The sequence below is a fragment of the Sciurus vulgaris genome, assembly GCF_902686455.1.
Source record: "Sciurus vulgaris genome assembly, chromosome: 8".
NCBI classification, from domain to species: Eukaryota; Metazoa; Chordata; class Mammalia; order Rodentia; family Sciuridae; genus Sciurus; species Sciurus vulgaris.
Genome location: NC_136468.1, coordinates 20,486,486 through 20,552,690, shown reverse-complemented (window position 1 = coordinate 20,552,690; position 66,205 = coordinate 20,486,486). Strand labels below are relative to the sequence as shown.

The 66,205-nt window shown below is 42.0% G+C and overlaps 1 protein-coding gene across 1 annotated transcript; it reads right to left on the bottom strand.

Annotated features, from left to right (window-relative positions):
- Positions 1-14,535: 14,535 nt before the first annotated feature.
- On the bottom strand, positions 14,536-35,367 carry SLC35B4 (solute carrier family 35 member B4). Its single transcript, XM_079150514.1, has 10 exons — positions 35,048-35,367; positions 28,929-29,042; positions 25,879-25,981; positions 24,259-24,308; positions 21,937-22,018; positions 21,642-21,711; positions 19,967-20,076; positions 18,624-18,699; positions 17,204-17,279; positions 14,536-16,367 (listed from the first exon to the last, which is right to left on the bottom strand). Exons 1-10 carry the CDS (start codon positions 35,122-35,124, stop codon positions 16,121-16,123), a joined length of 1,005 nt encoding a protein of 334 aa, XP_079006640.1. The 5' UTR covers positions 35,125-35,367; the 3' UTR covers positions 14,536-16,120.
- Positions 35,368-66,205: the final 30,838 nt, after the last annotated feature.

The window sequence follows — 66,205 nt, the reverse complement described above, 5'->3', positions numbered from 1 at the left end:
GCAATCTCTGAGGGCCATGGCTGTCCACTTAGGGTTCTGTTGGATAAGAAGGCATTCAGCAGAAGCATGGCTCTTCCATTTTAAAAAGAAGACTGACTACAACTAACTCTTGCATTAGCCACTTTCCCGTGTCGCCATATGATAAAAAGGAAACGGGAAACTGCACATACCAGGAAACCCCTATTGTCTAGGGAGAAGAGTCAAACCCCAAAATACACATGAAAGTGTCAGAATATGCATATTAGAAGGAAGAGGAAACCAGCCTGCTCAGGTCCCCTCAGTGCCATTTCCCTATGGATGTGTATTTTTTTCACCAAGTCATCCAGGATCACTGCGAGACCATTGCTAATAGTTCCTTTCTATGACCATTCCCTCCTGAGTAATGGCACCTTGTTGGCAGGGCTGGTCCTGTGGAAAAAAGCGGGGTTCTCCTGCCACATCCTGCGTGGATGAGGGAAAGAGTTTCTGTTGGAGGATGGTGCTAGCTATTGATGAATCACCAAGAACTTATCTAATCAAATAAACACAAGAGTCAATCATCTTTTCAAATGGGAAGTGGGTGTGAGGAATTGGGCCTCTAAAAGCATGGAGAAACCCACACGCCCTTTGTTTATAACCATACAGGTAAAGAGAGACTGGGAGGGAGGGGCTTCTTCTGTGAGGAACAAATGGGGTGGAGTTAGGGAAGCCATTTGCTTAGAGAATTAGCATTTCCTCAGGCAGTGAGCCACGTGCACAGGGTAACCTACCTCAGGCTGTCTGAAACAGCCTCTCATGACTGCCAGTTCCTGGGAGTCAGACCTGCATCCCATGGCTCAGCCAAGCCTGATTCCACTAAACAAGGATGGCTTCCCACATGGTCCCAAGTCCACTGGGAAGGCTATCAGAGACCACTGGGTTTTGAACACACAGAAAATCACAACAGCACGGGGGACCCACTGTGAAGAGCTACCCTATCCCACTTTGGGAAGAGGTTACAGCTATCTTCAGGGGAAGTTTATGCCCCATTTCTCCCAGAATTGTTCATGTAAAACTCCTGTGAAATGATAAATGGTCATTAACTATTTTTATAAGTGTGTCTGGCAAGACAGATTTAGAAAATGTGAAATTAGGGAAATGAGAAATGCTACTGTGTTTCATGGTGCCTGGAAATGCTGGGGCAGGAGAAGACCAAAACTCCCTTGGGAGTTGAATGGTGCTGCATCCTCGTGTGCCTGGGGCTGTCCCTGTTTATGCCTCCTGTCCCAGCAAAATTATTAACAAGGCTCCCTTTCACTCTTGGAAGCATTATAGCATACATAATAATTCATGCGACATTCCACATGTGGGTCATATGGAGTCAGTTTTTCCTTGTATATTCATGCATGTAAGAAAGCAAATGATTTATAGAGAAATAAAAGATTGAATTAGTAAGATACTCAAAAGCTTAAAAACAAGAAATCAAGAATAAAAATCCAACTTAAAAGAAAAAAAAGGAAATATATCAATGTAGAAAATTTCCATAGTAGACTTATTAAATAAAAACCTTAACTTCTCAAAGTTCAAAATTAGTATTTTAAAATAGTTAAATAAAGACATATAATAATAAACAAAGGACAAAAAAAAAGACCCCCCCCAAAGATTAAATAGTTAACTGTATAGATGAATAAAGGTAGAAAACAAAGGAATAAAAACAGTGAGAAAAACTTACTAAAATAATACATATATCTGTAGGTAATAATACATGAAGGTTTACATTTATCATGTATTTATATATACACAAAATTATCCCTTTAGTTAAAAAAGAAAAAAAGAAAGAAAGAAAAAAGAAAAAGAAAGAAAGGAAGAGAAACCAGAGCTTTGCTGCAAGTCGGTAAGTAACGACTCAGAATTCTGTGATGAGATGGTCTCACAATGCTCGGCCCAAGCACGGGCCCTGGGGTGAGAAAAGGGAGAGGGCACAGGGAGAATGACTTTGCCCTCTTCCCCTAAACCACATCCACCCCCTTGCAGACTTTTCAGCTGGGTGGTGGTGCAGGCCTGTAATTCCAGAGACTCAGAAGGCTGAGGCAGGAGGATTACAAGTTCAAGGCCAGTCTTAGCATTCTTAGTGAGAATAGCAAGATCTTCTCTCAAAACAAAGCAAAAATACACAAAACACAAAGACTCTTCATTAACTGTTGATGAGATACTGTGTGCATATTTGCTACTCAGATTTCTGAATGCATAAGCACTTTTGTGTTCGTGCTTTTTTGAACAGTGGTCATCTGTGAAAACTCTCCCCCAAAGTGTCTGATTAGTGCAAACAGCCCCATCCCAGAGTCTGCTGACAGCAGAGGGTGTTGTTTAAAAAGATGATGAAATCAACACATAAAGAACAGTTACTCAGTACGATAATCAGCCTAGCACCAGACAGACTCTACGGTGTCACTGTGTAAAAAAGCATATGCAGCACGTTTTGTTGAACGAGAACTATGAAAAATGAAAGCAATTTGATCCACTAATTAGAATGCCCCCATCAAATCCAAGTGGCACCACTGAGGTCACAGACAACTTGCTTGCATTTAAGGAGAAAGGTCTGCAGTTTTATATCTTTTATTTATTAACATACAAAAAACTTCAGGTTTTTTTTTATTAACCCAGGCAGTTGTTGGTATGAGAGATTAGTTTAGCAATTTGATGAGGTGAATTCCACAGCACGTTAAATTAGAATCCTAGCCACTAAAGCCCCAAATCTAATTTTCACCCTAGTTTATAAGATTCTTTTGAAAATTCTATTATCCTAATGCATGTCTCTCATGCTTTAACTCCTATAAGAAACAGTACTTTCTACCAATTGTAAAGTGAAAATATTCTCAAATGCCACTGTGGAATATTTAAATTTTATATTGACTCGATCATTGAGCTTAGGTCTAGTGATCTAATCTATTTTCCCTGAAATTGTAGCAAAATTCCTGATCTAATTGAATTCTGCCAAATAATGATTTTGCTTGGGCCACTAAGTTTACCTGAAGAATAACTACACATGCTTCTTCTTGGGGTGCAGGTCCTTAAAGACCCAATCAATACTGTATGTGATTCAGAAAGCCAGATGAAGGAGGGAAAAAGAAACAGGAATGCAAGTTAATGTAAGGTGAAGGACCTTGGCTGCTTCCGATGCCCCAGCGCTGACAGGCTGACCTTGGCGGAGGTAATTAAGCTTCGGATAAGAGCACACATGCTTCCTGTACCTCTCCCCAGCACACCTCGCCCACATAACCACAGGCTCGAGGCTTCTCCTTGTCAGATCTGTGCTCGCACATCATTGTCTCGGGTCTTTCCTAAGCATCCTATTTAAAATCTCTGTCTACAGATCCCACCCCCACCCACCTACACCCTTCCCCTGCCTTGTTTGCCTGCATAGCACTTGACCTGCTGCCTTTAATTATTTAGCATGTTTACTATGTTTCCTTCTCCTTAAAATGTAAGCCCAGGAAGGTAGAAATAACCACAATTCTGAGTTTCCAGATGGCTGTTACCTTGTGTTTTCTGAACAGGACATAGTGCTTGAAGTTGCTGATTTCTGAGCTTTATGAAAACACTCTCGCTCTGTCTGTTGTCTTCTGAGAATGCATTTTCACACTGGACTCTGGTTTTGAGAATCGTCTTTGCTGATGAGTGAAGCTGTAGTTCATTCCTTACTTTCCCATTTTTTTTTCATGTTCTTGTCAACGGCAATTTTGGTCTTTTCAGGTTTTCTTTTTGTAAAACAAGCAGTTCTGTTATGAATACTCTTGTATATGCCCAATGGGGTACGTGGGTAAGTTTCTTGAGAGAGCCAGGAGAGGAATTTTGTCCACACAATAGAGGCATCTTTGCCTCTAAAAATAGCGTCAAATTATTTTCCAAGTCAGGTTTACCAATTTGCCCTCCATACAGGTGTATAAAAAGCTCTTGTCAATACAGTCCTCAACACTGGACACTTTGTAACTCTTTGGTTTGGGCCATGATGTGATGTGCTCTATCACTGGATATAGGCTGCATTTGCTTATTTATCAGTGAGATTGAACATTCTCTCACGTTTAGTGGTCAATGAGTTTTTTTTTTTAATTCAATTGTGTAAAATACCTATTTTCATGAGACACTATCCTTGTCCTTTTTTTTTTTTTTTTTTTTTTTTTTTTTTTTTTTTTTTTTTTTTTTTTTTTTTTTTTTTTTTTTTTTTTGCCTGTTCTTTTCTTTGGTTGTCCTTTCCTTACTGGTTTTAAGAGTTTTTAAATAGAGGCTGGATATCAAGCTTTATCAGTCCTGTGGTTGATCTGCTCTCCTGACTTTGCCCCGTTTGCCTTCTTGGTCTTTCCTTCCTCCCTCCCTTCCTCCTTACTGATTTCTCCAGTCTATGGATTTGGAACAAAAGGGAAACCATCCATGTCAGCTCAACCCATCATATATGGAGAAATTTCTAATGGTCTCTTCCTTCCTCTTAAGTTTTCCCATTCCTAGAATTTTTTTGGCAGTTTTTCCTAGAAAACTGAAAAAATAAATCGACAGTCCTTTTGGCATGTGAATTATTCATTTTCATTTTTAAATTGGGAAATAAAATAATTATTTTTATTTCTCCCTTTGAGTACCATTTGTATTTAAACCAATTTCTAATATTCCTTCATAACTTTAACTAACTGAACACATTGCATAACTTATGGGTAATTTGACAGCTGCTATAGTGCTTAGCAAATTTTAATACCATTTATTTGTTGGAATTATTTGCATAAATGGTGTTCTGAGAGTCAAAGCTTTCTTTTCATTCTCTTTCCTTACCCGAAGTTCTTAATTTGGCATGAAATTTAACCTTAAATATACAAAGATTCTTGTTCTTCTATTGATGTTCTGAAAAGTTCTGTGAGAATAGAAACTCCAAGGACTTGACCTCCCTGTGCCTGCCTGGTACCTTATCTGGTTCATAGTAGCTTGCCCAATAAATATTTGACTAGTTAATTATGAAAGGAGAGCTGTACAAATTTTGACCATATATCTTTAAGAATCTTAAAATCTTCATCCTCTGTAGACCAACACATTTACTTCTAGGAATATATTCTAAGAGATTGGTCTGATCAATGCAGACAGATTTATATACAAAGATGTTCATGGGATCCTTATAAGGTCTGAACACATAAAATGCTCAATGTTCAACAATAATGAATCTGTTTAAGCAATCATAGAACATTCACATAATAAACTGTCATGAAGTCATTAAAACTTACATTTTCGAAGAATATTTAAAAAGTGCATATAAAGCAAACTTAAGAGAATAAAATAGTGTAGAAGTGTATATTTGGATCCTAGTTTGGGCTTATGGTATGTAAGCATAGCAAAATTTGGAAATAAATAAACCAATATTTCTCAGTAGCAGGAATCACTGATAAGTGTAATTACCACATTGACTGCAAGTGCCTTGAAATTAGCACCAAATTTTTCAGCTTGGTATTTCTATATCTTAGAAATGTTTGTGAATGGTGGTAAGCAGCAGTTAAGAATAGCACATTTAGAAACTAAGCAGAATCCTTAATTCTTCGTAGCCTATTATCAATACCCTGTCATTGTTCATGAATTCTAAATCACAGTTTATTATCATATTTCTTTTTTGCAAAACAGGAGGTTAGCCTCATCCTGAGGGCATTCTGGATACCGGAAATGGCAGAGGTACATAATGTATTTCCCCTGCACTCTGGACGCCTATCGGCTATTACAATGAGGGGTGCCCTGTATACCTTAGCTGTGTGATTTGGACTCAGCATGCAGGGTCCACATCAGAGCATGTGCGGTTTTGTTTTGTTTCATTCTTTCTTGGCAGGAGGTTGTCAAGCACACAGCAGGAAGCTTAATGAACTCGGTAACGTGGTCTCCCATAAATTACCTGCCATGAGTACATTTAGGCTACTTAAGGATGATTTGGGGATTTGGGGACACATTTTCATTCAGAAATATTCTGATTTTGCCACATTAGCTACTGTCTGCCAAGGTCTGTTCCTGAGTTGACCATGTGCGACTCCAGCTGAGGCTACTGTGGGCCCGGTGGTCAGGCCTTGCTGTGGTATTTATTCCCTTACAGGTCATGAGTCATCTTGCTGGGAGGACTTGTAGCAGTTTCCACTGATGACTTCCTTGAATGGTTTCCTAGAGAAGCCCTGGCAGAAATGATGAAGGGGACTGTGGGAAACTGGGGATGTGTTCCAGGTTCCTTGATCAAGGGTTGGGTTCTGAAAGGAGTGTGCTTGCTCTCCACAGATAAAAATTTCAAGACCGACTGAACGTCTGTGACCACCAGGGAGGAGAGATTCTCCTTCAGGGTCTTGAGTGAAGGAAAGGGTACCCCGGCAGTAGCAAAGGCAGGGGGAGCCCACAGGTCGTGTGGGGCACGAGCAGCACCATCTCCTCCACAGAGGAGGTGGTGGTGGTGGTAGCTCCTCTTGGAAACTGGGACAGTACTGCCAGGTAGACAGAAAGCTCTGAACCAGGCCCCTGCTCCTTCCCCCCAGGGCAGGAGAACGAGGTCTGCTTGTTTGAATCTGCCTCTGCCTTCCATCCTCTTTCTTCCCTCAAAGCTCTTTGCCTGGCTTTGACTGCCCCACACTGGTCAGTCTGGTGCTTCTCCTCTGTGGGGTTTGAACCCAGGTGGAAGCCAAGGCGGTGCTTCAGGGACAGGCACAGGAGCTGCAGGGCACCAGGCTTTGGGGCCCTAGAACTAAGAACAGGCTGAGATTCAGAACCCTCATTCATTTTCTAAAAATCACCCAAACCTCCTGGGTTTTTGTTCCAGCCTAGGGAGAAGAATGAGCTGTGCTAAGATGGAGCTTGGGAGCTCCATTAGCCTGGCATAAAAAGGGGCTCAGAAGCAGTTCTGTAAATCAATGTCTTTCAATATCAATCATATGTGTCATCTCTCACAATCCAGTTTGTGGTCCGAAATGCATACCCATACACTCACACCCTCTGGGGTAGTGGGGAGCGCGATTCTTGACTACTGATAGCAAAATTGGGCTTCCAGAAGGCTTTAGGGACAAATTCCAAGTGATGTCAACAAATATTTGACCCCCACAAGGCAAGAAGCTTTTTGTCTTGCAGCAGATGACAGCAAAGTGTTAATCTTCCTGCTGGCGAAATACCTTCTGTCACCATCAGCACCTCAGATTTCTGTTGCCCCTAAAAGTCAGTCACGGTTATGTATTCTCGAAGCACACTCGCTTTACATAATTAATAACCTTCTGCAGTGGGTAATGGAGGAGGAGAAAACTCTCTGAGGAGGTGATCTTAATTCATCCCGTGCCTCCCACAAGAAGACAAGCACTTCTGTGCCAAGCATAGCCACGACAGGATGGGGAATTTACACTCGGCCTTTCTAGAGTAATTTACTAGTGAACTTGGGCATGTGTTATTGTAAACTACTGCATGCCATGCGATTACAAGATTGAGAAAGGAGTGAATTGCTAATCTTGTCAGTCCAACTGTTTTCTTCCTTGAGAACATTTGCGTTATTACACTTTGGGTGATGAAAGATTGTAATTGGCTGTTGACACTGATTGAAGGAAGGAGATGTGGCTTTTTTAAAAAGAGAGAATTAATTAGCCTGGTGAGGGAGGTAACACAATTCAAACCCGCGGCTCTCAGCTGCAAAACAGGAGCGAACTGTCAAAGAGTGTTTGCATCTCTTTCTTCCCCCACCTGTTTTTCTCCTTTCGATAACATCTTTTTGTAGATTTCACACGTTTAAGATGGGCCCACCAAAGAAAGCAGGGAGGTGAAGAGCCTTCAGAAGGAAAAGAAGAAATATAGCTTTCAGGATTTGCAGCAGAAACCCTGAAAATGTATGTGTGTTCCATTTGCATGCATTACAGCAATGTTTAAGGAAGACATCAGAGATGGATTAAGCTAGGCTAGATCTCGTCATGCCATTCGGGTTGTATTAAACCATGACAAACACCTGAGACCTCGCTGTTTGTGTAGCAGTCGGAAAAAAAAATGATCCTGGTAAGTTGACCTATCCTGGTTTTCCAGGTTCTTTCTGAAGGTAGGTGGGTCGTAAGATGAATGAAAACTTGCTTCCTTACAAGATACGACTCCAACTGCAGCCAACAGTCGGGCCCTTTCACCCTAGGGCGAGAACAGGGGTTCAGGAATTGGGAGGTAGGAGTCAAGCGACTTCTGCTGCCCCTAATAACTCACATGAAAAGAATTTTTTTTCTTGTGTCCACAACTGGAATTGCTGTTTGTCTAGAAACTTCAGTTCCCAAGGGAGAAATAACATTCCCTCGCCCAGGAATGCAGGGAGGGTTCATTTGAGGAGGAAATTGAGACTGTCATCCGGTCTCATCTGCCATCTATGCCACCAAAGCAGCAGGAAAAGAGAAAGATTAGTGTCACTACTGGGGAATTGATCCTGGCTCTCAAGGGAAAGCAGGGTTCCTGCTGCCGTCTGGGGATAAGGACTGTTTGAAATGAGGCATCCCCAGGTACCCATCTCTGTACTTACATACCTAGAGGCAACGAAGACAAGGCCACCAGGAAAAAGGAGAGGATTAGCCTCTCTGGGAATGACGGTTTGGGTCATTCCACAAGGTCAAGACCCATGCCCACCTGGAGCTGGCAGGAGAGGGAACATAGAATGAGGAGTGGAGGAAGAACATCATATATATCTACAATGGCCTCAAGAACAGGTGCTAAAATGAGGACTATAATAACTCTGCATATTTATTCCTTGTCTTATGAATTTATTAGTACTTTAACATTAGCAAGTTGACTTTATTGTCTGTAACAAGTTCCCACTTTCTATTTCATATAAGAAGTGCGGGTGGGAGCGGGGCGAGAATGGAGGAAGGAGGGACTGTATAGGGGGAAAAGAGGGGTGGGGGGGAGGAAAAAAATAACAGAATGAGTCAAAAACTATTACCCTAGGTAAATGTATGATTACACAAATGGTGTGCCTCTACTTCATGTACAGAGAAACAAGATGTATCCCATTTGTTTACAATAAAATAAATAAATAAAAAAAGAAGTGTGCTTCACTTTTAACTTTTTTTTTGTTTTTTTTTTTTTTGTGGTGCTGGGGATCGAACCCAGGGTCTTGTGCTTGCAAGGCAAGCGCTCTACCGACTGACCTATCTCCCCAGCGCCTTAACTTTTAACTTTTGGCTTTAAATTTTAGGATATCAAAAGGGAGTTGCAACTGAATGAGAGATGGATATGGTGACCTAAGGGACATTGTTGGGTCTCTGGAGAAAGAACAATAGCATTTTCATTTGTCAAAGGAACAGTCAAATTATATGTATTAGTCTGTTTTCTGTTGCTACAACAAATACCTGAAACTTGGCACTTTAAAAGGGAAAGAGGTTTATGTGGCTCAGAGTTCTGGAGTTTCAAGAGTATGGTGCCAGTGTCCTGGCAAAGGGCCCTTTGTGTCATAAGGTGGAGGAGAAACATAAATGGCACTGGCCACATGCAGAAGGGATCATACGGTGAGGCAGGAAGCCAGAACCATTCAAAAGTCAGGCTTGCTCTTTTTCTAACACTTTTTGAGGTTAATAAGTGGGGTCCCATGAAAACTTCACTAATACTTTCTGAGGGTAGCACCCACAATGACTTAATTATTTCCCCCAAGGTCCCACATTTTAAAGGTTCCACCACCATTGCTACACCAGGGACCGATTAATCTTTGGGGGACACATTCAAACCATGGTATCATATTGGGTGGAATATGCTTACAACCCTAGCTTTTTCTTGGAAGTAACATATTATTGTCTGATAGCCCAGCCACAGGGGCAAGACTGTTGGTCCAGACCTCTTTCTCCGTCTAATCTCTTCCCTATACCAGAGGTTTGGCAATCTTGGAATCCACATTGCCCATAATCTTCACCAGCAGGGTTCTGGGATAGATTCCTCTAATGGCAGGTACTTGTGAGATTTGGAAGGCAGAAATGAAGCAGAAGCCATCTAATTGCTCGCCTGGCTCCAGCAGGCACATATGTGACCTTTTGTAATAGCTTCCACTGGTTTTCCTTGACAACTTCCTTGCGAGGCTGAACCAAACCCAATCTGCCCTTGTGTGAAAAATAAACTATTATGTTAAGTGACTAAGCTTGGGTTTCTATTACATGCAGTTCAACATAATCCCAATAAAATTTGTACAAAAAGGGGTTGACAGTTTTCATTTTTTGACAAGATTACATATGCAAACACATCTGCAGAGACAAATGTTTTCTAGAACTAAAATTTGAGTAATACTATAACATTGACTTTTGTTTGAATGGGGATATTAGGCAATCTAGTGAATAATGGATAATGCATTAAACCCCATTTGTGCCAAAGATAGTGAATCACTTCAAGGATGTATCCTTGCTTAACATTGAAGGTTTATTATCAAAGTATAATTCAGAGATGGCATTTATGCAAGTAGAGGAGATAACATAATTTAAATGATTTCGGGGACAGAACTTGGAGACACTGAAACAACAGTAAAGACATACATTAAACATGCTGTAAATTACAGCTACTTAAGCAAATCATTGATAAAGACTTTGGGATGTAATTACTTCTTTCCATACTGTACATTTGATATTGTTGATTAACCTGAAAGACATTTGCTCCAGTTGCCAGGATTAAGGACTACATTCTGATGTGAATCTCTAAGAGCTACAACTGGTTCTTAGTCTTTTTGCTACCAATTTTCTGGGTTTTATTTTCTTCATAAGCTCTTAGGAAACAATATGGTAAAAGAAGATACATCCAAGACTTCATGATGACATTCAGTATACAGAGACCTACATCACGCAGGGAGAAGGAAAGGAAGATGGCATAGCCCCATTATGGAGATTTTTGGGGTAGCATTCTGCGGTGATTAGAGTACAGATTCTGGAATCATCTTCAAGGGTTCAAATCCTGGCTCTACCACCTATGAGCCACTGAGGCAAGTTAGGTTGCTCCTTGGTATTCAGTCTCCTTATCTGTGAAACAAGGATAATTCCCTTACCTCAAGGATTTGTCATAAGGGTTAAATAAGTTAATATAAGTGAAATGCCTTGGACACAGTAAATGTATATTTACTATTATTACTGTGTCATTTCATTCAATTCTGGAATGAAACTGATTATTTTAACAATGTTAAAGATTCTGGGAAATGAATACAGATGTAAGGCCTTCATGAAAGGAGTGTGTTCATGCTGTAAGCTTCATTCAGAGCTATTACAGGAAATAATAAATTCCAGTAATTACAATCATAAGCTTCTTTAGCTTCAGAATGCATTTGTGCATCATGGAGTCATATGTAATAATGGAGCCATATGCTAGATCCTTGAAGTGCTGATTAAGAAACAACCAGACATTAAAATAACTTAATTTTAATGAGATGATTTTATTAATTTTAAGATAAAGAACATCACCAAAAAGCTTTGATCATTAACAAATACTTGCACAGCCAGATGTTTGTTTTTCCTTTTAAAGGAAAATTTTGACATGCACACATGTTCAATTCACTGATCTGTACTCATTTTTGATGGGTGCTTGAATGCTGAATACGAGATAGGGGACAAAGAAGTCAGATCTTTGCTGATATCTGCTTGCATTTGACAGCCTTTATTAAGGAGGGGTGTCTGGGGTGGAGATCCTGCTGCACTGTCTGCAACTGTGTTTTGTTGTAGGTGCCAGAATCACAGCGTACCATGTAAAAGGCTGCTCTGCTGGTGAGATTATAATATTTGCTGAAGAGTTGAACTCAGCCAGTCTCCCAAAGAGCTGTTTACCTTTCTTGCAATCCATGACATTTTAAAGTCCAACATGCACTGTGCCTGTATGACTCCAGAGTCAGAAGAGAGGCTTTTCCAGCTTGCAATTGCAGGCTCCGAGCTGCTCAGGAACATCCAGACCCATCCTTCCGCAATTCTTAGAGATGAATTTTAATTATGCTACATTTAGTGCAAAATCTTTCATTTTTCTCTCTTCCTGTTCTGCACATGGGGGCTAAAGTGAACCATAATTAAAAATAAACAGTGTGGTAAGCTGCTTTAAGAATGACTTTGTGTGCAACAGTGGCATATTAAAACAGAACTGGCTATTGCAGCACTGTAAAAGTCAACATAGAGGCCTATTAAGACAAAGCAGTTTGGAGAGACTGGCCGCAGAAATTTATTGCTGTGAATCTCTAGAACTTCCAAACACGCAGGCTGATCTACTTGAAATTTCTGAAGCAGAAACAGACCTGTAGCTGGAGAAGTGACCTCTTATCAATCCAGCTGCGAGGCCTTAGGAAGACAGGCTGTTGACAATGGCTCATAGTGAAAGTCCCGCCACACTGTACCAGGTAAAAGCTGTAGAGTGGTTGAAAGCATCTGTGGGCACTTGAAAAATAATGGTGACTGGAAACACCTGCAGGAAATGGGGCACTTTTATTAAGAAACAATGCTCGTACAAATCCAAGATAAAAACCAAATGTCTGATGAGTTGTTCCCAAAGGTTAAAAAAAAAAAAAAGGCCCTTTATAAGAAATGACGGTAAAAAGACTCATTCAGTTTGGCAAAACATTTTATTCACAAACTCTCCCTTTCGCCTTAGCGCTCTGTTCAAATAACTCGTGGGGCTGGGAGCCGACGTTTGATATTTACACAGCTCAAAGTCTGAATACTCACTGATGTCTTTTGGCTGCTGTACAATCGAGCTGCCACCCCCCACCCCCATCTTTGTTCTGAAAATGTAACACTGGATGAAGGGCTCAGAGGCCCAACACAGAACATCTTTGCTACCTCTCCCTACCCCACAGTTTATTAGGAAAAGTGTGCTTCTAGAATCATCCTCGTTGGAGGATGAGGCCATTCTCTGGAAGGAAAGCCAACAGCACAGCCGCGACATGACTTGTGAATGTGACATAAAGATTTTTTTAGGATGCTGGGGAATAACTGCTGCCTCTGGTTTACAGGATCTTCCCTACGTCTTAAAAGATATAAATAATTCAGTGTGCCAAAGGGATCCTTACGACTCTTTTCTTAACGCTGGGCCTCATTTCGTCTAAGGCAGGCCAACCTTTCCTTTTTCTCCTGTCTTTGGTTCCCTCGCAGTTTGCTTTTGGGTAGGATGGGTAGCGGTTTTAGTAGGAAAAACTCTGGAGGGTGGCTCAGTGTGACGCTGAGAATAGACAGGTTAAGATGCCCTCTGGCAGCAGCCAATACCCACTGCACCAGGGAAGCGATGTGCCGGCAGGGCTGCTTGCCCCGGGCAGCCATTCAAAACCTCAGCCACCTTTACTGCTCTGATAGGTGTCTCCACTTTCTTCCTGAGCTTCAGGTAGGTAGGTGCTAGATATATCATGTTCTCCCTCCTACCACCAGGCAATCCAGAGTGCAGAAGGCTGGGTAGCAGGCTGCTTGCTATCCAGTCTCCCAGTACCCTCCCTCCCTTCCTTCCCGTACTCTGGCCTCTGGAATGCTTTCCCTTGCTTACTTCCCAACCAACTGAGGAGTGGACACAGGTGTCAGGAACCATTAGAAGGTTTCTCAAGTCTTGAGGGAGGTAGAGATCTTGGCAAACCTTCCTTCATTCACATAACACAAGTCACACCTCACGCCAGGGGTTGGAGATACAGGAATGAACCAGACCCCAGGCTCCTCCCATCCCTGGAATGGCTAGTGAGGAAGCTGCTGGAAGAAAAGAACCCATTACAAGGCAGAGAGGGCTGGGCTGCCGCCCCAGCTCAGGACGTACCCAACATATTCTAAGGTTTATGACTGTTCCTGTGGTTACAAATACTGCTTAAACTTGTTTTCAAATATCACCCCAATCAAGGGTAACATTTGTACCAACAGTTTTCTCAATAAAGAGTGAAATGCCATCTGTAAGAGTCAGTCATACTTTTCAGGAGAAAGCCATTGAGACCAAAATGCTTTGGTTATCTAACAAAGTTCTCCTGATTCTATTTGCTCCAAGCCAAAGATGCACAAAATACAACAGATGCAGGATCTTGCTTTTGGAGCGCTTCCGTGCGGTTCCTCTCCATGGGCGTTTGTGTATCTGCTCAGGCCAATGTCAAATGGCCACTGGTGGACAGGCCCGCATCCAGAGCTAATTCACTGGTTTAGGGTTGTTCCTGTCAAATAGTTTTCACTTCTCTCCACAAGTCTCTGACACTGTTGAGTGAAGCCGGCCAAAGGTTAGGGTAAAAAGAGCCCAATAAAACTACTGTTTCCCAAATACAGAGGGAATGGTGGTCAAGATCTCAGCCCCCACTCTAAGCATGCAAACATTTCCACACTGACCTTCAAGTTCGTGCTTATCTATGTCGTACACTCTGTCAGCTTCTCACTGGTAGATGCCCTCCTTTAATAACAATTCTTATAAGAATGTACAACAAAACACACGCTACCCATATATAAATACCCTGTAAAAACCTACAAAAACATCCAGAGGCCCCAAAGAATAGGGGCATAAATAGACACTCAGTTAAATAGGTATTGCTCAGTAGAAAGCACAAGTGAAGGGGGTTGCCGTGAAGAAACTAGAAATTAGGAAGTGAGGAAAGAAAAAAAAAATGAGAAGAACATGTTCAGCAAACGACCACAAGACATTTATTAGAATCCTGTAAAAATACCACGTCGTCTTCCTATGAGAGGTGGGTTATGGATAGCATGGATTAAGTCGACTTTCCTGGCTTTCCTTGCTTTTAGCGCTGACCAAATTAAAGCACTGCAGCATTTCGTTTTGGTCAGCTGGGCAGGAAGAAGGGAAAAAGAAAACAAACCCAAAAAGCACTGATTGCTTGGATTGTATCTGAATACATCAGAACTTGACATAAACTCATCAAGTGTATTAATGGTTTAGCTGGATGAAAAAGAAAATAGAGTAAAAAATATGGACAAGGCCTGGGTTTGATCCAAGAATAAAAAAATAAATTACAAAAAAATGAAAAAAAGTATTTATAATGTAATAGAATCTCAGAAAAGGATATGCAGGTATCAATACAATTCCAAGACCCACCGTCTCTGCCCCCTCATCTGTTACGACAGCCAAGCTGCTACAGGAGCGTGCCTGCGCCACACCTGACTCCATTTGGTAGCGTCCTTTGCTGTCTGATTTGTGCTCTGCGGTAGAGTTGTGGGTATCTTAAACACTAAATTATATTTATGAATAAACTATGTTTCTCTGCAGCACGAATTATATAGTTCTGACAGGGAAAGGGGAAAGGCATTTAAGAGATGGCTCCTTCAGTTAAATATGAGTCTAATGTTCTATAAAATGGTTTATTTGCCCTTTTAATAAAGGTTGAAAAAATCTTTCAACCTAGATTGAAAAATCAGTTAACCAAGGGTAATAAATTATTTTTAAGGAGTGTGAACTGGTGGCTGTTGTATCTATTTCCTTCTATTCGACTACCAGAGAGAAAAACAGGCTCAGGCGGTGCGGGCCTTCGCTCTGAGCACTCGTTGAGCTGTGCTCTGATCTGGCATCTGTCCCTCAGTATCCCTCAATGACAAGACCAGCAGAGGTGTTCGCACTGCGAGAATCAGACATCGTGCTGCCAGGTGCCATAGGACTGCAACAGGCGTTTATGTGTGGGGGAAAAAAGGCAAAATGTAGGAAGGGGGTCCACCAGTCTGCTCCAGTGTCACCAGGGCTCAGCTCACAGGGACGACTGTTTCTTTCCCAACATGCTGAAGGAAGCCCAGCCCCAGTGCTCCTGGGGTCCGAGATTGCTTGGCCACTCAGTTGGTCAGTGCTGCTGAAGAATGGAGGTGGGGGCAGGAGAAAAAAGGAGGAAAATGACTGTTATGGCAGGGTCATCAGGACAGTAACAAGGCATGATCTTGTCTGAGACCACAGACATAAGACTCATAGCTCTAGGGACTTGGAATTTCACAGAGACAAGTATAGTTCTGAATATTCTGGTAAACAAAACAGAAATAACAAAGGATCTGTTTGATAACACTGAACTACTCTTTTTTCTATTTTAGGGCTGTCTTTTAAGAGTCTACAAACATTGTCTGGATGGCCATGAGAACTGGCGATGAGCCCTCCTTCTGAGGAATCCCTGGGGTACGTTTGGTTCCATACTGGGGGTGACTCAGCATTAACCAAAGCCAAAGGCCAGAGGCCTCCCGCACACGGCACGGGTCTGTCTTCCAGGCAGACCTCAGTCCTTCTTGTTGTCCTTCTGCAGCTGACTTTTTGTGGTCCCTAGGTTGTTCCACACTTCTGTGTACATCAAGGTCCCAATGAAGACAAACACGGTGCCCAGCCAGTGCCACAGAGTGAAAGGGTTCTGGAAGTACAGGATGGAAAAGATGAGGCTCACGAACTTGCGCAGAGTCACAACGAGCGTGACGGTGAGGGAGGCACACTCTGTCGTGAGGATGAACACACCCCGGATGCACACGTACCTGGAATGGAGTTAAGGCTTCTCTGTAAACTGCACTTGGGAGCCAGTTGGGGGAACTTCTGGCATGGCTCTTGGCTTAAATTTTCACCTTCTAAGAAAGTAAGAGGGTCTAGGACCCTACTTGGCAGAACATCCTGCAGAATTCCTGTTCTGTCATTCCATTTATAGATCTCAGCTGGCAACTACCTCAAGACCTCCCATTATTATTCTGGATGTTTCCTATGGTTTACAACGAAGGTTGCCTCTGAGATAACAAAAGGGTGACATTCTCAGTAAGGCTGGCCCCATCTCCCTTTATTTTGTCTTGTCCCCAGCTTCTGTCCACCCTCCTCCAAAAAGGAACTTTATGATTTCAGAGGATTGAGGTCAGTCTCAAATTGTTTCACTATTCTGAAGACTTAACAAATTTTACAATGAACTTAAGGTCAGTCATTAAAAATAACTACGTAAAAAAAAAACTGAATCTTGATTAATTTGAAATTTCTTTCAGAACTAGTAGTGGCTTGTGATAACTGGAAATATCCTGGAATACCAGAAATCCCCAGGCAAAAATCACAAATTGTTCACGCCCTATACTAGTGTTTAACCAGAGGGCTCCTCATGCCACCGAAGCAGTCCTCCCTGCTCCCTGTGACCCCCTGACCCACTGCACCACCGTCCCTTTGCCCATTACAGAGGAACCCCTGAATGTGTCTCTCTATCTCTCGCTCACTGGAGGAGAAATCAAGGAAAAAACCAAACTCGTGTCCCCAAACCTGTTAGAAGAGAAGACTAATCATTTCTATACCAACATAACAGGGAGAAATCACAAATAAATATGAGAAATCCAAAGGATACTGAGTGATAACATTCATGAGGAGGTAGAGCCACATGATGGGCACTGTCACGCCGATGACTGGAACTGGATAGAGCTCTGCAAAGACCAAGAGAGGACATAGTCACAGCGCTTCTTTTTTCCTCTTTCTTTTTTTCTCTTTTTGTGCTGCTGGCAGCTGAAGCCAGGGCTTTGGGCATGCTAGCTAGGCTCCACAATCAGCCCCAAGATCACTTTTTAAAAATATTTTTAGTTGACAATGGACTTTTATTTTATTTCTTTATATGCAGTGCTGAGAATTGAACCCAGTACCTCACACATGCTAGGAAAGTGCTCTACCCCTGAGCTACAGCCCCAGCCCTCAAGATCACTTTTTGACAGCCAAACTTTTCATTTTTTGAAAGGACAATATATAAATAAAAGATAACAGAAATAGCAGCATTATTTCACTTGCCAATAGGTTTGGACCTCCCATCACTTTGCCTGCCTTGATTCTAACTGTCAATAACAGCCACAAGAGTCACTGCTCTTGGTGACTCTCTGAGGTCTTCAAAACTAGGTTGTTAATATTGGAAGTGGTTCTCTTATTCAGAGCCTTCCGACTCTCACACACCACCACCTTTATCGCTTATCACACTTTTGGTTTGTGTGTGTGTTTGCCCTATGAGAAGGAACACAGTCACGACACTGACATGCAGACAGAAGACCTACCTTTAGAACTACTGCCAGGTTACAGAATGCACTTACCATTCGAGGTAGGCGCAACATAAAGCCTGATTCTTAAATGCCGTTTGTTCCCTGTGTGCTCGTTTGTCTGCATGATGATATCATTAGTAGATAATTTGAGCACACAGTGGTTTCCTTCAGGTTGGTTGACAATCTATGTCTAATTTATCCAATGGCCACTTTACATCTACACCATAGACACTGGAAATGAATTTGCTAATTCTTGTTGCCTATCTAACCTGTCACTAGGAAACAGGTCTTGTCACCACCCTACTCCCATTGTGCTCCGTGCCAAGGTAGCTAAGATCCACGAGTCGCTCTGCCATTCACAGAAAAGGATGAGCAGGGCAGAGAGCATTGGGCTGCTGCCCAGCTCTGCAGGGTGCGACCTCCGTTCTGCGTGACACTATTTGCTTGTATTCCCAAAGCATCTTGGTTCAAGGCAAACACGCACATTCCAAAGCAAAGTAGAAACGTGAAGATATTTTCTTTCTTAATTTGCAAATAATGGAAAACTGCCTTCAGAAAGCTTTTGCTGCTTGAACTACTGACTAATAGTACCATTTACATTCCTGAAAGGTTGGAGGAGGATGGTTTTCGGAGGGAGGGATGATTTAAATAAGAAAGTGAAAAAAAGTTACGTTGTGATCAAATCAAAAGCAAAACTGACTGCCTCAGAAACCGGTAGGTAATTCTATCCTATAACCCTAAACTCACCGGACTTATTGAAGAGAACTGCATGGTCATAAATATCAGAGGCCAAGAGGATGAAACCAGGAAGTGGAAGGGCATGCTGTGGGAGGAAATGGGTCACGTAAAGTTAAGTGCAAAAACATATAGGGCAGGACTTTTACAATGACTGAAAGTTGTACAAATTGTTTGATAAGTATCATAAAGAAAAGCAAGTTAGACTAAGGTAAATTTATTGGTGCCTCCGTTTGACATTATCTGGCACGATATCAACCCCAAAAGCATGGTTCCTGCCCTTGTGGAGTCTGACTGCCATCATGCACAGAGCAAAGCAAAGGAACCGCATCCTTTCCTCAACACAAGGGCATGGGGAAACGTAAGCACATGGTGATTCTGCCCACAAGGATTGGACACATTTCACTATTTTTGAGAAAGGCTAAGCAAACAATGGATTTTAAAATTATAAAGACTGCAGAGGTAGATTTCAGGGAATTTAGAAAGCTAGTGGGAAAGAGACCTGAGGACAATCCAAAGTCAGGGAAAAATAAATGAAGGCAAAAATAAGAAGAGGCCTAAGAGAAAAAGGACCTGATAGGTCAACCATGATGAAGGTGCTTGACAACATCCCCCGCCCTGCCCAGCAGTAATGACACATCACAATTAACACTTGCTGAGCAGTTACCATGTGCCTGGCATGGACGGTATGGACCAAATACAGTGTTTAACTTTTAAAAATTCCCTGCCACATACCCTAGCTCCAGTTAAACATCTCAAAATGTTTGGTTGCAACTTCAGTACAAGAAGTCAGCAGTGAAAGGAGCCCTGGCTAACTGCTGCAGGCAACTGCCTCACCCTGACCTTGAGGGGCTGGCTGTTCTGGGGGTGTTTCAATAGCCAAGAGGGAAGTTAGGGGAGGTGACAGTTCAAAACAAAGCACCTATGATAATTAAACTACCAAATGAATAAAACCTGTCTGGGGGACTTAGGCCTCTCTACCCCGTCCTCCCCCAACTACATCACAGATGCCTGCCCACACAAATTCCCTTGGACTGTCACTCTTGGAACTTGGTTTTCCTTTTCAAGATTTCCACATTGGTTTTAACCCAATTTCATCTACAAGAATGTTGCAGGTTTGGGCGCTTTGTCCCTGGAGGTTGCTCCTGCTTAACACATTTTATTCACCTTAGCTGATGAGGATCGTCTTGCGTAGACAACTGTGGCTCAGAATGTACACTAGCTCCCTAGCAGAAGTACTTCAGTCTATGGGTCTCAGGCTTTTTAATGACATCAGAAGGATGGCATACTTCACTTGAAATAACATACTATAACTCCAGCCTTTCCACCTCACCCACATGCACAAAGTTGCTTACGTTATAAAATAAGGCCTCCTTGGAGTGTTTCCCAAATCGTTTGTAGAGAGTTTCTTGGAATATACCCATCCTTGCTGACATCAAAAGAGCAAAAGTCAGTGCCCCGATACCTACAAAACAAACAAGGATTACAAGATGGCCTGCATTTGTTCATTTTCAGATGTTTCCTCAAGGAACACTTATGTTTACAGTTCTACAGATATTATAAACTAACTGTAGGACATGTACAAAATTTTTAAAAATAGGTAAAAATCAACCACAATACCACCATCTAAACTTTTATTTTCTACATCTCTCTCTATATTTAATGCATATATTTTCATACTAAGATGGGATCAGAATGCATGTACAATTTTATATCTTGCTTTTCTTGCAATGTTTTCTTGCCATTTTTTTCTTCAAGTCCTTCAATAAATTTTTTCAAAAGTGTGATTTAATAACTGTATATTATTCTATCACGTTTGGATATAATCTAACCATCTAATCTAATTGGAAATAATCTAGCCATTCTCCCTGAAATGTCTTAAATATATTTCAGGGAGAATGGTTAGTTTATTTCCAATTATTTCATTATTAAAATCAATATGTATTATTGTACACAAACCTTTAAACATTTTGATTTTCTTAGGATAAACTTACAAAAGAATGACTGAATCAAAGGTTGTGGACATTTTAGAAACTCAATATACAATATTTTTCCAGAAAGGCTGTGTCATTTTACACTAGTCATTTATATGAAAATGTTTTTGTCATTCTGCACCCTCAGCAGCAATGAAAATAATCATTTATCATTTTACCAATATGACAGGGCAAAATAAAAACGTACTGTATTTTAGTCTTAATTTTCATTTCTATGATGAACAGACTAGTGAGACTGAACATAAAATTATCATATGTTAATTTTTCCCCACGAACTGTATATTCAAATCCTTTGCAAACTTTTCTCCTCGGGTGAAGTATTTTTCTCATAGCTCATACAGATCTTTCTATATTAAGAATAGCAACCCAAAGGGATAAAATTAAAAGAAAGTAGAACCACAGTTCTTTAAAACTACTTCTCTTCCATGTTGTCAGTCTCAATCTGTTCTTGTTATTACTGAAAGTACCTGGAAAGAGTTTCCCTCCAAATCAGGCAGTGTGAGAACAAAGCTCTCTAGGAGTTCTCTAATTAATTCTACAAAGAGATACTTGTATTTAAAAAAAATCCCCAGGAGATTATGATGATCAGTTAGATTCGGGAACATTGCCATCTGGAACAGCTAACCTATGAAGAAAATAAATCTAAGATTTAGAAATGGGTCCCTTGGAAATTTGAAGAGTCAATTGGTTAATGTGCCCTTCTTTTGCAGAAGCTTCTACTCAGCAGATGGATCATGAAGAAACGGGTGACACTCCACAAGCTGCTCTCCAAGCATGCTGGGCAGGTAAGTAGACAAGCTTTTCTTTCTAGGCCAGTGGCAACCAAGAAATACATGGATCCATGTTGCCCAGCAACATGGACCACGAATGTGGATGTTTTCTTTTTTATTTCTTGAATGTTAAGGTTTGGAGATACATGATCCTCTCTCTTCCAGGGCATAATTTGTTTAGTTGAAGCTTCTTGCCAAGAAATATGTCCCTTAGGAGAAAACTAAGCAAACACGACTACAGAGGCAATTAGCTTTATTGTGATTACTGTACTTGCCTAGAAACCACCATGCAAAGGCCTGGAATCCATCGTTCTCACCCACACTGGACTGGGAAGTCTAGGAGATAAGAAAGCACAGTAACACAGAGACCAGACGCACACGCAACATGCTGAGAGAGGCGAGGGAAGTATCTATGCCATCCATGTCCCTTCACTCTTCTCTTGCAGAGACTCAGATCCTTACATTAGAAAAGTTTTAATTTGTTTTATTATTAATGAGTGTCTGGTAACCAGGCCCCAATGGCAAGTAGTGAATATAAATGATTTGTGAGCTGATTCTTACCACCTGCTTTGCTGACATGAAAGTGCAAATAAAAATCCCTGCAGACACCAGGGCAATGGAGGTATACTTGAATATACTGTATCTGCAAAATAAGAACAAAGCTCAGGAAAACACAGGTATATGTTTCTAAATGATATTTACAGTCAAATGGGGTATGTAAGTACAAACCACTAAAATGTGACCTTCTAGCCGAGTCCACAGAGGCAGGTACATGAAGGAGTGAGGGTACTGACTGGTTTCTAAACATCTTTCCTTGGGGTAGGTTAAAATAATTTGTTTCCAACAGTTTGTTGACAAACGATTGTTGTATCAGAAAAGAAAAATGGAAACACATGACATTGCATTCTGCTCTCAAGAGTCCAAATGTGAGTCTGACCAGTCTTAACTGGGCTCAGTGGCCTTTCCTGTCTTTACAGAACCCAAACCTGAATCATAGGACACACACCCAAAGAGGAAGAACAGACCATTAGGTACAAGTAGCAGCATTAACGTGCTCAAGAAAATAATTAAATTGTACATTCTCTGGGGAAGGTATTATTTTTTAAAAATTTCTGAATAACTTTAGTCTTACTTTTGAATGTTGGCATATTTGGACAAAGAGAATATTCAATTTATAGAACGATGAGCAATAATAAGAGCGATATTTCACATTAACTAAATAGCATCATTAGTATCCCTCTCAGAATTTTGGTGATCAAGCAAAAGGCCTCAGGGAAGGATTAAAAGAAATTAAACTTATAAAATGAACCATCATTTTCTTCTACTCAAACACATTGTATCACAGTACCTCATAAAAGGCAGAGAGAACTGGTTAAGAAGCAGAAAAAGGGAACTAAAAGGCCCAGAGGACCACATTAGTGAAGAGGGTGGGCATCACTGGAGTAGACATAAAAATAATGAAACTCTTCAGTTTGGAAAGATCAATATGAAGACATTACAACTCAGGCCAAAAAATAATGAAAGGCATGGTTAAGGAAAGTATAGATTTGGTCTTCAAAATCCTGGGGTAAGGAGCATACCCACAGGGCTGACACCCAAGATTAATAAAATGATATTTAACTTATTCCTATCAGTTAACTTACTGAAATTCTTGCTCAATGGATGATACATATAGAAAGTAGTCAAAAGCCTTAGATAGATTCAAACAAGACAGACTCAAAACAAGTTCTTAAAGGAAATGATATTTGAGAAAAGCTCCTGACATTTTGAGGCAATATCAGGAGAATACAATAGCCTTTATGATATATCCTTTCTTATCCCTGTTATGAACTAAAACCAAAGGAAGACGGGGAAGGTCCACGGGTCTATAAGGTGAATTCTACACTACCAAGAAACTCAATGGTCACCTCAAATGCAGTCACCTTGACCAATATGCATGTATATTTAATGCAAAGAACCTAGAGGAAAGAAATCAGCTGCCATGGTACTTATCTAGGGAAGACATAAGTCTCAGGAGATAAAGGGTCTGAGATAAGGAGTCCACGAGACAATTACCCTTTTAAAGACAAAGCCCTTACTACATAAAAACTCTAGGTTCCATACTCTGAATTGATAGTTACTTTCCAAGCTCTAACACTGAGGCTGGGCACTGAATACACTGAAAAAAAATTGCATCCAATTGTACAATTTTAGTCTTGTGATCCCAGGTACTTCTTATATTTCTTATCCCCACCCCAAAGAAAGTCATCAGTGACAGTCACAAAGAATTGTCCCAAATCATTCATTCCACCTTATTAGCTCTTTGGCCCTTTGTTAGGACTCTTCTTTTTAATAAGTGTGATTATTCCCCAGTTTATTATGTTGTACTCATGAGCGCCTTCTAGGGCAGCACTGGCCCTAAAACCATGCTGTTAGAAATGGCCCATATCTGGGCTTTTCAGTGTGGTCGCTACCAGCCACATGTGGCTAGTTAACGTGACTGGTAAGACTGAAAGAGAAAAGATTGTTTTATTTCATTTTAAATAATGTAAATGTAAATGTAAATGCAAATAGTCACATATGACTAGTGGCAACCGTACTGCACAGAGAAGCTCTATTGGATTCATAGTTAAGTATGGTACTATAGATTCAGTCATGACAAGAGCTAATCAACTCCACTCAGAGAAGATACTACTCCAAAATCACAGGTTAGCCCTCTCACCTGGCCAGCTGCCTCAGAAAATTATGTCATTGTGCATCATTTTTAGAAAAAGATCTAAGAAAAAAGGTAGATGGCCAAGCAAACTTATAACCACTAAGGGAAAAAGAATCCAGATGATAAGCCCAGGGGTGGTGGGTCAGAATATCACTTCTATACATAAATCAGAAAGGTATATTGTTTACCTTTTCTTTAAAATGATAATTCCTAGGATCATGTTGGCAATCAGAGAACCCTGTGAAAAGGAAACAAGAATAATGAAGAGTTTTAGTGCACCAGGGGAGGAAAATAATTCAAGATAAATATGATTGTGGACAATGGGGGAAATATGGAATGAAGGAGGATGGATGAATAATTAATAAGACCAGTTGTTCTTACGATGGCAAAAAGTATAGACCATAAAGATCTAGCATGTGAAATAACAAAACCTTTTAGAGCTAAAAATGATAACAAAAATGATCAATTCTTGGGGCTGGTGATATAGCCCAGTGCTTGCCTTGGAAGCTCAAGGCCCCGGGTTCAATTCCCAGCACCGTTAAAAAAAAAAAAAAAAAAAAAAACAACAACAACAACAACAACAAAACTAGTCACAGAAGTTAGGGCTAATAGGAATAAATGATATCATACACTTCTTCTTGTCATTTTTCCATCTAATTTCTAAGACTTTTATTAAGCTTCTCCTCACCTCCAGTTTTAATGAAAAAAGTCATGTAAGGCTCTCTCTTCTCTGGAAAGATGTCAATCAATCAGCAAGTGTTTATTAAAGTCAATTATGTGTTAAATTCTTTGAAGGTCATCTCAATAATATAATTAATAATTCCATTGAGGAATAACACATTTAATATCACAAAAATCTTGGGTCACCCACAAATGCTATCATCCTATTCTGCATTCTGATGCAATCCTACCTACGTGCCCTTAAAGTCCTCCCTGCTCTTCTGGGAATATTCTATCATTTATATACAAACTACACCTCCATCTTCCCACCATACATTAGAAAAAAAGAAAACTTGTACTGCTTTGGGAAAAATTTCCTTTGTCAAGAATTTTCCTTTATTAGCCTCAAGTTTCTGCTGAAAAAAAAAAAAAAATCAGAAAAGAGAAGTACAATTTGAGACCCTTGATCTGAAAATCTGAAATACTCTAAAATCCAAAACTTCTGGGGTGCTTACATGATGCCACAGTGAAAAATTCCATGCCATGAAACTTTGTTTCCTGCACAAAATTATTAAGTACATCATATGAAACTTCCTTTAGACTATGTGTGTAAGGTACACATGGAACATAAATAAATTCTGTGGTTAGACTTGGGTTCTACCACCCACAATATCTCATTAGGTATATGCAAATATTCCAAAACTGAAACACCTTGTGGTCACAGCATTTTGGGTAAAGGTACTCAATCTGTACCTGTTTCAAGTACCAGAAGTAAATGTAATTTTTTATGGAAAAAATAAACTAAGTGATAAAAAAAGAAATAAGTTAAATAACTTTAATAGTAAGTTTGAATATAAAAGCAACCGGATAAAGGAAACTGAAGGTAAAATCTGTTTTCCAGGGAAATTTTAATTTTCTTTTCAATAATCCCCCATTAGACTTTAGAAAAATAAAAGGTAACCACCCACTTTTACATTTCTTTCTTTATGCCTTCCTTCTCGGATAAAAGCCATCCTTGCTCACACATGCACAAGCCTACTCTCATACTCAAGAACAAAGACTTCTACAAGGCCTTTCTACTTCTGCTACATATTCGATCTACTACTTCATTATGCTTTTCAGAGGACCACGCACATGGCAGCACTTACAGATCTAAATATCATGTGCAAGGGCATGGCGATGTTGAGATTCAGAGCATAGTTGTTCACCACGCTGACAGTAAAGAACATGGTTACCATCACAGCATAGTACCTGAAATGCAGACAGAACAGCACGTCGCAGAATCTGTTATTTCCAGGAATCAAGTATAGAGGGAAGTTTATATTTTTAGTCTACAAAGCATTTTATTTATTTCCTCTGCATTAAAAGATTGCATCACAATTATCATGTGAAGTTAAATACTATGTATGTATAAAAATACAAAATCAGACTAACATGGGAAAGTATGAATCACTGAATGTTTTTTGTTTTTGTGTTTTGATACCGGGGATTGAACTCAGGTTCACTCAATCACTGAGCCGCATCCCCAGCCCTATTTTGTATTTTACTTAGAGACAAGGTCTCACTGAGTTGCTTGGTGCCTTGCTTTTGCTGAGGCTGGCTTTCAACTGGCGATTCTCCTGCCTCATCCTCCCAAGCCTCTGGGGTTATAGGTGTGTGCCACCATGCCTGACTCTGAACATTTAAAGAAATTATTTTCTCAAGTATACATGGCCACTTAATACTAAACTTTTAAAATGTTACTTAATAGATATCAGTAAGTTTTGAAGTGAATAGATAATTCTTACTGTATTGATTCATCGTACATAATTTTCATATATGTTAGGTTAAACCATATTAAATTGCCATGGTTTTTGTAATTCAAAAAGGGTTGTATGCCCAGCGTGGTTCAAAGTCAGCCTCAGCAAATTAATGAGGCCCTAACCAACTCAGTGAGACCCTGTCTCTAAATAAAATACAAAAATGGGCTAGGGATGTGGCTCAGTGGTTGAGTGCCCCTGAATTCAATCCCCAGAACTTAAAAAAAAAAAAAAAAAAAAAAGGGTTGTATATCATGATTCAACCTAACATATTCAAAAAGAGAAATATTTAAAATCAATGACTAAAGAATGCATGGCAAAGGTGAATAAGTGGTTCCATGTTCTTCATGAAATGTTGATCTTTGAGCACATATTTCCAACCATTTTCCACCTCTGCACACTTGAAGATATAACAAGAGTGAGTTGTTCCAAGTTATCTTCTCTGACAAGAACCTATTTTGTGTTGCTGGTTAGATATGGAGTTATTGCTATACATCACAATAGGTAGTAAAGCCCAAGGCTAAATTAACATCGCCTGTAAAGTTTGAGGAGCTTAACAATGATTGTAGAGCACAGTAATGCATACATGCAGAATCACTAGCCACTGCTTCTTCAGAACCTTTTAATAGTATCTATCAGTGACTCTGCTTCTTGTCCACTTTTCTCAGTTCCATCTTGAAGAGATGCCTCTGGGAGGCAAGGAGAGTTCATCGAGGTCTTTCAGGATAATTAACTCAACTATTTTACATGACTGCTGATCTAGCACAGCCTAGAAATCACTTATGAGGATGAATTACATGAGCAAATCTTTGCTTATGGCTTCATAGACAGAAATTAAAATAGTCAACACAAATAGGACACACATGGGAGTGTGGTTGTTAGGGCAAGATCACAGGAGTCTCAAGAGCAGGTTGGGAAGTTTGAACTTCATTCTGAACATCATGGCAACTGCTGAGTGGGAGGTGCCAGGATGAAATGGCAGAAGTGAAACAGGAATGAACAAATGGGAGGCAGGGAGATTGGCCAGCAAGGATGCTAAAAAGTCATGGTGACACTGAATACATTCCTGATCCATGCAAATGGCTGAAGTGGGAAGAGACAGGAAAAGTCAAAGAAGTAAAAAATTGCAAGGTAAATGCTGGTCTGCAGGAACAGAAGTTTTATGAAGATAGTAAAGCCAATGCAGAAAAAGTATTCAGAGTATTCAGCATTGTTATCATTTAGATGTGAGGTGTCCTCCAGAAGCTCGTGTGGAAGACAATGTGAGAAAGTTTAGAGGTGAGATGATTGGGTTCGAGAGCCCTAACCCAGTCAGTGAATTAATTCTTGGTGGGGATTAACTGGGTGCTAACAGTAGGCAGGGAGGGTGTGGCAGGAGGAGGTGGGTCACTGGGGATGTGCCTTTTGGGTACACTTTTTGCCCTGGCGAGGGGACTCCCTCTCTGCTCCCTGATAGTCACATCCTGAGCTGCTTTCCTCCACCACATTCTTTCACCATGATGTTCTGCTCCTCCTCACACCCCAAGGACTGGGGCCTGCTGTCTATGGACTGAGACCTCTGAAACCGCGAGCCCCCAAATAAACTTTTCCTCCTCTAAATTTGTTCTTGTCTGATCTTTAAGTCACAGCAGTGAAAAAGCTGACTAAAAAAGCATCCCATCAAGAAATTTACAAGTTCAATATTTAACGCAACACAATTTGGCCAGATTTTCCGTAGCGTGCTAGTCAGGAATGCTGCAAAACACCACCAACAAGGGTGATCCTTAATGTGACTACCTGGATACAGTCACATGGGAATGTTGCTCTCCACGGGATTAAGTGACACCACTCTCCTACCACTCACAACTGTATGGATAACACTCAAGTCTCTCACCGCAAGAAGGCTGAGTCTTCAACACACTGTTTACTGTCAAGAACTTCCCTGTGTTCTATTTGGCCCATGAGTACAGCTATGCAAGTGTGGACTAATGGACAGAGGTCCAGCATCAACATTTCTGACTTAGCTCGCCATTCATTTTCTTTTAACTGAGGTGAAATTCATGTAACATAAAATTGACCATTTTAAAGTGAACAATTCAGTGGCATTTAGTATGCTTCAAAATTGTATAACCACCACCTCTATATAGTCCTCAAAGTCAATCATTTTTAAAAAGCAATAGTCACACACAAACACAAATGCATACACTATTGTCTTCCTCAGAGTTATATAAAGTGTTGTGGTAGGAATTTTATCCTAAAAACAGACTCCCCAGAATTTCACAATGTGTTAAATTCATATAATGAATTATTCTACTGATATCTTTGATATATATCTCAGAAAAGAATGCCTCATCTATGGGTACCGCCTCTCTTTAACCTTTTAAAAAGACCAAAAACTAAGAGACTTTTATGTGCCATACCTTATTGGGATAGCTGGTGGCTTCCTTCCCAAGTCAGCTTCAAAGAGGAAGCCTTCCACAGCAATAAATAAGAACTGTGCAAATGTCACGATGTTGCCGCATCCTGGATGCTTCCTGTGTGGTGAGTAACAGAAAGGAAAAATAAGGCACAAGGACAGAGATAAAGGGCACTAGAGTCTTATATTTATAATTCTAAAATAGCAGGAAGGATAGATTCCTATTACCCACTCTCTTTCCTTATCTTGGCTCTCAGATGACATTGATCACACACATTTAGCATTATACCTCACAGAACATGTCAAACTTTCTTATTTTATTCCTCCCCAGGTGCAGCAGGCCATGAGTGAGAACTGTTCTGTCCTACTCATTGCCAGAACTGTGACACAGCTTTCCTGGTACTGGGTAGGAGGCTGGTTATATGCTCTTGGAGATCCTCACTTAATCAAAAGGCCTGAAGCCAGGAGGTTAGTCAGCACAGGTAAAAAAAGCCCAAGGACAGAAATTTTCTCCTGTAATGTTTATATATCCCTCCTGACCAGGAATCAATGGACATTATTTTAGACAGTGTCCCCAAGAGGGTAAAAATTGTTCTTGGGAAGGGGAAGAGATCTTGCCCCTTTTCAGTATAAGGCACAGTATAACACACCTGTGCCTAAACCAGAATATAGTATATCTGTGAAGGGGTGATTTAGAAAAAGAGTCTAAAAAGGGTTCTGGGGTCAGAGGCAATAAGACTGAGAAACACTACCATGGTTCCTTCCACTGCAACCCTTACCACACCATTTCAGATCGATTAGGCACTCAAGAAAATGTCTGTGGGATTCAACTGATCCTCTTCAGTGATCTATTTAAGAGTTGGGGAATCTTTCCCAGTGACCATTGGAAACAGATTTACAAAGTAGAAAAATTCCTTCTAACATCCAGCTGGAGACATTCTGAAAATTAGTCACATGATATGTTAATGGCTTTCTTGAGCTTGTCTATTCAGCGCTGCTCAATCACTGGAAAGAGTACAAGTGAGCAGCATCCAGATTTCCCTTACTACCAATAATCACCACTTCATATTCTTCTCTTCATCTTGACCAAAGACATTTACCTGAAGCCAGTGAATATAGGCTTTAACTGTATTATTACACATTTATGCAGCACTATTTATCAGAACTCCGTTCTCTTTTGGTAGCATAATATTACACAAGATATACAAATTCTTAAAGATATCCATCAGGTATAAAAACAGACAAGCCAAGGCATAAGCCATTCTTGTAGCAAGTAAGGCTTACCACCTGAAGCAGACATCACTACTCCTAAGCTCTGCTGCCTGTGAAGGTTTCCTTGAAAACTATTTCAATTTTTTTTTTCAACAATGTCTCTTTCAGCATTTTAAATACTCAAGGGACAAGGCCAAACATTGCGTTGCCAGAATCCATAAATGAGCATGTAAGATCGTTATCTCATTCAAGAAACTAATTAAAATCATTATCTTATCTATGAGGGCCACAAGAAGGAACTTTAACCTGATGGTCCCTGGCACAGTGCTTCTGAACTCCCTCCAGCCCACTGTGGTTTATGAACCCATGTGCCTGAAGAGGCGCACTCTCCTACTTCTGATTTCATTGTTCTGGGACAGGATCCTAGGAATCTACTTTCAAAAGTTTTCATTGGCCAGGCACAGTGGTGCATGCCTATAATCCCAGTGGTTTGGGAGGGTCCAGCCTCACCAAAGCAGCCAGAAGTTCAAAGTCAGCCTCAGCAACACAGCCAGGGCCTAAGCAACTTTGTGAGACCCTGTCTCAAAATAAAGAATAAAAAGGGCTGAGGATGTGGCTCAGTGGTTAAGAGCCCCCGCGTTAAATCCCCAGTACCAAAAAAAAGTTTCTCTTGATCCTAATGTACAGCCAGAGTTGAAGTGTGCATGAATGTGCATATGTGCGTGCATGTGTAAGAGGTGCAGAAACTTCCACGCTTGCATGGGATTGAGAACTACTGTGCTCCATAGTGGTTAAAGTATAGACTGACATGCAAGATCCATGCTCATCACATACCATGGAGTCGGTTTTCTCATCTCTAAAATGGAAACCATATTAGTTGCTCATCTCAGGAGTAAATGAGTCACTCCCTGAAAAGTACTTAATACAGTGCCTGCCAAGCGTGACAAAGGCAAACAGAACCACGACTGATGAACAGTTTGGGATCTTGCATATTGAAAGGTTTTCAATGAAAATTATCTATTATTATTGTAGTGAGAATTTAAGGAGAAAACACACATGAAGTGCCAAGCACAAGACTGAGCCCCAAAGCTCAAAACTTGCCTTGCTTTCCGTCCACCTTCTCTCTACCAAAAGCTTAGGCCAATTCAATTGATGAACAATTATCAAGAACCTATACACACAGTCAGGTGCTAGCTTAGGGGGAGCTCGCAACGTGAATACACCTGATCCCTGCCCTCGCAAAGACAACAGCAGCATGAAGAAGCCAAACGGGAAGTATGGCACAGTGAGAACCCAGTGCCACAGTAGAGCTGTTGGAGGACAGACCACATCCCATCCATCTTTGAGCCCCAAATCACAGCCTTCACTCAAGTTAGCCAACGTATGTAGGAATGCCTCACTTTAGTAAGTGTGATCTAGAATAGTCATGCAACCACTGCCACTAGCTGATTTTAGGACATCCCCCAAAGGAAATCCCATGTGCACACGAGTTACTCCCTCCCTCCCTTCTTTAATCCAGGTCTTTTGATAACTCATAATCTACTTTTTTTGGTCTCTATTTCCATATAATTTTGACATTTCCCTAATATATTCATATAACTCAAGTTTCTTTTTAAAATCAACTTGGCCTTTTAAGAACACATACTACTTTATATCTCTCGGTGGAATTATTTTTTAAACTTGAGTAATTCACTTTGAAACTTCAGAGTAAAGCTTAATTTTTTCCCCTAAATCTTTTGTTCTTTTGAACTTTATTCCTCAAGAACTATAATTATTAACTGCCAACAACTGCTCTTACTTTGAATTTTCTTTGGCACGAATCCAAATTTTATTTCAGAAAAAAAGCAACTTTGAAGAGAAGGAACTGGGCAGATAGTTCATACATTTTCTTTTTCTAAATACAGGAAACTTCTTTATTTAATTCAACATCAGACCTTTGGTTGAAAAATTAAATGGGAAAAATAAAATTTCAGATTGTTTTCCTAATGTCAGACATACAATACCTTGCTTACTTAGTTAGCTGATCCATGAATATCTTGTTTCCAAGGTAGGAAGGAGCTTCTTAAAGGAGAAGGGAGCAGGCACTCACTCATTACTAAGTATCCGCTCCATGCAATACATGTGTTTATATTTTACTATTGATCCCAATTATAGGTATAGAAATCAGAAAGAAAAAAAATAACAAATTTATTTCCCAATTTGGGGAAACCAGTTAAAAATATTCTTTTTCCAACAAGTCAACTTTATCATTTACATTTAAGAGTAAATTTTACCATTTACTATGGTGCCTAAGTGTTCTTAGGAAGTCATGTTAAAAAGTACGGCTCCTGCACTAAAAAATTCATGGGCTTTATACTGTGATGTTCCCCAAAAAGTCGTGAATTCTAAGACCATGTCTAGAAAGAACCTTAAAGACTGTGTGTAGCCTAAGTAGGTCTTATTTTACTGATATGTCACAGAAGTTGTGACTTACCCAAGCAAGTTAGGAAAAGGCAGCTATTCAGTTCAGCATATCATGTATCACTGATTATGTTAATAAATGTACTTCTCCACTTAATGAAAACTCACTGTCATGTGCAAAAATGCAGAACTAGGAAAAAAGATAAATAGGGAGGAATGATTTGTTTACAAATTAGTCCAAGTATTCTAAATAGAAGCTCCTATGGAAACATTTTATAAAGTTAGATTTGTCCACAACAAACTCATAAAACAAGGTATACCTGTATTGATACAAAATTGTAAGAGTAAGGGAAGTCAACCACCAGCAAGTTTCATGTTTTCCACATGCATCTCATTTAATCCTCAAACCTTGTGAGGCTGATGGAACCATCACCCGCTTTGGCAGCTGAGACCAGGTAATTTAGCCAAGGACTCACAAACTAGTAAAAAGAGGCTTCAGTAGCTAGCATATTCTGGCATCACATAGCCTTTGGCAAGATTTAATTTAATGGCATATATAACACAAATATTACACTATTATTTTCTGACCATTTCCATGGACTACCTAATTATATCATTTTATTTTATTTTTTATTTTTATCTTTTGGGGGTACGGGGGATTGAACTCAGGGGCACTCAACCACTGAACCTTATCCCCAGCCCTATTTTGTATTTTATTTAGAGACACGGTCTCACTGAGTTGCTTAGCGCCTTGTTTTTTGCTGAGGCTTGCTTTGAACTGGCACCTCCTGCCTCAGCCTCCCGGGCTGCTGGGATTACAGATGTGCACCGCCGTGCCCAATACTTTTTATATTTTAAAATGTATATATATAAACTACATATCAATTTCCAAAGTGACTTTTCTTCTGAAGTGTATCAGATTATAGCTGGATACAGGTTTTTTTTTTTTTTTTTCATTTTCATATCCCTCATCATCTACTCCCAAAACAAATAATATATCTTTACCAACGCTTGCTGCATAATAAAATTTTAAGCTCTGTAATATTAAAAATTAGCTACATATAAAGTTTAATGTAAGTAAACTGGTTAATTTGGAATGATTTAATCAATGGTTTCAAATAAAATACATCTCTAGCAGGTATCACATGAAGAACTGGATGACCAATACTTACGGGATGCTCAAGTTCAAAATTAACTGGGAGGTGGAAAAATTAGGAATTTAGACATCTTGGTTCTTGCTCTGCCACTTACAAATAATGAAAGATCACCTAACTTCTTTGGACCTAATTCACTTTCAGCAAAAACATATTATAATTCTTGACACCAGATGATTTGGAAGATAAATGGAGAATTTAGAACCAGGAAGCTAGATGGCACCGTAGATATTATTTTACAGCAGAGGCAAGAAGGCCCAGAGAGGCTAAGTAATGTGAAAAGGCCACATGGTCTATGGATGGCAAAGTCAAGACTGAAATTCATAACTCTAAGCTTTTTAATCCAGAGCCTTTTCCTTTCCACCTGTTGTCTTTTCAGCAACAGTTCTGTCCACTGAACTTTGCACATTGTTTCTCAACACCATTTGCGAGCTACCTCAATAAAGTCAGCCTAGCAACTCTTTGGGAAAGTGTCCTAGCCTTTCTCAATTTATAAATTACAAAATGCCTGTTTCCTAATTTAAAAGCTATAATATCTTAAAGCTGGAAATGCTAATCTTCTACATAAATAATTATCTGTTCTACATCATTGAGATGCATGTTTCGGCAAAGTACTCATAAGCAACTCTGAGGCCAATTGCTGCAGCCGGGCACGGTGGCGCATGTCTGTAGTCCCAGTTCAGGAGGCTGAGGCAGGACGATCGCCAGTTGAAAGCCAGCCTCACCAAAAGTAAGGCGCTATGCAACTCAATGAGACCCAGTCTATAAATAAAATGCAAAACAGAGCTGTGTGGCTCAGTGGTCAAGTGCCCCTGAGTCCAGTCCCCGCTATCCCCGCCCCCCCTCCCCCCCCCCCACACACACAAAAGGTGAAACTTTGCAGTGTGTGCAAACCAGAACGCTTTGTAAGTCAGAAAGCTTTGCTCAACTCAAGGGACATGCCATTGACTGGGCGAAGAACCGAGCTGGAGCTGAACGGGAAGTAAGGGAGACAGCGGCTGGGCAAAGGAACCTTGGGTTCTGCCACCAGCTCCCCGCCCAACTTGGACCAGTCACTTGAAAAACTCCGCAGGCTTCAATCCCCCAGGGTGCGGAAACCGGGTGACGACAGCAACACCCTTAGTGTTCCCCTCACCGGGATGCTGTCAGACTGTTAGGCGGGATAGCCGGCGGTGCGCAGGACTCGGAGTAGCGGACCCGAGGGTCCTAGGCTGCCCACGCGGGAGCGGGGCTCCGGCAGTCCCCGCCCCGGGCCCCACGCACCACGGGGTGGGGACCCGCAGGGATGCGGTCCGGCACGCCCGGCTTCCTCCGACCAGCCCCGGGAGCCTGGGCGCGGACCGAGAGGGTCACTCACCGGGCCAGCAGCTCTAGGAAGATCACGTTACTGCAGCAGCCTGCGAAGACCAGGCCCACCGCGAAGGCCGGGCGCATGGCCGGTGTCGGGGCAGGGGAGCGAGCGCGCAGGAGGCGCCCGCCTATGCTGCTACCCTAAGAAGGCGGCCCTGAACATCGCCACGGTCCGGGTGCGTTGCTCTTGCCCGGGGCCGCGGCGGTTCCCCCTATCCCTGCGGCCGCCACCCACGCTGCCAGCGGAGGAGCTGTAGTTCGCAGTCAGCCCAGGCCCCATTCATCCGAGGGGGCGTCCTGGTCCCGGCCGGACTACACGTCCCAGCATGCCGCGCGCCAAGGCAGGACCGGTCGCTCCGCCGGAGAGGAGCGAGGGGCGAGTGCCACAAAAGCCTCGCGAGATCAGCGGGCGCGGGGCCTGCCGGGAAGTGAAGTCCCCACTCTGTCGACGCTTCTTGGGAGTCCCGAGGACTCGGAAGGGGATTCCCTCACCACTGTCACGGAAACTCGCAGCTGCTTGCACTAAAAACCACAGGCTTGTTCGTTAGAGGTGTTCGAGCATCTGGAACAATTCTCCTAAACTGTACGAAAGTAGAAAATTGTCTCTAGAAAAGCAGAATGGACCCAGAAGTTCTGAGCCTGGAATCTTAGCTTATCCGCGGTGCTATCCCAGGCAAACTCTCAGAGTCTCGCTCTCACCATAGGTAAAGGTGGGAGCAGCAATGCCCATCCTTCCTGGTTGATGTGAGAGTTAAAAGATGTGGACTATGAAAAGCCTAGCTCGATAAGTTTATTGCTTTACATTATGATTATTGGCGAGACACCCAGTACACTAATTGACCCCGTTAACCCTTCTGGCTAAGGACTTCCTTTAGTTCAGTGTTGACAGGTGCCCACATTGTGCCGGCTCAGGGCGTGCGCTCATCAAATATTGAACATGTAGTTAGCCTTCTATTCACATTAATTCTTGTTCCTCCTCATCTTTTTAAGTCAGCTGTTTGCAGATTTTACACTGCATTAGCATTGTCTGGTATACTTATTGAAAATATAGGTTTCTAGAACGCATATACAGGGATTCTGATTTATTAGGTCTAAAGCGGGACCCAGTAGTCTGCACTAATAACTAGCTCCCCAGATGATTCTGTTGTGGTCTCCAGGTCACAAAATGGAAAAATAATTTTTTAAAAATAAGTTGTGGAACTTGAGGAAGACTTTAGACTTTCTTGTCTCACAAGAATAAAAACATCATCACACTCTAAAATCCTACTTAGTCCCAACCAGGTACTTTGACTTTGCTATTGCTCTTGTATTCAATTCAATTATAACCTAAATATGTGTGGTTAAATATTGAACAGTAGCACTGACGTTTTATAGTAGGAACTGGGAAGCAAAAAGGAAGTGTAAATGTATTGCTTCTATCAAAAACCTGACTTGCTGGGAGAACGAGATATAAACACATTTTACAAATAGAGAATAGTGCAGCACTATTGTACGTACTTAGTAAGTGCTCAACAAACACTGTTGATTGCTGTTGTTGATGATTGAATAAGTGCTATGTTGGATAGTTCAGATTGTAAATGCTATGAGAGTTTAAAAGGAAAAAGAGGGAAATGTGCCTTTTTTCACCTGGCATTTTTGATGGAAGTGCCTGGAAATTGGTAGTTCTTGAAGTTCCCTAGATCATTTGACTGTTCAGCTAAGGCTGAGAACCATTAAAGTAAAGGAAATGAGTACCTTAAAAGGTTGGGATTAGGAACAACATCAATAGGTCATTTTTAAGGCTGCATCTCAGTCTGATTGAATCAAACCATTAGGGGTGGGACCTAGGTATCTGACAGCTTTAAAACTCCCCCAGGCAATTCTAATGTACAGTCAAGGTTGCTTTACCTTAACTCTCATAATCGTCAATCCTGGCTGTATAATAGTCACACGAGGGACTTGTTAAAACAAAAAATTATTTTTAAAAAAATACAAATCTCTTTTCAGACTAAATATAGAAGAATATTTGAGAGTAAGTCTCAAGCAATGACAATATCCCCAACTCCACTGTAGGTAATTCTGCCTAGAGGAAAGCTGAACAGAACACTCTTTCCTCTAATTTCACTAGAGATGATTTCTCATCACACAAAACTTAATTTTTCTTATATCCCCAGAATTTGAGAGCACTAAAAGGATGTTCTAAATGTCCCTCATTAAATCTCAGATAAAAATCAAAATATGTCTAAGTGATTGAACAAAGAAATGGCCAAAGTGCCATAATGTCTGCATATGTTCTGTGTCTTTCGTCCTTCCTACATGTTTTTGTTTTGACCTACCTCAGTGCATATTAATTTAATGTGCATGTTAATTACCTGGGATCTGGTTAAAATACAGATTCTGGTTCTGAGGTGTGACCTGAGATTCTATATTTTTAACTAGATCCCAGGTGACACTAATGCTCCTAATCTGTGACCACACTTGGAAAAGCAGATGCTCATAAATTAGTTCACTCTAGTGACCTCTGCATCTTCCCATCATTGGTTCAGAGACCTCATGCTGGCAAGCCTGTCCTTACTTTCCTCCTTCCCCTTAACCTACATTCATGCTCAGAGAAACACATTTATTTTTCTTCCTCCTTCATTTTAATCCCAAATATCTATGAAGAGTAATTTATATGTATAGTCTACTTTTTAAGCCTCCAATCAGCTTCTAAAACTACTCTGATCAAAGCCAGATTATTGAAAGTAGTCTCATAGAGAGTCTTAATGACTTTTTAATTGTCAAAACCACAGTCTCATCTTATTTGATCTCACAGTAGCTTCTGACAACGAAAGCCCCAGACTTCTTGAATTTCTCTCGTCCCTCTATTTCTAAGACATGAGTCTTGTCTTTTTCTATTATTATTCTTTTCAGTTTCCTTTGTGCAAACTGAAAACTCCCCTGACCACTGAGTTATTTTTTCCAAATTCCACCACTTGTCCCCTCCTCTTATTCTGAACACTTTGTACTGGCAATTTCACTCCTGAGACCTCCACCATCACATATGTAACTGTGTGTATATGTAATATACATGTATGTGCATTGACCCAATCGCCCTGTATCCTGGTTCCAACTTCCCAACTCTTTTGCCATCTTTACTAACATTTCCCTGTAAACCCCTCACCCCCTGTACACACGTTTCCTTATTTACCCTCACTTGTAGGCCTTTCTTTCTATTGAGCACATGATCTACCACCTCTTCCCTTGGAGAATAAAATCTTACTTTAGTCTTCCTTTTCTTTCCACCACACATTTATTTTGTCTTTACATTCTATCATTTCTACCTCAGAAATATCTCTAGATTCCAGTCTCTCCTACATCCATTGATATCTGCTTATCCTCCTGTAAGGGCCTCCTAACATCTCAGTACCTTCAGCCTCTTCCTTCTTCAACCCATTCTCTATGATGCCTCCAGACTTTGTTCCCCCAAACAAACCCAAACTCTTCATATCACATTGCTATTCCAAGATGTCTGTTCCCCAGTTATCTCATACCATGTGATGAAGTACCCCAAAACATGCCAGTTCAAAGCAAAACAAAAAGAAAACAAATAACAACAAAAAAGAGCACCTGTTTTTCTCTCTTACAGTTCTGTATGTTGACCTTGCTCAGCCCAGCCCACTGCTGGTCTGTTCTCTACTGGAGTTTCTCATGCAGTTGCACTCAGATATTGGCTATGTCTGGAATCATCTGAAGGTTCAACTGGGCTGGCACTCAGGATGGCTGGAACAGCTCTGCACATGGTCTCTCTTATGCTGTGCTTCCTCACAACATGTTAGACTCAAGACAGTTGTACTTCCTAAATGACAATGGGCTTTTCTTGGAACAAGCCTTAAAGGATGTCAAGACAGTCACTATAGTGACCTCAGAAGTCACACAGTGCCACCTGCACCACATTCCGGTTCCTAAAGAGGAGACTAACAAAGGCACTGGTTTGTGCTTGTGTGTGAGGAGGCGTTCTTGAAAACCACCTATCCAATGTTCTTTGTTTTCCACACTCAGTCGAAGGTATACAAACAAGCCACATTCAAATCTTAGTTGGCCTCTCTGGCTTCATCTTCTGTCAATCTTCTCAGTGCTATCTGGAGTCAAGCTACAGCAAACACTCTCTTTTCTCTGAGTTTATTGTGGCTTTCAAAATTTGTGCCTATACATATGCTATCCTGTCTGTTTGGAATTCCCTCTTCTCTTTGGCTATCTTTTAGGATAGTGGAGTGGGTAAATATCTCTGCATTGCGAGGGGGAAGGGGCCATGCTCAGATGTCTCCTTTCTGGGGGTAGCTTTTCAATGTACCACTCATTTCTCTCTTCTCTACACCTCCAATGCTCCCTCCATACATCATCACTCATTAATCATGTTGCATTGTAGTTATCTATTCTCCTGTCCATCTCCCTTTCTAGACTTTGACCTTATGGGCAGGAGCTATGAGTAACTAATTTATCTGTAGATCTTCAGCATCTTACATGGTGACTGCCTTGTAATACGTGCACATATTTTGTGTTGAATGAATGAATGAATGAATAAATGGACTCAGCCAAATAAGTTGTACCTCATAAATATGTAATATTTTCCAGCCTGATAATGTTTTCCATGTAAACATCAAAAACGTACTGCCAAATGAATCTGCACAAACAGGGATACATAACCAACACTCAGGTTAGGAAACAGAACATTACCAGGATTCCAGGAGCTCCTTGTGTCCCCTTCCAGTTACTCACCTCATCCCAGCGGAACTGACGTTTTGATTTTCTAGCATCAGGGATTTTTTTCTTATTTTTGAACTTTACCCAAATGGAATCATACAGTACATTTTCTTTGGTTTTTGCTTCATTCATTCAACATTGTTAGTTCATCTAGGTTTGTTGTGTGCATTTGTAGTTTATTCATTCTTATTGCTGTATAGCATTTTCTTTTATGAATATATCACAATTCATTTATTTGTTCTCCTGATGATGATAATTGGTTATTAGGAATGGGGTTGTGTATCTTTTAATGAATGCATTTCAGTTGGTTATCTGTACATCAATAGATAACAGGTTCAGCCAGGATACAGGAACCACACAATAATTTGGACAGAGAAACTTTAATATAAGGAATTATCAACTAGTATCAGAGTATCAGCTACCATACGGGACAAGAAAATTCCTAAGATATAGGAATAGCAAATATGGGAGAAGCTACTACCTGAGACTGGCACAGACTACCCAAGGCAGGAACAAATTTGGAAAATAGACTCTCTCCCCACATCCCCAAATTAATATTCAAGTCTTATTTGAAGAGGGTGTGGTTGTAGCTCTTTGACTAACAGAGAAATTGAGTGAAATGCCGACTTGCTAGGAGCTGCCCTTGGGTCCAGCTGGGCCACTGGTCAACCTTATTGGGAAGCTGGTGGGAGCAATGTACTTGCTACAAGGTAGCACTGGGCCCCTGCAGAACCTTATGGGTACTACCTGTAAGGGTACTATTGCACTCACTAGGGTGAATGCCTCAGGGTGTCCCACATGCTGAGTGAGCATTTTCAGGCCCAAGAAAAGAGGAGGGAACACCAGAAGCTGGAAGAGAAACAGCCTCTTTTCCAGTGTCCCTGCAGCTCCTTCCATGACAAAGCCCACATTGTACCACTTGGTAGGAGAGAAATGCCCACAGGTCCAGCTCCAGCATCACAAGCAGGGCCATGAAGGGTGAATCTGGAACAAATGAGCTGCAAACTGACAACTGGAACATTCAGGAGATTTTTAAGGGTCGTGTCAACTTCCCTAGTTTAATTGAAACATCATAAAATTAGAGTTAAAAAGTGCAGTTATGACTTCATCTCTCAGACCTTTTCCCCCTTTCTTTTTCCCCCAAATTCAAAATTCTAACGTCTTTGAATGAATAGCAACTTCTCCAATAGCACCAGGGCTCAATGTGTTCAAACTCCACAGAATCCTCTTACCTTGTAAGGAAGGACCTTTGGCTTTGGGAACATTAGTCATCCTTGCCCTTGTGTTCTCCGTGGGACAAACTGTCAAGGTTGTTCTAAACGACATTTTTACTTCTAGTTCCAGCCACTCAGACAGATTTTGAATCATTTATAAAATCCACTTAAGCAAGTTGTTGACAAAATTTAAGTAAGATGACTCCTGTGGGATACTGCTTGATAAGTCTCGAGTTGACAATCCTACAGAGATCTGTCATTTCACTTTTTAAAAGCCTATTTTCCATATCTATCACACGAGGATGGTTTTCTCATCTCTACATCACATAAATCTTGAGATGCTTGGAGCTGTGCACAGGAGAGGCACACTATAAATATACTTAAGGTATTATTTATAAAGTCAAAATAATCCTGTTGCTTGTTTCATGGTCCTATTCAAGCAATGCCCCAATGTATTGGTAGATTTATGTACTTTAACTTCTTCAAGGGCATTACTTAAAGACAGATTTTCTTTTTCAGATCACTGTGGTTAAGGAACATGTAGTTTGGGCTAAGAAGAAAAACTTCAAGGACTTTGTCTTATTAGCTCCTGGCAACCTCCATTCTTTCTGCCTCAATGAACTTGATTACTCTAGGTGCCCAATACATGTAGTACCATGCAGCATTTGTCCTTTTGTGACTAGCCTGTTTCACTTAGCATAATGTTCTTGAGGTTCGCCCACCTGGCAGCATGTATCAGAATTTCCTTCCTTTTCAAGACTGAATGATATTCCAGTTTATGTATATACCACATTTTGTTGATCCATTCATCCATTGATATGATTTAGAGTTTAAGTGTGTCCCCCAAAGGTTCATGTCCTGGAAGCTTGGTCCCCAGTGTGGTGGTGTTGAGAAGTAGAATTTTTCAGAAGTGGGGCTTAATGGGAGGTGATGACATCTTTAAATGGCTTAATGCTCCTCTTGAGGGATTGCCTTCTCATTCTTGTGGAAAGAAATGCAAGAGAGAGTAATAAAGTGAGTCTACTCCATGCATTTGGCCCGTTCTGTGAGCTGTTGATTCATTTTGTTTCTTTGCCATGTAGTGACACAGCCAGGTGGGGCTTCAGCATCCTGGTACCATGCTGTTTTGATCCTCCAGCCACTAGAACAATGAATCAGATAAACCTCTTTTAATTATCAAGTACCCAGCCTCAGGTATTTTGTTAAAGCAATAACAAATGGACTAATACAACCAGTCAGTGGACAGTTCATTTGCTTCCATCATTTGGTTATTGTGGAATAATGTTAGAAACAGGGGTATATGAATATCCCTTCAAGATTGCTTTCAGTTTGTTTTGGAGAGATGCCTAGAAGTGGAATTTTTATATCATGTTTCTATGTTTAATTTTTTTGAGGAAACTCCATAGTGTGCTGATTTTTACTCGACCATTGAACCACAGTCCATGAGCCCTGATACTGGCCCTGGTTCCTTCAGGAAAACTTCTCTCTGGCTGAAAGCTGACTGATGCTCCACCAGTGCCCTCTAGTGCCTGCTACTCACTTCTGATCCATCAACATGACTGAAATCTTTTTCTCGCCTCTCACCCCCAACCACATCTTAAGTTCTGTGAGGTCAAGGATAATGTTCTTGTCACTTTTGTAAATTCAGCTCCTAATAATGATCAACTATAATTGCATTATCATATAGTAATCATTATGCGATAACCACCCATAGATATTGTTGAGTGAATGAATGGCTCAGTAAATAAATGGAGAGAATGAAGAGTGTTCTATATTCCTTCATTGAGTTCTCCCTGCCTTTTATAGCTTTTGTTTTCTATTCTTTCACACTGTTGCTGTTTTTACCTTCGGCACGTTGACCCTTGGCCCCATGCTGGCCCTCTACGGCTGAGCGACCTAATGGCCTAAGCGTGAAGATTGGACTTAAAACTGAGCAAGGAATGGAGGGTTCTCTATAACTCAAATTTATAGCTTTAGTGTGTAATCTTATGGAAAGGTAGCTTGGGAATTCAAAGACATATTTTGTTTCCCTCCTGGCTCTTGTGTTCTGAGCTGAGTCATCAATCAGCTGATTGCTAGGTTTAAAAGTCTCTGCTGTTTTGTAAATCTGTAAAAATTCATTAAGAGTCTGGTTACTCAGCTGACACGATGCTGGGAGTGTGGAATTGTATACCACAATGCTTGCACATGTTCAGAGCCTAACGTGTATTTGTTGATAGGCAAAAGAAAAGCTCAGAGCACATTTCTGTTGCCTTCAACAATAACAGCAAATATATGGAGCCCTGAAGAAATGCCAGGCATTGTACTCAAATTATCTTACTTAATCCTCATAAAAACCCAGTGAGATAGGCACTCTCATTACATCCATTTGATAGATGAGGAAATTGAGGTTTCCTGAGATTAAGGTGATAAGAAGTTAAGAACTTGGCTAACACCCAGTTCTGTTTGATTCTAGAGTCCACAGTCATAATTACTGAACTCCATTGACCCAAAAGCCCTTCAGTTTGATCAGAGAGGCAGGTAAACACGTGAAATCACCAAGCCTTCTCAAAGTACACCAGCCTGTGACCAGGTTCCTGGTACCTCTCTCCTCATCTCCCCTCTTCTTGTGTAACCTGCTTTCCAGCTCCATTGGGCTCCTTTATGTTCTTGCAGGGGCTCCTGCTGAGCCCCTTCCTGTCCAGGGCCTTTGCATGACTTTTGCCTCTGTCTGGAACACTTCCCCCAGGTGTATCCATGGCTCCTTCCTTCCTTTCGGTCAGTTCTGTGCTTACATGTTACTTCCTCAAAGACCTTTCCTGATCACTTATCCAAATAGCACCCCTACCATAAAAACTGATCTGACCCTTCTTTATTTAATTTTACCATTACCTGACACGATATCAATTATCTTTATATTTAGTTTTTATTATCTGCCTCTTCTACTCAATGGTAAATGCCAGGAGGCCAGGGATTTTGTGTGTGCCCCTGGTGTCTAGAACAGTGCCTGGCACACAGTAGTATTCAATACATACCTGTCAAATGAACAAATACATTTCTTATATGTCAGTGTTCTTTAAAATAACTGACATGTATTGAACAGCAGTTCTGTGCTGGGCATTTTGCCAGATGTTTTACATTATGGTATCTCATATATTACTTTGCTGTGCTCCTATGAGAGGTATATTATTTTATTTTCATTTTACAAACCTAGATAAGGAAATCAAGTTCAGAGAGCTTGAATAACATGTCTGGGCAGTTGGTAGCTGAGCAGGGATCTGGACTATAGTCTAACTCGCAGTCCATGGGCTTTCTTGCTATGAATTATGTACTGGGAGTTCACTCTGCTCCTGTTTATTTTTCATGCAGAGCGGCAGTGTACATCTCCAAAGTTTTATGTGGAAAGTTCTTTCTCTTCCATTTTTGCACTGATGGTATATCAATAAGTTCTAACAGGCAGAGAAGAAAGCTGGGTTCTGGGGCGTCAAGCTGCAGCCTAACTCCCACAGCATGCTGTAGGTCAGAACGTGGGGCACAGTCCAACTGTCCGGGATTAGATCCTTCCTATCCCCCTGCTTTTGTCCAACCTGACAGATGGTTTACTGTGAGTAGTAACAGAGAGACTGGGGAACATGGAGATAGGGAAGATTTCACATTCCTGCCCACCTCATTGGTACAGGACAGCTTGTTCCTATGCCAAAAATTTTCCAAAGTTTGCAATGATGTGTCAACAGGTTGTTTTTTTGTTTGTTTGTTTGTTTTTGTTTTTGTTTTTTCTGAATTGCAATGTTTGCAATCTGCTTTTTTTGAGTTGCTCTGATGGTTGTGCTCCAAGAGAGGACAGAGTTGCTGAGCCCTTCTGCAAGATCAGAATCCTCAGAATGGGGAACCTGGAAGGTACTTGGGCAAACACACCCTGTTCACTTTAGCTTGTTTTGGAAGGAAGGACAGAAGGAAAGCAGTTCTTTCCTGCAAAACAAAACAGCTCAGAATTAATAGCAACTCTCTTTCCAATGAAGCATCAATATGGTGCTCTGCATTTTTATTAAAACTAAAAGTTTTGCAGAAGCTAGAGGGGAAGGGAAAGGGATAGGAAGATGTTGACCAAAGCAAACAAACTTTGGTTGGATTGGAGGAGTGAGTTTTGAGGTACCTGTTGCACTGCACGGTGCCCACAGTTAATAATAATGTGTGCTTCAAAATTGCTTAAATAAATTTTTAACATTCTCACTACAAAAAAAAAAGTTTGAGCTGATGGACATACCAATTACCATGATCATTACGCTGCACCCCATAAATATGTACAATTGTTATCTCAATTAAAAACAAAACAGACAAAAATCTGGAAAAAATGATGAGTTGGGAATACTATAATGTACACATAGATCATTGAGGACACTATAATGTACACATAGATCAAAGCATCACATTGTACTTCATCCGTAGACACAATTATTTGTCAATTACAAATTTAAAAGTATGCTTATTTGTAAAAATGAAAAGTAAAAAGTTGGGGTAATTTTTAAATTTTTATTAATGAACGTTTTGTTGTTGCTATGGAGTCTGCGCTGGCTTCCTCTCGCCATGCACAAAGTCGTGAAAGAGATGGGAGGGTTGTGGAGGAGGGTGGGCGGCTTGGAAGACAGCATGGTGTGGTGGTGACAGCTGAGGACAGGGAAGCTGCAGCTTGCCTGCAAGGGGCCAACTCGTGATGAGGCATCTGGGAAGACTCCAGGGAACCACATTCACTGTGCAATTAACCCGCAGCAGGAAATACAGAGGTCCTCACACAGACCCGTAAGGGGAGTCTCAATTTCCATAACTGGCAGTTCCCCCCAAAAAGAAGGAAAAGGGCAATTAACCCAAGGTCAGACACCTAAGAGCACTTGATTAAAAGTCTTCAGTGATCTTTGATATCTTTATGGAAAATAAAAATCCCAATTTCCTTCCAGTGTCCTTCCTCATGACCTATTTTCCTGTCTTCTTTCACCTGGACCTCGCTGTGCAAAGCTGCATAGGCCTCCCTATGGCGCCTTGTCCTGTCTTGGGGCTTTGCATCTGTTCATGATTCCATCTCTAATGCCCTCCCTTTAGGACCATCTAGCAAGCATCTGCTCATTTCTTCAAATTTTGCTCAGGTGGGGTGAGAAGCCCCCTCAGCCCCGTCTGGAGACGGAGTCGTACCTTGAGAAATTGAATGGCACCTGTGTTTCATGCATCTCCACTCACCACAAACACAAACCTGACCGTCAATTCCAGACACACTCTGCAGTGGCTTCCACAGAGCACAGAGTCAAGGTGCAAAGTCTGAATGGAATTGTGGCCTCCGACACTGGTCCTCTTGCTGTGGAGCCCTCCCCTAACCTTTTCTTCTAGAACTGCATGGTCCTATTTGGTAGCCACTAGCCCCATGTAGCTATTTAAAGATTCAATGTCTTAGTCATGGTACTCACTACTCACATATGTCTAGTGGTTTTCCTGTTAGTGAAGTTTTTTTTTTTTAAATAAATTTCACTTGTATATTACAACAAGGTGTAATGGGATACAAGAAAATAGCAAAAAGGTTACTATAGTGAAGCAAACTAACATGTCATCTCAGATAGTTGCCCATTTTATTTTTGTTTTTATGGCAAAAGGAGCTAAAATCTACCCGTTTAGCATGAATTCTGTATATGGCACAATCTGATCACCTGCCGTTCTCATGCTGTACATCAGGCCTCTAGACATGTTCACCTTAGGGATCTGCTGCAGTTTACAGAGCGTTTCTCTTGTTGCAGAAAGTCCTATTGGGCAGCGCTGCTCTGGGGCCATCTACCCCACTCCTCCTCTCTGCTGACGTGCTAATAGACTGGAACTGCTTGTGCCTCCACACCTTTGCTTATGGTGTTCTCTCTGCCTGGACTGCCCTTTCCACTCTTCCCCTCCTGGGGAGGTGTTAGGAGTCTCCCGTGTGAGTTCAGGCATTGCGTCCTCTGGAGCCCTTCCCTGAATCCAGACCAAGCTCCGGGCCCTTGTGTTCTTACAGCCTCCTCTGCCTTTCTCTCCCGCAGCACTGACCCTCTTGAATGCTTGGTGTCTGAGCAGGGGAGGCCTCCAGGATGAGGACTCTGGACAGCATTCATCCCAGCATAACCACTGATTCATAGCAGAGGCTCAGTAAAACTTGCTGATTGAAAAAGAAGCAATACATACAAGACAAAAATCATTAAATTAAAAAACAATTTGCTGAATGAATGAATGAATGACCCTATGGGCTAGTGACAGCAGCCTTGGGAGTGTCTGGAGCTGGAAACATTGACATCCACCTGGACCATAAGTGTGTTATTGGGATCTCTCTCTCTCTCTCTTTCTTTCTTTCTTTCTTTCTTTCTTTCTTTCTTTCTTTCTTTCTTTCTTTCTTTCTTTCTTTCTTTCTTTCTTCCTTTCTTCTTTACTGTTTTGGGTGTTTTCTCCTGTTAAACACAGAATAAAAATGAAAATAAAGAATCAAAGAAAAAGTATGAAAACGGCCTGTCCTCTCATCTCTGAGAGACGGTAGTCTTCCACCATCTTGATCTTTGGTAGCATTGTTAGCCCTTCCCTGGAATTCATGCTCAGTTTTTACTTGGTTGGACATAGCTGTAAGTTGCACAGCAGACAGGAACAGGGCAGTTGGGCAACTATGCCCAGGTGCCCTTTACAACAAAACTGGGCAAGGAACTGTAAGAGTACTCTCTGGCTCTCTGCAGGACCCCTGCTTGTTCATTTGTTCAGGAAATGGCCCTTCTTTAGTTTCTTGGGCCCCCAAAAGGTGGAAGATTTAAAAGAACTTTGATTCATAAAATCTAGTCAGCAGCTCAATGGAAGAGCAATTCTTCATTTTGTCATGGAAAACCGTACAGTTTCCTCTTCATTTTCCCTCCAGAGCCGTCTTCACCCTCGTCTGTCTTGCATGGAGCCCTGAGAGTCCCATCTCTATGGGACGCAGCACCCAGGCTCTCCTGCTCTCTGGCTTCCGGCCGAGTTTGGTAAACAGAAGGCCCCAGTCAGAAGGTCAGTGGTCAGAGGGGAGAAGAGAGAGTTCGGGTCTCCGTTTCCCTGCTCCTTGAACGATGGGCCCTGGTTCTGGCAACGGCTGCTTGTCAAACTTGGACCATAATTCCTGAAGAAGGCTCTTCTCCCATTAATATCTCTTACACCAATTATAATGTTCCCTCCCTAGAGTCCCTTCAGGCCTAGGGTTGGCAACCATTTCCTGCCATTTCCAGCCACTGGGTCTTTCACTGCCCTTTGTTGGTTCTCTTAATGCTAGACACACTTCCATAGAAAGTCCCTTCATACAACTCTCTTTAATTAACCTTTTGAATGTGACATCTGTTTTGAGACGCTGACTCACACAGGGTCAAATTCTGTACTGTCTTCTCTGGGGTCCACACTGTGGAGTGTGGGCTGGCAAAGTATGGAGGGTGGGGATGCGTGCATCTGCCCACACCTGTTTTGTAAATAAAGTTTTATTGGACCTCATCCATGTCCATTTATGCAGATTATCTATAATTGACTTTTACACAACAGCGTCAGAGTACAGTTGTTGTGACAAAGCTTAAAATGTTTACCATTTGATGCTTTTCTGAAAGAATTTCCCAACTCCTGTGATAGAACCACATGAACCTCCTCTAGACTTACTGCATCACTGTCTGTTCCCACAGAAGTTTGTAAGTCACACAACCTTTTCCCATACGGACCCTGCCTCGGAGGCCAGTGCCATCAAGCAAATATTTTATTGAGCATCAAATTATAGGCTATGGTGCAAGACAGACCTGGGTTCAAGTCTGAGCTCTGACACTTACTGGGAGACCCTGCGCAAGGTTTTAGAATTCTCTGAACCAAATTTCTTACTCCATTAAAAAATAAAAAATAAAAAATAAAAATAATAATAATAAAATAATAATAATATCACCTCTCTCTCTCTCTCATAGGCTTGTAGTGAGGAATGAATGTGATGAAAAGAATTGATGTAAAATGCTTCACCCGAGGCCTGGCACAGAGTAATCGCTTCACAACTGAGCCCTCTATGCAGCTCTGTGCTAAGAGGTGGGAATGGAAAGACCCCCAAGACATGGTCTTTTGCCTCAAGGAGCTCACAGATATGATGAGGGAGAGAGTTTTTTTGTGTGTTTAATTTGGGACAATAGCGTAGCTCAAATCCTCCTGATCCACCGCTGTTCCCCTCAAACGCCTAAGACTATCCCTTCTAGACCCAGCTGGGAAAACTGCAGAAACTCATGTTTGGGGGAATGGCCTTCGTTTTTGCCTTGTCCCACTGTCGTCCAATCAGGTGGGAGTGTCCCTGCTCTGTAAAAGGTGACATGTTCTATTTGGAGGTTATCACTTCAAAGCCATCCAATTCTATTGGTTCAATGGACAAGATGCAGCCACTGTGGAAAGTCCTTTACTTCATCTGCACCTCGCTGATCTGAGATCCCCTGCTTCATCTGCAGTAGCACCTTCCATGCCACAACATCATCCAAAATCTCCATGTACTTATTGGCATTCTGTAGGAGCCTTAGTGACAATACTGAGCCGATGGAAGGGTCTTATGCGTCATGAATATGAAAATCATTATTCAAATTACCCTGGTAGATGTTGAAGATAAAAGGAAATGTTTTATTTTGTGTTCATTAAGCACTTGAGGGTATGTTTCCCCTGGCTGCCGACTCATTATGCCTGTTATGGTTAATGGGAGTTAAATTCCAACATCACATCAAGGGGGAGAAATGATCCCTCAAGTATTTGGAAACTTTTTCCTCCAAATTGCAGATCAAAGCTAGGTTATGAACTTCTCTGCCGTCTTGCTAATGGATTAGACTAACTGCATTCTTTGAATATTTTTTTTCTCCAAACACTTACTATCCCTACATAGAGACGATTACGGAAATTTTGTAAGCATGAGAGATTGTGAGGTCTACCAGAGCCAGATGCCATTATGGGTTTTCCCTTTGGGGGAAAAATCTAGCATCGTATAAATGCCTGTTACACATCAGAGCTTTGCCTATTCCCTCTTGCCTGTGTTTGACAACGAGATGTCTCCTGTATGAGGAAACTGAGGCCCACGATGTGTAAGTAACCTGCCCCAAATCACATACTGATAGGAGAACAAGGCAATAAGTCCAGGGCTTTCTGGAATAGACACATAGTAAGTCACTGTTTTGGGGCCATCTTCTAAGCGTCTGTCAGATGCCTACTCTACGACGAATGTGTGAGAGGATGGAGGGACCATCCAATAAGAGCTAGCCAATGGCCAGTGGTGCAAAGGATTCACGTGAACCCACTCAAGCTGTCTGCTTGTGTTTTTCTCTGCTCCCATAGACCTGCTAATGAGAAAATGAATCAATTCCAGCTCACTGTGGGTGCCTAGCTAGAAAGGTGTCCCTTTCTGTGACTTGAGGAAAAGGAGCCTGTGTGGGGGTGAGGAAATGTGGGCAAGAAGGAGCAAGTTGCTGGTCTGTGACCTCAGCATGCTCGTGGGATGAGAGGCCCACTTTGTCAACTCATTATAGAGGAGGCTTCTAGTGACTTCCAGAAGGACAGAAATCCTAGAAAGCCCCGCCCATGAGGCTTTGGTAATACTTAAGACAAAATGTCTCTACTGTGGCATCAGAGCTGTGCTCTCATGGTTACTGAAGATGGAGGAGAAAATGAATCCCTGCCCTCTCCACACCATGTTTTCCTTTGGCTGCCTCCTGGCTCTACTGAGGAGGGTACTGGCTTTGCCTTCTCCTAGGCGCTGCTTGCTGGGTCTGGGAAATCTGTTGTTCTCCTTTGTGCTGTGGCTTGCTTCTGTCTGGAGTGAAATGTGGAACCCAGGGGGAGACGGAAATGGATCTGCTCAGCAATAGTTGAAGCAACAGACAACTCTGCTGAGACCCCACCTGGAAGGCTGTGCTCAGCTCAGAGCACCTAATTACCAGCCAGGTACAGACAAATGGGCTGAGCGTTTGGGGAAAAGCAGCAAGAGTGATGGAGAAGGGCAACTTGATTTATGAAGAAAGATTAAAAGAGCTGAATAGGTAGAGCTCAGTAAACGATGATGTGGAGGAACTCGGGGACCATCTCCTTATATCTGAAGGTTGTAAACAGTCGGCAGAGTAAGAATGATTTGGGTTAGAGCTAAGAAATGTAACAAAGAGTAATGAAAAGAAATTTATGATGATAATGGACTATAATTTTATACCTATTCCCAACCCAAGAAACCTCAAAACATTTTCTGGCTAAGTATAATATACACACTACAACGGGGTATATTCAGACTGTAAAGTGGCTTGTAATTTAACTAACGCCTTTGCAAAAAAATAATATTTAGTGAGAGGGTAACTGGCACTTTGTGTGTACAGTACAGGGACCGGGCTTTGTTTTGTCTGCTGCCCACTCTCAAGCACAGGGTGGTGGAGAATCACGTTGCTCGGTCGATAAGACCTCTCCTGAGGTTTTCTGAGGCACACACAATTCAACCCCGGTTTTTATGGAAAAAAGCAAAAGGATCTTTAAATTCAGAGAAATATAGGTGAAAGAAAGCAGGAAAGGCTGCTACAGCTTAGCTCTTACACCAGTCTTGGGTTTTCAGCTATCTGACTTAGGTGGTTTGTGCTGCTATAAAAATATACCATAACGGGCAGGTTATAACAATGGACACGTGCTGTTCACGGTCCAGAGGCTGGAAGCCCAAGACCAAGGCACTGGCAGATTTGGTGTCTTGCCAGGCAAGCTTTCTCATAGATGCCACCTTCTCAGGCGTCCTCACAGGGTGAAAGGGGCGAACGCACACTCTCCAGACTCTTTCATAAGGACGCTAATGCCATCCATGAGGGCTGTCCCCATGGCCCATCACCTCCCAAAGGCCCCACCTCCTAAGACCACCACCGTGGAAGTTAGGATCTCCACATTTGAGCCTGGAGGGACACAGACACTGAGGCCATTGCACCGATGGAGTAGGGGGACTGCAGCCAGGCCTCCTGTGTCTTCACCCTGCTCCTGTGCAGGTTGTGAATCTGTCATGGTCACCCTTTCTCATCTTGTGCTTAAGGAGGCAAATCTTTGCCCCCTTTCTGATTACGAAACTGAGGATGGCTGTCTGCTTTTGTTCTTCCCTCTGCTCGGAGCGTTCCTTTTTCAAATAGCCACATCTCTCACTTCTTCATTCAGTTTCTGCTCAAATGCCAACCTGGTTTTTCTGTTGTTGATTTTGGTTTTGGTTTTTGGTGCTGGGGATGGAACCCAGAGCCGACTGCACGCTAGGCAAGTGCTGCACCACTGAGCTACATCCCCAGCCCAAATCACTAGCGGGACTGTACCTGGTCCCTCTGCCTAAAGCAGCAGCACTCGCCCCCTCCACCCCTCTCAAGCCCCTTACTCCTTGTTGTCTTTAAAGTGTTCTTTCCATCACCTGAAGTTATACATGTTTATTACATAAATGTTTCTTCTCTGTCTCCTCTGACTTGAATGCATGCTCCTTAAGGACAGGGACTTTGTCGATTCTGTTCTGTTTTAGTCAGCTTTTTCACTGCTGTGACTGAGCAGAACCATTTTAGGGGAGGAAAAGTTTATTCGAGGGCTCACGGTTTCAGTCCACAGAAGGCCAGCTCCATTCCTCGGGTCTCGAGACGAGGCTGAATACCATGGCAGAAAGTTGTGGCAGATGGAAGCAGCCCACATGATGGTCAAAAAGCAGAGACTTCACTCACCAGATGGCAAAATATATACCCCAAAGGCACACCCCCGATGCCCACCTCCTCCAGCCACACCCCACCACTTCAGTTACCACTCAGTTAATTCTTACCAGGGAATTAATTCACTGATTGGATTAAGACTCTCAAAACCCAATCATTTCTCCTCTGACCCCTCTTGCATTGGCTCACATGTGGGCTCCTGGAGGACACCTCACATCCAACCGTAACATGTTCACTGCCACATCACCAGCATCCTACCTCACTACCTGGTCCCCCGTAGCACGTGCTCAGTAAACATTAACAACATGAACTTACCCGTTGTGCCTTGGGTTTCTCAAATAAAGAAACTTTACCAACTGCACCTGTACGTTTTGTCTGCAGCATGATTTTCAATCTCACAATGCTCTTATGCTTTCAATAGTTCTGTGGTATACAGTAGTGCTCTCCAGTTAACAGATGAAAAGTAAGGCACAGAATCACAACCTGAGAAGAACAGACACAGCAGGAGCCAGATCACATCCAGAGCTCCTGAGTTCTCAGAGCTTTCTTTGGTCCTTGGGCATCTCTTACCAGAGTCCAGATTTTATGTCTATAATCTCCTTGCTTCCTACACCGCGCAAACTTGTAGACAGTCATAAAGAGACTAAAGAAACTCTTCATGCAGAATTGGATAAGTGTAGAAAGTAATGATCTCATTATAGGAAAATCTATAAATCTGGGCCAACTCCCCTCGGCCGCTAATTACAGATACCGACGCCTCTGGCACTGGTCTTTTGCACAATATATACTCCCATTGGTTGTGAGCTTTGCTGTTCCAAGTAGCTGGGAGAGTGGAAGAGAGGCTTCACTGCTGGGTTTTTTCTGCCTTCCATCTGGTTAAGATTCTTAATGGCCGTGTATATGGTTGATAATGTGATTTCCGACCTAAGTTTTCACTGAATGTCTTCAACTTACAATCTGCAGACACATCAAGAGGATTCAGAAGTTCCCATCCCCCGTACTCCTAGCTCCCTGATTGGACAGTATCCTTGTAATTTTAATTTTTGTCATCCATACAGAGCAAGCAATATGCCAAAGAGCCATATGGGGACCAGGAGGAGGCAGACACAGTCCTTGGTCAGAGGCCTCATATGAGAATTTTCATAGGAGGTTGGAGAAGCTGAGCCACAGGCAGCAACTGCAGCTGTCCTGGGAAATGGGGGCATGAGGTGCTAGTCTCTGTGCGGGGGACACCAGATTCATTGGTGGGAAGACCAGGGTGATCATTTGGCCAAAGGTAATGCAGGGTGGACCGGCCACATGAGTGATACCTCCAGAGACAACATGGGGCCTGCATGGCAGAGAACATCTGGGCTTAGCTTTTCTTCTCTGGGAAATGAGAAACTCATTGCAAGTTCAGAGTTGATGTTTTGCCTCATTTTTTTTTCAGACAGCTTTCTTCCACCCCACAGCTCAGCAAGTAAGCCGCCCTCTCAGTCCTCCTTATGGCTGAGCAGCAGAATAAATGATGGAAAACCAGTGGTGCTAGAGCCCATAGGCCTCCCTCCGTTTGCATTTATCCTCTGTCTTTGAGGCTCTCTCCCACCCCACCCCCATCTCCTTATAGACCCACATGCTCAAATTAGAAATGTAAGAGCAAAAGCCAGATGCCTGCTAAGAGATGTCTTTCTGGAAAGAAAGCATAAAGATAGATAGCTCACCGTGGCTGCTATACAGGCCTCCCAAACAGGTGGGTCATGATTAAGTGGCCCCTCTTCTTTCTTGCTGATCAAAGAATTTTCTCTTTCTCTTTGGCCCTTCACTTGGCAGTGAGGAGAGTTCATTAACTCACTGAATGAAGGGAGCACATTTGGGCAAAGTGTTTTGGAGTGGAGGGAACTAGGTTCATGTGCTATGACTTGTCAGAACACTAAATGACAACAAATTTGGTTTAAAGATATTAATTGGCTTTTCTTTGCAATTCAAGAATCAAACAACACCTAGAGTGTTCTTATGAGTTTTGTAGACAGAAAAGGACTGAGGAAGGCATAAAAAGAACAAAAAAGTAAACTGGTTGCTTCAACATTATTTTCCTTCTAAGCTTTAAATATAGGGGACTTCTTTATCAGGTAATCTAGACCCCTTTTGATTGGTTGCTACGAGTCTCCTGTTTTTATTTGATTTGTTTTAAAATCTGGCCCATTTCGTCTTTCAGCTTGACCAAGTGGCACCTCGCATGAGTGACTCCATTCTGGTTTAGGCTAACCTGCTAGGGCCTAGTACCAGAGGCTAGTCCAAAATAATGGCCTCATGCAAATTGTATTTAGCAGAGTCTACAGTTTGGGAAAAAAATTTACACAAGTAAATTTATTTATTTCAGCTGCAAAAATGGTGAATGACAACATTTGAATGCATGATCACTCAGTGGGATTTGGATGTTGCTGCCTTACCTGTTCTGGGCCCAGGCAGAAGTGAAACTGAACTATGATGATCTCAACAAGAAAAAAAAAAAAAAAAAGACTTTATTTGTATATCAGTTATCTCACTCATTTGTCCATTCTGAACATGCCTAGGAAATAAATAAAGCCAGAGATTGGAAGTGTGCACAGTTTTCTGAGCAGTGTGTTGATTGATTATTTTAATTGAGTTGGGTTATATGACTTTTTTTTCTATGAAAATGATTTTAAAATTCAATATTATTTTTAATTGACAAGTTATAATTACATGTATTTGGGGTACAGTGTGATGTTTCCATATGTGTTTACATTGCAGACTGATTAAATCAAGCTCAATAACATGTCCATCACCTCACATACCCCCCACCCGCCTCTCTCTGCTTCCTGATCCTACCATGAGCTGAACAGATTTCTCTGCTGGGTCCTTCTCAACTTCAATTTGAATTCAGGTCCTTTAATGCTTTGTCCCTCTTTGGAGATGTAGTGTGACTTAGAGGAAGTCAGCCAGGCTGGGGTTAGAGGCAGGATGAGCAGTCACAGCACCTATATACGGCTCTTCTGCACTTGCTGGCTGTGTGTGGGTGTGACCCCTTTTGAGTTTCAGGGTGGAGGCAGGTTCAGGCTGCTTCACTGCATTCTCAGAACTGCAGACAGCTCTGATGTCACAGATTTAATGCGGAGAAGAACCATGAACTCTGGATCACTAAAATGCATGCCATTAACGTTCTTTCCTCCCTCCCTCCCTCCTTCCTTCCTTCCTTCTTCCTTTCTTCCTTCCACAGTGAATATACTGAGAGCTATTCCCACCCTGCTTTAGAAGGACCAGTACTTATTCTCTCTTGCACCGAAGGGAAAAACCTTGCCTTCCACTTTCTTCTGCTTCTTCCTCCAGCCTTTAAGATTTTCTATAGACGTTTCCCTTGAACCTCAGCCTTTAAAAAAAAACACAAGTGGGGAGAAATTATTTCTATCAAGCTAACAGCTTCCACAATCCTTAGAAATGCTGACGGTTGTCTTGCATGGCTTACGAACCACCAGAAGCTGCTCCTGTGGGAGGCTTCTTGGTGGTGGGAAGCGGGGATGAGGGGCACAGGCGGTGGTTTGGGAATGAGGCCCTAGGACAAGGGTTGGGGAGGACTTAGGACAGCAGAGGTGGCATCATTGCATGAGGAGTGGATTTCGGAGGGGAGGGAGGAGTAAAGAGAATGGTGAGCAGCTTACTCGCTCTCAATTTTATACGATAGCTCCTTAGTTCCTGTTACAAAGGGTGGGTACGTTCCACAACCTTCAGAGAATGCCTGAAGCTGCAGATAATACTGAACTTTATATATATTACGTTTTTTCCTATACTCACATACCTCTGACACAGCTTTATTAATAAATTAAGCACAGTAAGAGATTAATAACAATAACCTGACACTAAAATAGGACAATTATAATACTATGCAATATGTAATGGTTCATTTGAATTGCCAGCTTGATTGGATTAAGATGATTAAGGAGCTCCTGAAAGTGTCAATGACGGAATGTCTAGGAATGACTGGAATGTGGGATAATGAACTGAAGCGTAGGCAGCACCGCCCAATAGGATGGTGGTTTGGATGGAATAAGAGTTGGAAGAACAAGGAAGCAGATGCAGATGCAAGCTCCACTCTTCTCAAACGGGTTCTTGATTGCTGCTTTGATTGTCTGAGGTTATCAGACTCACGCTTCTTCACTCTTCAAAAGCAGACTCTGCCAGTGATTCTCCAGGTAGTTTCCAGAAGCCTTGGTCTCAGACTAGAGTAGCACTGTTGAGCCCTCTTGTTCTGGGGCTTCCACTTCTTAGACTGCGTAGCTACTGGTTCTTCCACTCTCTAGCCTGCAGATGGCCATTGTGGACTATCCAGGTTTTGGTTATGTAAACCAATCTAATAAATCCCCTTTTTATAATCATACTTCCTATTGGTTCTGTTCCCCTAGAGAACCTTGACTAATACACTATAATAGAAGTTATGCAAATGTTCTCACTCTCTGTCTCTCTATCTCTCTATCCTCAGAATACCTAATTGTACTTTAATTTTTTAAATCTTTTCACTTGAAGGAAGCACTTTTCAGCCTCTCTCTGGCATATCTAAATTACCAACTTCACTACCCTTGCAATTTGGGGTTATTAATAAGTAACATAAAGTTACTCAAACAGAAGCATGGTGACCTCAACAGTCTACCTGATAACTGATAAGTAAGGCTAAATTAGTGAGACTAAATGACTAATGGGAGGGTAGTATATACAGCATGGATACTTGGACAAAGGATGATTCACATCCGTGATGAGAAGGAGCAGAATGGCTCAAGATTTCATCATGCTGCTCAGAATAGCACTCAATTTAAGACTTACGAGTTGCTTATTTCCAGAATTTTCCAGGTTAAGTTTTTGAACCATGGTTGACTGAAACTGCAGAAATTGAAACCACAGATAAGGGGGATTACTGTAGTGTAATATTTTCTCCACCTCCTTATGACACTTTCAGGCAAGATATTTGTTTCAAAGCTTTTTGTGGGAGAAATTGTGCTTCTTTTGAACACAGCCATGTGCTGACACATGCCTTAAACAAAACTGCCCAGCTATATCCCGGGATAGTAGTCGATACCTGTTTAATGTGCTCTGGACATTGGTGGAAAGTTTCATGTTCATTCACTCAGCCCTGTAATACCATTTCCCAGGGGAGGAAACCAAGCTGGGGAGAGGGACAGTAGTGTGTGAGGTCACACAGTGTGAGGCAGTGGTGCTGGGGTTGAGCAGAAGCCCAGGTGTCCTGAGTACAGAGGCCCAGATCCCACTCTCCTTCCTGGACTCTCCCTTCCTGTGGAATGTGCTGTGTCTATAGGCAGCCGTACTCACCACAATGGCTCTGGGAGTCTCCACTAGGGGGTATAGCACACAGTGGGTGCTTTGTGGAGTAGGAGTAGCTTGAGTATCAAGCACCACCTTAACGCACACCATGCCCCTGTGCTGAGCAAGAGGGCGAGGTCCTCCTCTTTGCTTTTCAGTTGAGGAGGCTTCTGGGTTCAGTCTTCACCGCCCTCTCAGTGAAGACCTTCCCAGCTTAGTCATTTCTCGGGATGCTTTCAATGCCTCAGAGAAGTGCCCGAGAACTCAAAACTTGGAAAGATGAACACAAGCCAAGAAAATCATCAAACCCCAGACATAGTCGCCTGTTGAAACAGAGGCACAATTGTCATTCAGGGACAGAAATAAAAGACTGTCAAATTCCTAGATGGAATATGTACTCCAAAGAATATTTCAGATAACTTCTGATGGGATTTACAAGAAGCCCACCTAACCCATCTATAAAACCAGGTCAACCAGGTGGGGAGGGTGGGTGTGGCCCATTACCATACAACTTCACTCAAGGGTTCCTGAAATCAGAGGGCCGAATTGGGGAGACAGGAATCGTAGAAACTTAACACTGGAAGGAGTTTTTTTTTTTTTTTTCCTTTTTTTTTATTGTAAACAAATGGTATACATGTTGTTTCTCTGTTTGTACATGGAGTCAAGGCATACCATTTGTGTAATCATAAATCTACATAGGGTAATGTTGTTTGATTCATTGTTATTTTTTCCTTCCCCCCCACCCCTCCCACCCCTCTTTTCCCTCTATACAGTCCTTCCTACCTCCATTCTTGCCACCCTCCTTAACCCCAACCCTAAACCTAACCCTAACCCTAACGCTAACCCCTTCCTCCCCCCATTATATGTCATCATCCGCTTATCAGCGAGATCTTTCGTCCTTTAGTTTTTTGAGATTGGCTTATTTCACTTAGCATGATATTCTCCAATTTCATCTATTTGCCTGCAAATGCCATAATTTTATCATTCTTCATGGTGGAGTAATATTCCATTGTATATATATGCCACAGTTTCTTTATCCATTCACCAATTGAAGGGCATCGAGGTTGGTTCCACAATCTAGCTATGGTGAATTGAGCAGCAATGAACATTGATGTGGCTGTATCTCTGTAGTATGCTGATTTTAAGTCCTTTGGGTATAGGCCAAGGAGTAGGATAGCTGGGTCAAATGGTGTTCCATTCCAAGCTTTCTGAGGAATCTCCATACTGCTTTCCAGAGTGGCTGCACTAATTTGCAGCCCCACCAGCAATGTATGAGTGTACCTTTCCCCCTACATCCTCGCCAATACCTGTTGTTGCTTGTGTTTTTGATAATCGCCATTCTAATTGGGGTGAGATGGAATCTTAGGGTGGTTTTGATTTGCATTTCTCTTATTACTAGAGATGCTGAACATTTTTTCATTTATCTGTCGATTGCTTGTAGATCTTCTTCTGTGAAGTGTCTGTTCATTTCCTTAGCCCATTTGCTGATTGGATTATTTGTATTCTTGGTGTAGAGTTTTTTGAGTTCTTTATAGATTCTGGAAATTAGCGCTGTATCTGAAGTATGAGTGGCAAAGATGAAAAGTCATCTACTCTGTCTTCCCCCATCATCTGGGGTAGGTTCGTTTCCTTTGGGAGGATCCCCAGGGAAAGACATTCCACAAGCTCTCTTGGTAGAACACTGCAGGGTTAACAGCTCTCACTCGCTGGAAGTCGAATCCCCTAATTCATCACCTGTCACAGCAAACACAAGCTGACCGGCTCTGTTCACTGAGGATTTATGTCCCTACTTATCTCCAAAAGGGTTGTGAGGCAATCCGCTGATAGAGTTGGCTTGGATTTAGGAAAAAGAGAATGTCCAAAAAGCAGAGTGCTGCGTGACGGTGGTGTGCTACCCTAAAAAAGATCAAGCAGGACCTGGGCTGGTGGAGAGCGGGTGGGGCTGAACCCAATGGGAACAGGGTTAGGAGCAGAGAAGACGGAGGCCCAGAGGCTGCAGCCGGAGCACCGCAGAGGAACTGCTTGTGAGTCACTTTGAAAACATCTAGGGAAAGAAAAAGAAAAAGGTGAAGAAGATGTGAGGAAGGACTGCTACCATCTTAGTTAATTAGTAATACGTAACTCTATGGAGGGAAACTGCTGTGGAATGAACGCCCCTTCCAAAGCTGGGCTTATCAGTGGTGTATCAAAAGCAAGTCCCAATGGTAGCAGGAGACGGGGACCTCTCAGAGAAAGGGGAACATGTGCTTCTAGGGGTGGCAGCAGGCGGGAGGCTGGGTAAGCAGGGTGGGGCGTCAGCTGCAGGAAGAGAATGAGGTTCGCCATCAGGTATCACACAACAGGCTTGTCCTTTGAGAAAATGGTCTCATCAGTCTTTGTAAAGCATTACCCTGACCTTTAAGGCCTTGCTACATAAGGGTTTCTCATGCTGGCAGGCTGGAAGAGAATGCAAATATTAAAAGAAACCGAATTCACCGAGCAGGAGGAGGCCCAAATGAGTTAGAGGCCGTCTAGACTGTGAAAACAGTGTGGGTGATTTGGAAGCTGAAAATATTCTTTCTCCCCAGTAAAAGGAAGATTGCTCCAATCATAGTCTTGCTATTATTGCTATTATTACTACTACCAACTCAACATAATTAAACTGGGATCCAAAGTGCTTTACCAAGACCAAATTCCAGAGCGGATGTCATTATGTGTTTATGAAGCAAATCTTGCACAATTCCCTCAGATCTGGAAAACAAAAACCAGCAGGGAAGGAAGAGGAAAAGTGGAAGGAAAGGACTGAGGGCGCCCTCTTGTGTACCTTTGTGTGTCCTGCACCTCAGTCCCAAGTCTGGGACTTGGATGGATGAGATGGACGGATGGACATTTGAGGTTAGAGTTAGAGTTTAGAGTAAAAAGGTCACCAGAACTAGTCACAAAACATAAAGGAATTGGAAGGGAATTAGGAACAGTTGCCATCACTGACCATGCCTAGTAGACACTGTGTTAGATGGCTTTCCATTGCCATGACAAGATACCTATAGTAAATGGACTTAAAGGGAGGGAAGACTTCTTTGGGCTCAGTTTCTGAGGTCTCAGTCCATGGTCACTTGGTTTCATCATTTCTCCCAATAGTGCTGCAGGTTAGCAACCAAGCCTTCTGCACATGGCCTTTGGGGAATATTTGAGAGCCAAACCACAACAGCACCTTCAGGGGCACTGCCCAGCCCCACTCCTCCAGGAGTGGCCTTGGATTGTGTTGATTTAGGCAACCAGTCTCCAGCAGCTTTTGTTCCAGCTCCCTACCCACTCTCTGTGCTTGCTACATGACAACGACATGCCCCTTCCCCTTATTCCTCTCCAACCATTCCCTCTAAGACTTCCTAGCTGATTTTCCTCTCCGTAAGCTGTAAATGTGGAAGTTGTCCTGGCTCAAGCCAAAGCTCTCTTCTCATTTCACTCTGTACTCTCTCATGGGTGATCTCATCCATTCCCATGATTTAAAAACTCTATCCTGTGGCTCTCTGATTATTATTCTCGGCTAGACCTCTCTGCTGAGAGCCAAACTCTTATACACAATTACCAGCTCTTGAACTCTGCTTTGATGTCTCAGAAGTAGCTGAAGCTTAATGTGACCCCAATAGAGCAGCTTTCCCCCCTTTGCCCCATCTGCTTCTGCTCCAGGGCTTCCCCTGACTGGCTGGCACCTGCAGCCACCACCCATGTCCAGTCCACAAAATCCATCCCCAGCACTGGTCATTTTTAGTTCTCAAATTTATCTTGAATTCTTCTCTTCTCTCCATTTCCACTACTGTGACCTGTAACCATGGACCAAGAAGGCACTATGGATTCTCCCTTCAAATGGACCCCACCTGGCCTCCCTATGTCCATCATTGCTTCCCAGTTACACCAGTTCATTCTATAGACAGATGATCTTTTAAAACAAAAAAAAAAAGCAAAAAAATATGGACCTCCTTAAAATTCTTTCCTAGCTTCCCCTTATGAGCTCAATAAAACCTCAAATCCCTAACCTTTGTCTACAAAATCCAGCAAAGTCTGTCTCCCAACAACCTTCCCAGCTCACCTCAATTCACCCTCTGCCTGCTTCACACACTCTGACCATGCTGGTCCAGAAGGTCCTCAGCTAAGCTCAGCTCTTTCCCTCCCTGGGGCTTTGTTCTTATGATTTCCAGTCTGGAATGTTCTTCTCCCTCCCTCTGAATGGCTAAATCCTACTCCTTTGGCCAGGGTTCAACCTAAATCACTCCGCATAGATAGAACTTCCTGGCACCCCTGATCACCATATCCCTCACCCCTCAACACACACTGTTATTCAGCAGTCTCCTTAGGAATATGGGAACCTGCCCTCATTTTGTGATTTCTCTATTTATGTGTCTAATTGTGGTAGTGTCCTTTCCTCTATACTCAGTCACCATTCCATAAAGGTGGAGGGTGTGTTCTTTCATTGACAAGTTTCCATTGTCTTGGAATCAGGAATTGAGATTGGGGAGGAGCTGGTCTCTGCAGACTGAAGCTGTTTTGAAGATAAGTCCCACCCAGAGCTGTGGGGTCTCCTGCCAGAGCACAGAACATGGAGAAAGCCAGAGGAGAATCCACGTGGGAGAGAGATAGGCCAGAGCCAGAGAGGCAGAGAAAGACAGAGACAAGAGCCAGAGGGGCAGACAGAGCCATGCCCACTCTGGTTTTTGGTTTTGTTTTTGTTTTCTTCTGAGTTCTCAGATTTCTCATACAAACCCCTTTTTAGTTTGGAAAGGCAGTTTATTTCTATAACCTGAAACCAATATGGCCTTGTTGGAGGTAGAACAACTGGAAGAATTTTCTTCAGTCATTCAAGCCAAGGATATACATCCTGAATAAATGCTTGCATTTGACCCACTGGTAAACTTGGGAACCAGACCATGACTCTCCCCACGATGATCCTTTTGTCTGTTCCCTCTCTTTGACTTTGGAAGGCTTTTCCTCCATCTACTGGAACTGCCTTCCTGCTGGAGGTCCAGGCTCTGACTGCCCCAGAATCCTGCCACGGCGCTGCAGTTAGCTGTAAGACTTGGAGCCTCTTTTCTCTTTACAACTGCAACACCATGGCAGAAACTGTCCAGAGCAATGATGGATTTTGCACTTCTTCCTCCAAAGGACAGGTCCCAGCTAATGCAACACATCCTTCCTGGAAATGATTCATTTCTAGGTTTCAGGCTTAAGGGTATGTGATTTCTGAAGGGTAAACATGCCTTAAAGGAAGGGGGGTAGTTTGTTCTGCTTAACTATGCAGAGAATTCCCAGCAGTTCCTTTAATTTGGTTTTCTGAATAGGGCACATTTGCATTCACTGACTTGTGGTTTTTCAGAATAGCAAAAGCATCTCTCTCTTCTCTATGTTTCATTAAATGACTAGGTGGTCTCCAAGCTACACTAACATTAGCCAGTACCCCTGAGATTTGGAGGTACATCGATTCAGCTAGCTTGTTTCTTTTTCTTTACTTTCCAAACCCATCTTTTTCTCATTTTAAATCCATTTGACTATGTGAAGACTGAATCTCAGAAGTGTGTGTGTGTGTGTGTGTGTGTGTGTGTAAGAGAGACAGAGAGAGATCACACATGCGTGTTCATGCAACACATACATAGAATGGGACAGGGATAGGAGTGGAGAGAAGAAAAGTCCATTAACTCACACTCAGGCTTAGGATAAAAAAGATGACCCTGGTCTACATCTGAGGTTAAGAATGCGAAGGTGATGGATGCTTTTGTTATTTTATAATTTATTATTATTAGCACATTGTCATGTGGCCCTCAATATTTGGTGTAAGTGATACACCAGTGGCTGCTCCCCCCTGGATCCATGAGGAGGAGCAATTCCCAGCAGAGGGTTGGTCACTCCATGTCCTATGGCCTGTGGACCCTGCCCAGCGTGGTTGGGAGGCTGGAGACACTGAGAGCCGTGTGGGAACTCACCTTCTGGAATGTTCAGGGAGTGAATGGAGAGGGGAAAGAGAAGCTCCACACTCTAGCAGGGAGGCCATGATGTTGAAGTGGATCTCACACATCCTCTGGGGTTGGCCATTTTGTTTGTTACAACATTTTCCAAGTACAAAGAAGGCAATTAAGGAATGAATTACAAGTTAAGGGGGAAACTTTGAGACTTCCTAGAAAGTACTCTGAAACTCACAGCATTCACTAAAACTGCAGTAAAGTTCATGAGATAATCACACAAATTGGTAAAACTACCGACAAGCAAGATGATGTTCAGTCACATTATGTTTTCTATCCATATTGCCCCAACTAATTTGGAATTAGAAATCTTGAAAGTGGAGACATGATTTTCCCACCCAACTTGGGCAAGTTGTAACATTCCTAAATCTTCCTTTCTTAAAAACATCTATCGTACCAGCTTTTAGAATGATGTGACATGAGGTATGTTGAAGTGGCTGTAAACAGTGAGCCACGAAGAGATTTTACTTTTCTTCTAGTAAAACCATGGTAGCCACGGTTTTCAGCAGTGGCTTATCAAAATAGTGAAAAATTGGAAATGGTCTAAATGTAAACAATAAAGCTTGCTAAGCAAATTATGCTTCACTAATAACTAACTTCAAGCATTAAAAATGCTGGGAATGTGCCTCTATTGACAAGGACAGTTGCTGTAGATGCTTTATTAAGTAAAAAAATGTATCTTTTCTAAACTAAAACAATATTAACTAAGATGCATATTAAAAGATGTCTGGAATGACCTATATAAAAATGTGTCTTTTTCTAGAATAAGATGTTACTAATAACATATATCTATATATGGAGAGAGATTTACATCTCTATAGATATTGATGTAGATAGATATTCATAATGGAAAAGCATGGCTTGAAATTTAGATGTACCCATTTTTTAAAAGAGTAATGGAAGTACTTCTATGGAAAAGGGTCACCCCCTTTCCTACCCATCATAAGGGGTCAAAGCTTACACACCTATAACAAAAGTTAATGAGAGAAAAGCATAACAATTTATTTGATCATTGTTTAATGTGACACAGAACCTCAGATTGAAGACCCAAAGACTCAGTATGAACCATGTGTTTTTATGCTCAGGTTTAATGAAGCTGCATAGAAATATGTTCACACAGGAAGGTTCTGATCTAAAAGAAATAGACGGGAAGAGCCCAGCCAAACCTGTGTGTTCAGATTCTTCTCACCCCTGGGTTCCTTCCTTCCACCTGGGTATGGGGCAGGACCCTCTATGGAACGGAGAGTCTTAAGACATGCACTCAAATAAAGCAGGTCAAAGAATTTCTTTATGGCTAAATTTTATACAGAAAATTGGGGGAAAGATATAATCGTATTTTTAGGTTTTGGGGTTGGCTTTGGGGAAAGGAGGCTGTGGTTTCTTTGACCTGCCTTGGGGAAGAAGAATTCTAGTTTCTATGACTTGCTTTAGGGAATCTGAGGGGTGAGAGGCAGGAGGGAAGAGAAAAGCCTTGCTTCCGAGGCTGCTACTGAGATCTTCATTTCAGGATATCATTTTTTCTAACACCTAGAAAACTTGGTGGCCATTGAGGGATGGGGGATATTGGCAACTAGACAGGCTATAGGAAGATGCTTCACTGGAAAGTCATCCCTGAGTTCCCTCTAACCTCAGATATCCGGAATTCAAGCATGTTCCCCAACCTGAGAGTCAGAGCTGGGAAACCATGTGGTCATTTGGGGACAATCTGCTCTCCTTCACCCCACCCTTCCTCCCTCTGCCAAGATTACAAACTGGGCTGTGCCAGGTGACCCAGAACCTTCCTGGACAAAAAGAACTCAGTAGATAAGCTGAGCAGGTTCTTCTTGATTCAAGTTGCCTATGGCAGGACATCTGCAGACCTGCAGAAACAGTTCAGTTCTCTGGGAAGTCATGTTGGTGTCAAAGGGATTTGCCTAACTGGGTGACCACGGTTCCTTTGGTCATTTTTTCTAGGCGTTGGTGTTTGCATAGCTGCAAAGTATTTTCCCACAACTAGACTCTACTATTCTTCCATTTTTCCTTGTCCTTTTTTACCTTTTCCTTTGAGCACTGCAAATCTAATGGGCACAAAGTACTGTGTACATGGAGGCAGGTGTGGAGGAGGAGGGTGGGTGTAAAAATAAGTCAAAACATCTCTCCATAAAGAGTTCATGGTCTAGTGGAGGAGGCACCGATGGAAGCAGCTAATTAGGATGCAAGATCAAACAGAATGAATGCCAAACTGGGCTCAGAAAGATTGCTGGGAGCTACTGAA

Excerpts from the sequence above, each read along its gene's own strand:
- SLC35B4 (XM_079150514.1), bottom strand. The coding sequence starts at position 35,124 with ATGCGCCCGGCCTTCGCGGTGGGCCTGGTCTTCGCAGGCTGCTGCAGT. Across the intron at positions 25,982-28,928 it reads CCACCAGCTATCCCAATAAG|GTACTATGCTGTGATGGTAA; the intron begins GTATGGCACATA and ends TCTGCATTTCAG. Across the intron at positions 16,368-17,203 it reads CTCATGAATGTTATCACTCA|GTACGTGTGCATCCGGGGTG; the intron begins GTATCCTTTGGA and ends ACTCCATTCCAG.